The 72,089-nt window shown below is 46.8% G+C and overlaps 1 protein-coding gene across 1 annotated transcript; it reads left to right on the top strand.

The window, feature by feature from the left end:
• Positions 1–27,507: 27,507 nt before the first annotated feature.
• On the top strand, positions 27,508–38,917 carry LOC147662891 (uncharacterized). Its single transcript, XM_086950819.1, has 4 exons — positions 27,508–27,599; positions 34,012–34,083; positions 34,739–34,792; positions 35,332–38,917. The coding sequence occupies exon 4, from the start codon at positions 36,389–36,391 to the stop codon at positions 37,535–37,537; it is 1,149 nt and encodes a 382-aa protein (XP_086806945.1). The 5' UTR covers positions 27,508–27,599; positions 34,012–34,083; positions 34,739–34,792; positions 35,332–36,388; the 3' UTR covers positions 37,538–38,917.
• Positions 38,918–72,089: the final 33,172 nt, after the last annotated feature.

Genomic DNA, 72,089 nt, shown 5'->3' with positions numbered 1-72,089 from the left:
CAATTCTTGGGGAGAGGTCAGATCTGAGTCAATAAGGTGTTGATGCAATAGCTGTTTCTGACAGTTATTAAGGATCTGTTCTCTCATTATAAGATTGTACAATCCTGTATAGTCTGAGACTTTACTTCCCTGCAACCAACCCTCCAGAGCCTTAGTGGCACAATCAACAAATTCAGTCCAGTCCTGAGTCTGAGCTTTTTGGGTATCTCTGAACAACAACCTGTATTGCTCAGTGGTTAGGCCAAACCCATCAATAAGAGCACTCTTCAGAACAGAGTAGTTTTTAGCATCCTCAGGTCTAACAGTGAGGAGCTTGTCTCTCCCTTTCTCCGAAAAGGAGTACCATAAGATTGCTGCCCACTGTTCTTGAGAAACCTGCTGTACCATGCAGGCTCTCTCCAGAGCAGTCATCCATTTGTGGATGTCATCCCCTTCCTTGTAGGGGGGCACAATCTTTGTCAGGTTTCTATTATCATAGGACCTGTCTTTCTCTTTAGGAATAATGCTGCCACCAGTGGGTATCTCCCCACACAGTTTTTGTTCCCTTGCTAAAGCAAGTTTAGCTTGGGCCAGGGCTACCTCCTCCCTCTCTATCTGGAGTTTGACAGCTCTCATCCTGGCCTTATGCTCTTTTCTCTGGGGGGAAGTCATTCCCCTTTGAGATTCATTTGAGGCACTAGAAAGGTGAGATTTCCTGGAAGGAGATCTCTCTCTTCTATTGCCTGGGAGTATTCTGTTATGGACTCTGGGGAGGTGCTGGCCCTCCCCATTTCCATGTAGGTCCAAGTTGGTTTGGTTAAGCCTCCCCACTTGTACCTAGATATCCCCTTGATCATGATCTGACTCATCACCTTCTGATTCTGGGTCCACCTCCTCATCTTCTACCTCTGGGGTGGTGTTCTCAGTATCTGGGGGGTTCACTCCTTCACCTGAATTTCCTGAGGGAACTGTACAAGCTTTCTCAAGATCATCCTTCTCTAGGATGGCTATCAGGATAGGAATGGTAGGGTTGTGACCCTTTTTCAGCCTCCTTGCGGTGCAGAAGGCACTCAAGTCCCTGTGGCTGAGTTTGTCATAGCTGGAAGGTGCCTGAGCAAGGTCACCTATCACAGGCAGAGCAATGGGTTGCTCACCTGTGCCAGACATGACTCTAGTGAGGTGTACGTGATGCACTTACCTACACCAAGTGTTTTCCTACTGTACCTTGCTAGTGAGTTGTAGGCAGGGTGTGCTAAGCCCTTTTAACTATAACTACTAAGTTCAGTAGAACTTAAATATGTAAGCTTTGTTTATATGCACCTATGGTACTTAATGTGATCTTTCAATTTGATGAAAAGATTACAATGGTAAAACAACAGCAATCTCAAATCCCACCCGCTGCACACCAATGTGAGAAGTTGGCCTGATGTATGATGTCCCAATTCTGGGGGCACCTTGTATCAGTCCAAACAATCCCTTATGGTGGTGGTTGTAAGTCAACCTTAAAAGACAAGCTATCCTAATGGTAGCATGGACTAAGCAGCCTTCAGGCTATACTCAAGATGGCATGTGAAGCCAGCTGTTTTACCATATGCAATCCTGTAATATCAAATGAAAGGACACCACACAAGTTATATATTATAAAAATATATGTATTTATTACCTGTACTCTTTATGAGTATAGAAGCACAAGCGTTTAAACAAAAGCACAGTTAAACATATGAAAGTTGCACAATTATGGATGAGGCCGGTGGCCACTCAAACCATATATCAAAAAAGTGGTATAAGTATCACTTTACGAACAGTGGTAAGGCCTGGGGCCTTGGGAATCGCTGGGACTACACTGGACTAACAGCAGTTAGGACAGGAGTATCCCGCGGGATTCGGGTGCAGCGCTAAAAGCACACGTATGTAAATGTAAAATGTAAAAAATCTAAATTGATACTTGTATAGCGCACTACTCACCCGCAAGGGTCTCAAGGCGCTTGTACGAATACCGCTGTGGAACCCGTCCTGGCTTTCCCTGTGAGGCGTCCACTCCTGGGCACCCCCAGGGTGAAGGCCAGGCATCCTTAGCATTGTGGGGGCCGTTGTGCAGATTAAGCAAGCTATTGCCCAGAGTTGCAGAGTGGGACTCAATGATTAGAATAGGCACCGAGGCGAGAATGATCAGGTCCGTGGAATTTTGAGCCCAAGACCCGCTGAGGCGGGGAATTGAACCAATGCAAAGTCATTGGTGCGTAAAAGTTATCGAATTACAGTTTTAGGAATCTTCCAACTGGAATAGAATTACCACACTTTAAACTTGGACACTAGAGGTGTAAACCACTACAGGAGCACCGGTGTTAGATCGTTACCTCACCCACAGGAAACGGGTGCATAGGTGCCAAAGTATGTCGGGTTTCGTCGTGCAGTTCTATGGAGCCTGGAGATGAAGATGCTGCAGGCGGCCAGGAGAGAAGAGTCCGGTTGGATCCAAGGGTGGATCGAAGATGTAGAGTACCTGAAAGCAGAGGGGACAGAATCTGGGTCACTAGCCAGTGACCAGGAAGGAACAAGGAAGGAACCAGGCAATGTTGGGCGCAATCAGGTGGTTGTCGAGAAGCTTGTCTCCGCTGCCATGTGGACTCTGGGGCACCGAGAAGGTCCAGGAGTGAATCACGAGCTGTCCCACGAAGGCTCTCGCTGTCGGCGGTTTCGGCTTCCGAATCAAAGTTAAAAGGCCTTGGCAAATGCAACCCACGCAGGATTTGAAGATCGCTTCTTACTCGGAACAGCAAGGTCAGAGCGGGTGCTCCTTTTCAGGGGAGCGAGGGCCAGTCTGAAGCAACCAGACTAGCAGTGTAAATTCTTTGGTTCGTCGGTACTGGGGCCACTAGCAAACGGGCAAGTGACCGGACCAATGCGTCAAGCAGGAAAATGCAAAAGGGCCCCACGCAGCACTTGATGAGTGTGGAGGGGAGAGCTTCGGTGCAAAAGCTGCTCGCCACTGGGGCTTCTCAAACCCCAATGCACAGCTTCGAGGGGGCCTCGGGAACTGCACGGTCAGCGCTTCATAATTTTTCCAAGATGGCCGGCTCCACGCTTCACGTCGCCTCCACGGGTCTCAGAATCGCTGGGACTGTGGATCGGGCTGTTAGAAGTCAGGGAAGCTGGGTCTCGTCGATCTCTGTCGCTCGAGTTCCGACGGGAACTGCAACAATGCAAACGGTGAGTTGCTGGATGGTACCTATTTGCACAGGGTGGTCACTCCATGACCACAAGGGAGTTTCTTCAGTCTTCCACGTCGAGTGGGATGTCAAAGGGTCCAGAGTTCTGTATCGACGTTTCAGTCAGGATAATCTGATGTGCATCAGCACAGCTCCTACCTTTATTCCAAATCAAGGGGCTGGATTACCTGCTAGGTCCCTCCTATGGGTGGGACCCAGGAAGGGGGTGGTTACACTCCTTTCCCTTTGTCCAGTTTCGCGCCAGAGCTGGGGCTGGAGTGCCCCAGAACCAGTTTGATTGGAATTTGCCTGGGACACCTTGTGTGCCCCAGGCAGTGTCTAGTTTCATTCAACCCTCCTGCTCCAATCCACTATCTCCTGTCTGGGGTGGTGTAGCACCTCCCTGTGACAGGAAACCTTTTGTCCAGGCTTCCCCTGCCAAGTTTCGGTCAGCAGCAGGAGGTCAGACTTCTGTCTGTGGCAGCAGCATCCATTTTGTGATGCTGAGACTCTGGTTAGGATTAACCGCGTTTTAAGTAAAGTAACATGTCTTCTCCCTCTTGAAGGGTGGAATGCTACCCCCGTCGCCAGAACTGGCAACGGGGTAGTATTTCACAGTGTATGACACCTTACACGACATGTTTTGATAAAGCCAAACCAAAGTTAGCAATAACCGCGAGGATTATAATGCAATTAAGAGTATATGGTATGGCAATATCCTGGAACAGCTATAAGGAAATGGTTCCGAAAGCTGCAGACAGGCTCAGCTCATGCTAGAGCACCATCTCACATAAAACCAAGCACTCTGCCTCCAGGATTGTTAAGGCCTGCCATAGGAGTGACGTATAGGTATATATGTGTCCAGATAGGTTTAGATATAGGTATACTATATCTAAGCAAGGGGTGATTACACCACCTTGCCCCAGCTGAGTGATCAGCCAGTTGTGTTGATTTAAATGGCCAGCCAGGGGTGGCAAAAGATATGCTGCAGCCCCTGGTAGGCCTTGGATGCACCTATGCCCTGAGCACCTATAGTGCATTGTACAGGGGCTGATAAGGTGTCCAGTACCAAATTGGTGATGTACCTAAAGTACATGGATATGAATTTAGAGAGAGAACAGCAGGCTGTGGGTCTGATTAGCATGCTCACAGCCACATTAAGTCGAAAACCAGTGAAGCAAAAAAGCAAAAATTGGGGTGACCATAGGAAAGCAGACCCTACTCTCCTACAGCTTCTCTATAAGGAACTGCACCCTGCTTTACTGGTCTGCTGCACTCTTGTCTGGGGAAGAATATCTAGGCCTGCAACTCTATCTTGAACCCTGGATCCCGAGAGACTCAGAGGGCTAGTCTGTTGGCCTCCTGATCTGAGCCTCCGGCACAAAACAAGCTCCCAAGCAGCTCCTGGATTAGTCTTCAGTGCGTTCCTTGCTCTCAAATGGTGCTTACCAGGCCCTAGTCCCTTGATGTGGTTCAGTGGGCTCCTAAATCAAGCTTTTGAACTCTTCATGACTGCAAATAAGCCCATTTGCACTGGAGTCCCACTTGTGGGACACCCCCGCGCCGCACGGCCACCAGCTGCTGCGTGTGCCCCTTTGCCTGCCCTCTGCCTCGCTGCCGGCTGCCGGCTGACTCCGCTGTCGGTTGTTTTGGCCTTTTTTTGACCGTAATTTGTGCCGGTTTTTATCTTCTCTTTTTCTGTGCCCGTGTTAGCGTCTCATTTTGTATTGTATTTTTATTGCTATTCTTCTGCCGTGTCAGCGCTTTCCTTCCTGTTTGCCCGCCTACCTCGCCGCCCTCCGTCTTCCCTCCCCGCTCCCCGCTTCCCGCCACCACCGCAGACCCCGCCCCTTTTTTCCTTCTGTTCCCTCCCCGCTCCCACCTCCCAGCTGCTCCGCCCACCCGCGCCCTTGGCCTTATATGGCGACCGTGCGACGCAGGTAAGTGTGACCCACTTATGGGACACCCCCGCGCCGCACGGCCACCAGCTGCTGCGTGTGCCCCTTTGCCTGCCCTCTGCCTCGCTGCCGGCTGCCGGCTGACTCCGCTGTCAGTTGTTTTGGCCTTTTTTTGACCGTAATTTGTGCCTGTTTTTATTTTCTCTTTTTCTGTGCCCGTGTTAGCGTCTCATTTTGTATTGTATTTTTATTGCTATTCTTTTGCCGTGTCAGCGCTTTCCTTCCTGTTTGCCCGCCTACCTCGCCGCCCTCCGTCTTCCCTCCCCGCTCCCCGCTTCCCGCCACCACGCAAGACCCCGCCCCTTTTTTCCTTCTGTTACCTCCCCGCTCCCGCCTCCCAGCTGCTCCGCCCACCCACGCACTTCGCCTTATATGGCGACCGTGTGAACGCGCAGCGGTCACGCGCAGCGGGCGCGCCGATTGTGCGCCGAAGGCGCGCCAAAGGTAAGCCCATCTGCGCCCGTCCGCGACCGGACCGCGCCCAGCGCCAGGGCCCCTGGCCCCCGAAGACCCCGACCGACCCGCCTGACGTACTCCGCCGCCACCCTCATCGCACTCAACACCGGCCGACTCCCAGAATGCCACCAAGCCACACCACGACGCACCCACGGACCCTTCAGCTGCCACGCCTGCAAGTTCACCTGCATCCGGACCTGCCTCGCACCAGCACCCGCCAAATCGAACACCAGCAGCACCCACCTCAAGTGCATCCTGCTCAACACCCGCTCCGTCCACAGACACGCCATCGAACTCTGGAACCTCCTAGACGCCACAGCCCCTGACGTTGCCTTCCTCACGGAGACCTGGATGAACGCCTCTTCAGCTCCCGACATCGCCATCGCTATCCCAGAGGGCTACAAGATCGTCCGGAGGGACCGCAACGCCAACCAGATGGGAGGAGGCATCGCCATCATCCACAGGAACACCATCCGTCTCACGACCAGCACCGACAACACCCTGACCAGCGCCGAACACCTGCATTTCCAGATCCACACCAACCCGAACACCACCCTCAGAGGCACCCTGATCTACCGACCCCCTGGACCACGCACACAATTCAGCGAGGACATCGCCGACTTCGTCAGCCCGCATGCCCTCCCCTCCGCTGACTACATCCTCCTGAGAGACCTCAACTTCCATCTGGAGAACAACAACGACTGCAACACCAGCACCCTGCTCGACAACCTCGCCAATCTTGGACTCAAGCAGCTGGTGTCCACCTCCACCCACCTCGCCGGACACACACTCGACGCAGTCTTCTCTTCCAGCACAGACATCGACTTCAGCCACGCCACAGAGCTTCAATGGACGGACCACAGCTGCGTCCACTTCACCTTCAAGAGAACGACGACCCACCACCACCAGCAACAGGCCGCCCGCAGAAGCTGGAACAAGATCAAAGCAGACCAGCTCGCCACCTCCCTGAGCCAGCACCCTCCTGCCAGCTCAGCGAACCCCAGCCAGGCCGCCGACAACCTCACGAAGTGGATCAGCATCTGCGCGGACGAGCTCGCCCCGCTGAGGACCCCGCCCAGCAGACCCGGCAGCAAGAGAGCCCCGTGGTTCACCGACGAACTCAAGAGCTCCAAGAAGAACTGCCAAGCCCTCGAGAAAGCCTGGAGAAGGGAACCTACACCGGACAACAGGACCTCCTTCAAGCTCGCCACCCGGAAGCACCACCAGCTGATCCGCGCCGCCAAGAAAACAGCATTCAAGGACCGGTTGGACAACAACGCACACAACTGCAAGGAACTCTTCAACATCGTTAAAGAGCTTTCCAACCCCAGCGCAGGAAACAACGACATCACCCCATCGCAAGACCTCTGCAACTCCCTCGCTTCATACTTCCACAACAAGATCGCGGACATACACAACAGCTTCAACAACCAACCAATGCACACCATGACCAAACAACCACCTCCCACCACCACCCTCCACGCCTGGACCCCGATCAGCACCGATGACACCATCCGCACGATGAACTCCATCCACTCCGGATCACCGACCGACCCCTGCCCTCACCACGTCTTCAACAAGGCCGACGCTGTCATCGCACCCCACCTGCGAGACATCATCAACACATCTTTCGACACCGCCACCTTCCCTGAGAGCTGGAAACACGCCGGACTCAGCGCTCTACTCAAGAAACCAACAGCGGACCCCACCGAACTCAAGAACTACCGCCCCATCTCGCTCCTCCCGTTTCCAGCCAAAGTCATCGAGAAGACCGTCAACAAGCAGATGGCCGCCTTCCTCGAGACGAACGGATCCCTCGACCCCTCACAGTCCGGCTTCCGAGCCAATCACAGCACCGAGACCGCCCTCATCGCCGCCACCGATGACATCCGAGCCCTGATGGACAATGGAGAAACAGCGGCCCTCATCCTCCTAGACCTCTCCGCGGCATTCGACACGGTCTGCCACCGCACCCTAGTACAGCGCCTCAGCAACATCGGAATCCAGGACAAGGCGCTGGAATGGATCATCTCCTTCCTCGACGGAAGAACACAGAGAGTCCGCCTACCACCGTACAAATCAGAGGCCTCCGTCTTCTGCGGCGTCCCTCAAGGATCATCTCTGAGCCCCACCCTCTTCAACGTCTACATGAGCCCCCTCGCGGCCATCGTACGCAAACACAACCTCAGCATAATCTCCTACGCCGACGACACCCAGCTGATCCTCTCCCTGACCAACGACCCCGCCTCCGCCAGAGCCAACCTGCACGAAGAGATGAAAGAGGTAGCCGAGTGGATGACAACCAGCCGCCTGAAACTGAACTCGGACAAGACGGAGGTCCTCATCCTGGGCTCCTCACCCTCCGCCTGGGACGACTCCTGGTGGCCTCCTGCCCTGGGCACCGCACCCAAACCGACAGACCATGCACGCAACCTGGGCTTCATCCTGGACTCCTCCCTCTCCATGACCAGGCAAGTCAACAACGTCTCCTCGGCGTGCTTCAACATCCTACGCATGCTACGGAAGATCTTCTGGTGGATCCCCACCGAGACCAGGAAGACCCTCACCCAGGCCCTCGTCAACAGCCGACTGGACTACGGCAACGCCCTCTATGCCGGTACCACCGCCAAGCTCCAGAAGAGACTCCAGCGGATCCAGAACGCCTCAGCCAGACTCATCCTCGACATCCCATGAACCAGCCACATCACCAGACATCTGAGAGACCTTCACTGGCTCCCCGTCAACAAAAGAATCACCTTCCGCCTCCTCACTCACGCACACAAAGCCCTACACGACCAAGGCCCGAGCTACCTCAACAGCCGGATCAACTTCTACGCTCCCAAACGCCACCTCCGATCAGCCAACCACGCCCTCGCCGCCGTCCCCCGCATCCGAAGAGCGACTACAGGAGGAAGGTCCTTCTCCTACCTGGCCGCCAAGATCTGGAACTCCCTCCCGACCGACCTGCGCCTGACCCAAGACCACCTCTCCTTCAGGAAGAAGCTGAAGACCTGGCTGTTCGAGCAGTAGCGGCACCCCCCCCCCCCCCCCCCCCCCAGCGCCTTGAGACCCTACGGGTATGTAGCGCGCTCTATAAGTGTCACTGATTGATTGATTGATTGATTGAATCCCACTGTTCGCACGGAACTTCAGGGTGGGCCCCTGCCGCCTATCTCCTTGCAGGGAAAGCATCAATCGATCTGGAAGACCATCAACGCGAAGCTCCAGCCTGACACTCTGCGACACTCGGCCTGCTCTTCGTGCCATGTCCACCACCGCCATCAACATTCTTCTTACTCCCTGCAACCCTCTCCAATGCGAACAGGGCTTTTGGCTCAAAACTTGAGAGGGTAAACCTTCAGCTGAACTAATCTGGGGCTCTATCTAATTCACGCTCCATCGTGATCAGCTTGAACTTTTGACTTTAACCTGGTTCAGCATGACCAGATTGCCTCGGTTGGCGCTTTATGTTTTTAGGTGCTATATAGAAGTTTAATCTTTAAATATTCATATCTCCGGTTCTACTTATTGGATTTTTGTCGTTTGGGTTTCGATTTGCTGATGAAACTGAGCTCTATTTTTCTAACCTGGTGTTGATTTTGTGTGCTGTTTACGCTGTTTTACTGTTTGAAGTGTTGCACAAATATTCACACATTGCCTGTAAATTAAGCCTGACTGCTCTGTGCCAAGCTACCAGGGGGTTGACCACAGTTTAATTTGGGGTTTGCTTGTGCCTTATCCTGACTAGGATTGCCAAATTCTGAAAAGGAACATACAGTTATAACTAGATTCTTTCATCAATTATACTCGAGCATGTAATTAAACCTCATCTCCTTTGCAAACTATACAAAATATTATAAGATCCACCAAATCAGAAAATACAGCGCAGGGCCTTGAAATTTCTTAGCCAACTCGTTTTGCCCAACATGGACTTCATCAGGGTTGGAATAGTCTTTTATAGAAGCTCACCAAGGTGCTATTTCTGTAATCAGATGTAGTATAGATATATAGGCAATCACCCCTCACCTCCCTCTCCTGTTGGTATTGTTAACCTACTGCTTATCAACTCGCCGCGCTCGTGCTGTTTAACTTCATTAGCATTGTGTTTCTGCATTCAGCCTTGTGTAGCGCTCGTGCTGTTTAACATCATTAGCATTGTGTTTCTGCATTCAGCCTTGTGTAGCGCTTGTGCTGTTTAACATCATTAGCATTGTGTTTCTGCATTCAGCCTTGTGTAGCGCTCGTGCTGCTTAACATCATTAGCATTGTGTCTCTGCATTCAGCCTTGTGTAGCGCTCGTGCTGCTTAACTTCATTAGCATTGTGTTTCTGCATTCAGCCTAGTGTAGCGCTCGTGCTGCTGAAGAACTCACTTTAGAAATCAGTAACTCTGGGTGCAGCGCTCGATAACGCTACTTGGCATACAGTTATCACCACTAGCGCTTTCACTGCGGTGCACACCGAGGTTTGTAGCGCTCGAGATAATTTCCCTCCGTACATTTGTTTACCCTGCAGCCATTTTGCTCTGACCCCTTGGCCCGTCCCAGACCCTCCCTGCACCTAGACCCCGCCTCCCAGCTGACCCTCCCACGCTCCGCCCCCTCCTCTCTCCATTTATGTCTGATGTCCCCACGCGCAGCGTCCACGCGCCCCATTCGCGCCGAAGGTGCGCCAAAGGTAAGCCCGTCTACGCCCGTCCGCGCATGGACCGCGCCCAGTGCCAGACCCCCTGGCCCCCGTCCCTCCCAGCCCCCCCGCATTACCTACGATGCCGCCACCCTCCTAGCCCTTAACCCCGGTCGCGCCCACAACTGCGTCCAAGCTGCTCCTGGACACACCCATGGACCTTTCTCCTGCTACTCCTGCAAATTCATCGGCACCGACAACATATCCACTACGACCACAACACAGATTCCTGACCCCAACCACCTACAGTGCATCCTTCTCAACACTCGATCGGTCCACAGACACGCCATTGACCTATGGAATCTACTAGACACCATCTCTCCTGACGTCGCCTTCCTAACAGAAACTTGGATGAACGCTTCCTCCGCCCCAGACATCACCATTGCCATCCCTGAAGACTATAAGATCACACGCAAGGACCGCACCGACCACACAGGAGGAGGAATCGCTATCGTCCATAAGAAATCAATCCGCATCTCAACCAGCTCTGACGCCAACCTCGCTAACTCCGAACACCTTCACTTCCAGATCCACATCGACCCCAAGACCACACTCAGAGGCACCCTCCTCTACAGACCACCAGGACCCCGTGCAAAATTCAGTGAAGACATCACGGACTTCATCACTCCCCACGCGCTCCCCTCCAAAGACTACATCCTTCTGGGAGACCTCAACTTTCACCTTGAAAAGATCAACGACCGCAACACCACCACCCTCTTGGACAATCTCGCCAACCTCGGACTTAAACAACTGGTCACTTCCCCCACCCACATCGCAGGTCACACACTCGACCCCATCTTCACCTCCAGCAATCATGTCTCCTTCAGCCACACTACGGATCTCCTCTGGACTGACCACAGCTGCGTTCACTTCACCTACAACAAACCAAAACCCACCAACCACCTCCAACCAACTCTGCAAAGAAACTGGAACAAAATCACCATCGACCAGATCTCCGCATCGCTCCTTCTAAACACCCCAGCCCACTCTTCTAACGCAAACGAAGCCGCCGCCAACCTCACCCTATGGTTATCCAACACCGCCAACACCTTAGCACCACTGAAGAAACGTCAAAGCAAACCTGGCAGCAAAAAGGCCTCATGGTTCAACGATGATCTTAAGAAGTCCAAGAAACTCTGCCGCTCCCTTGAAAAGGCATGGAAAAAAGACCCAACCACTAGCACCAAGGACGCCTTCAAAAACGCCACCCGCACTCACCACCAACTAATCCGAAAGGCCAAGAAAACAGCATTCAAGGATCGACTTGACAACAACGCCCACAACAGCAAGGAACTTTTCAACATCGTCAAGGAATTTTCCAATCCCTCGGCCAACTCCAACGACATCACCCCCTCTCAAGCCCTCTGCGACTCCCTAGCCTCATTCTTCCACAACAAGATTGCAGACATCCACAACAGCTTCGACAAGCAACCCGGAAACCAACCCACCCTACCATTTGCTGAACATTCTCCCCCCGTGAACACCCTTAACGACTGGAACCCAATCTCCACTGAGGACACAATCCGCCTGATGAATTCCATCCACTCAGGATCCCCCACAGACCCATGCCCTCACCACATCTTCAACAAAGCAGACTCCGTCATAGCACCGCACCTCCGAGACGTCATCAACTGCTCCTTCAACTCCGCCACCTTCCCGGAAGACTGGAAACACGCTGAACTCACCGCCCTTCTGAAAAAACCCACAGCGGACCCCACCGAACTCAAAAATTACCGCCCCATCTCGCTCCTTCCATTCCCGGCCAAAGTCATCGAGAAAGCTGTCAACAACCAGCTCGCCGCCTTCCTCGAAGCCAACAAATCCCTCGACTCCTCACAATCTGGCTTCCGAGCAAAACACAGCACTGAGACCGCCCTCATCGCAGCAACAGACGACATTCGAACTCTACTGGACAATGGAGACACAGTCGCCCTCATCCTCCTCGACCTCTCTGCAGCATTCGACACAGTCTACCACAGCACTCTTTTACAACGCCTCAATAACATCGGAATCCAAGGAAAAGCACTTGAATGGATCACCTCGTTCCTCACCGGAAGAACCCAGAGAGTCCGAGGCCACTGAAGTCATCTGCGGCATACCACAAGGATCCTCACTCAGCCCCACCCTCTTCAACGTATACATGAGCCCCCTCGCGGCCATCGCCCGCCAACACAACCTCAACATCATCTCTTACGCGGATGACACTCAACTAATCCTTTCTCTCACCAATGACCCCAACACCGCCAAAACTAACCTACACGAAGGAATGAAAGAAGTTGCCGAATGGATGAAACAAAGCCGTCTGAAACTGAACTCAGACAAAACTGAAGTCCTCATCTTAGGTACATCCCCCTCTGCATGGGACGACTCCTGGTGGCCGGAAGCCCTCGGAAAAGCACCCATCCCGACAGACCACGCACGGAACCTAGGCGTCATCCTGGATTCTTCACTCTCAATGAACAGACAAGTCAGCGCCGTATCCTCTTCCTGCTTCAACATTCTTCGCATGCTCAGAAAAACATCCCCACCGAAACAAGGAAAACAGTCACCCATGCCCTGGTCACGAGCCGACTGGACTACGGAAACACCCTCTACGCAGGCACTACCGCTAAACTCCAGAAGAAACTCCAACGAATCCAAAACGCCTCAGCCAGGATCATATTAGACATCCCACGCAACGAACACATCTCTGGTCACCTTAAAGACCTCCACTGGCTACCCGTCAATAAGAGAATCACTTTCCGACTGCTAACCCACGCACACAAATCACTCTACGACATCGGACCAGAATGCCTCAACTCACGACTGTCCTTCTACACCCCCTGCCGCCAACTACGTTCTTCCAGCCAAGCCCTCGCCACTGTACCTCACATCAACAAGACCACCATGGGAGGCAGATCCTTCTCATACCTGGCTGCTAAAACATGGAACTCACTCCCCGCTTACCTTCGCTTTACCCAGAACCACCTAGCATTCAGAAAGCAACTTAAAACGTGGATATTTGACAAGTAATCCTCCCCCCCTTTCTAAGCGCCTTGAGACCCTCTGGGTATGTAGTGCGCTATATAAATTCTCTGACTTGACTTGACTTGACTACATTCATGATTGATTTAATGCCTTCAATCCATATTATTGAAGAACAACAAATCGCCTATTCTTATTAAGAGATGCAATATCAATACGCTGGGTCTATTCCCAACAAACTGATGTAGACCTACCAGCCGCCCACACCTCCTCAAAACTTGTTCTGGCTCCCACTCTCTGGGAATTTCCCCCTTTGAGTCTTGATTCTTCTTTAGACCTCTTGTCTGGGCTGAAGTCGGGCTCACCTCTTGATCCATGTCCAGCCTCATGTCTCAACAAAATAGCTCCGGCCCTAAATGGTCTCATCAATCCTATTCTCAACTCCTCGCTGTCTTCTGGTGTAGTCCCTCGGGCTTGGAAGTGTGCTCTCATTCTTCCACTTCTAAAAAAACCAGCCCTAGATCCTACCGTCCATGCCAACTACAGGCCAATCTCTCTCCTCCCCGCTCTGGCGAAAGTGGCAGAAAGACACGTGCACAGATCAATCTCTAATTTTATCGAGGAGAACCATCTGTTGCACAGCACTCAATCTGGTTTTCGTGCTAATTACAGCACGGAGACCGCGTTACTGGAAGTCACAGACGCCATCAGAGAGGTGCTGGATGTTGGAGGAAAGGCCAAGTTGGTCATGTTGGACCTGTCGGCGGCGTTCGACACCGTTCCCCATGACACCCTTCTATTACGACTCTGGGAGTGTGGTCTTCGGGGGACGGTGTGGAATTGGCTCAAATCCTTTCTAGCCAACCGCCGACAAACGATCTGGGCGCCCCCGCACTCCGCCGACATGGCACCTCTGGAGGTAGGGGTCCCTCAGGGGTCTATTCTTAGCCCCCTGCTTTTTAACATCTTTTTGGCCCCCCTGGCAGAGGTGGCAGAGTCCTTCGGCGCTCAGATCGTGTCCTACGCCGACGACACCCAACTCTTGTTTACATGTGGCAAGAATGAGGTGTTTGACGGGACTCTTATCAGAAGCTGCCTAGAGGCAGTTTTTGGTTGGTTTAGAGGGCACGGACTAAAATGCAACTCCGATAAGTCGGAGCTGCTTTTCTTTGGCTGCGCCACTGAACCGAATTGGAAATGCTGGTGGCCGCAAGACCTGTTTCCGCCTGTAAATGCGTCCATCAAAGCTAAAAATTTGGGAATCATTGTTGATAATGACCTAGCTTTTGGACCCCAAATATCTTGCCTTTCCGGGAAATGCTTCGGCATCCTTCGGATGCTCAGAAAATTTCTCCCCTTGATATCAATCCATCATAGAAGGGTCATTGTTCAATCACTCATTGGGTCCAGATTAGACTATGCAAATGCTCTTTATTTAGGACTCCCAAAATACCTCTTAATGCGTCTTCTAGTAGTTCAAAACTCAGCTGCCCGTGCCATCTACGGGCTCCCTAGACGTACTGGTGCCTCTGATCTGTTAAGAGAATTGCACTGGCTTCCCATAGCTAAGAGAGTCCTTTTCAAAAGTCTGACGCTGACCTTTAAAGCCCTACATGACATTGGCCCCAGCTACATCAGAAATCGCCTTGCTTTTTATAAACCTAATAGAGCTCTAAGGTCTGCCTCCTTGTCCAAAATGGTAGTCCCGACCATCAAACGCGCTAGACTGGGTGGCCGCTCTTTTCGCCACCTGGCTCCTCGCGCTTGGAACGAGCTTCCCCTCTCTCTGAGACAGATCCCTAACCTTATGACCTTCAGAAAGGCCTTAAAAACTTGGCTATTCACCAACTAGGGCCCCCGTTTTTCCTTATTTTCTGTTATGTTGCTGCCCCCTGCTGACCTCTTCGCCAAAGCGCCGGGACACTCCTTTGGAGTAGCCGTTGCGCTATAGAAGAAAATTTTTAACATAACGTAATCACCATCACATCCAGTCAGATAAAATCTTGAAAGGATTATTGCCTTTGATAAGTTCTAGCGTGTAGTCTCTTTGGGTATGCAAGGCCGTCTATCCGATCTGAGAGAGAAACGGCCTTGCATGCAACGGTGATTCCTACATCTGATTATGGTAATAGCACCTTGGTGAGCGTCCCTGCACCTTCTTCACTAATGATTGCTGTTCTTTTGTGGGCATAGGGTAGGCTTCAGTGAGCTCTTACCCCTTCGTCAGCCCTGGTGCCACTGTGCCTGCTGCACTCACAATAGATGTGACCATGTGCTCTGTCCTAGGAGCATTTTGCACTTTGACCCCTAACCTTCGGTGCCCTGCGAGTTTGTTGCACTGGGCTGTTTACATTTATGTGCCCTGATGTGACTCCATCTGCTGGACGGCACCCCTCATATGAACCGTACATTAGATAAGACCCTTTCAACTCTGCGAGCCGGAAGGGCCTCTTTGAAACCTGCTATGCAGAGAATAGATAGAAGAAACCAAAGCAAGAGAGACAATGGGGATATAAAAAAGAGTGAATGTTGTGGAAAAACAGCAAGGGCTGACAACAAAGGTTATGAAATGTGTGTGTGATTAGGGTGACCAGGTGCCCCAGATTTACCAGGACAACCCCAGTGTTTCAAATTTCAAGACATTTGGCTCATGTCACTGTTTTCATAGAGGGCTAACTGAAAGAGGCACATTTTTATGTATTCCAATGGAGGACTGGCTAGTTTCAGTTATCAGAAAGCAATTTAATTAGCAGGTATGAAACTGAAATGAAATGAAAATGAAATGAAAAAGGGTTTTATTAAGCGCGACTGCTGCCCTGAGGCGTCCAGGCGCTAACAGACTAAGTCAATACCCTCCAGAAAAGAGTAAGCATGGAATTAAACTGATTTATTAAAAAGGAAGGTTTTAAGCTGTTTGCGGAAGGTCGTCAAATTAGGATTGGATCTTAGGTGAAGGGGAAGTGAGTTCCACATTTTGGCTGCATTGTAAGAAAATGACCGGCCTCCAGCTCTAGATCTCCGAATCCGAGGGACTACCGCCAAAAAGGCGTGGAGACAACGGAGCTGTTTTGTGGGTCGATGGGGGGTGATCAGCGTGTGATTAATTACTGGGCCAGATCTCCAATATGCTAGATGGGAGATGCACATAGATTTGAACTCAATTCTCTCCCTCACCGGGAGCCAATGTAGGGTTCTCAGCCCACGCTTCACCGATGTACTACGCGGCAGGCCAAGCAGTGCGCGTGCTGCGCAGTTCTGGGTCCGCTGGAGTTTTTGCAGACAGTAGTCAGGCGCCCCTAGATAAAGGGCGTTACTGAAATCCAGACGAGACTGGATGAGACCCTGCATAACTACCTGCTTGGCCTCAAAAGGAAGGAGTGGAAGGATTTTTTTCACCCTCCTGATGAGACCAAAGCAAGTCGCAGACAATTTAGTTGCTTGGATGTTAAAAGTCAGGGTTTTGTCCAACCACACCCCAAGAGTTTTTATATTGTCTCTGGGTGTGGGGGCGCGTGCCCAAACTAACGGGCCATAACAGCTCCAAAGTGGAGGGAGCTGATGGACCCATAGGCATCAGCTCGGTCTTGTCACCGTTAAGTTTGAGACACGACTGCGTCATCCAGTTCTTGATCTGTTCTAGACAAGTTGTCAAGCTGTCCTGTGGCTGCTGGCAGTTCTTTTGCGCAAGAGAGACCACTAGCTGAGTATCGTCAAACTGTGTTTGAAATGGCAATTTATTTATTTCCTTGGCGTTTCGATGTTGATATGCACTGTTATCCCATACCCCTCAGTTGATGTAAAATAGTCGTCCTTTTAGTTTTTGAAAAGTACAGTTTTTTTGTTGTTTTCAAAATCTGGTAGTCTTATGTGTGACCAAAATAGCAAAAGAGATAGAAAGATAGACTAAGAGAATGTGAAAACTAAGTGAGAAATAGCATGAGAGAATGAAATAGGGTAAGAACCAGAGCAAAAGAGAAACAAATTAACATGAAAGTGACTGCAAAATCAAGGGAATTATAGAATAGAGTGAAAATGTCAAAGGTTAGCATTTAGAATTTGTGAGATGATGGATATCAGCCAGAGATTGTCAGATATGATGTCCCCCTTATTCAGAGTGCGTAAAGATGCACACTCTGCAAGTAGGGTGGAGAGTGAGAAAGATGAGAATGGAGAGCAAGAGGAAACCCAAAGGTATCAAAGAACAGAGTAAAAAAGAGGAAAGAAAGAGGGTGATGCAGACAGTGGTTGAGAAGAAGAGCAAATAAGGCAAAAATAAAGAGTGAGATAAAAGGAGATAAAGATGAGGATGAGAGAAGAACACAGACACTCTCTCACAGACACTCTCTCACAGACTCTCTCACAGACACTCTCACAGACTCACAGACACGCTCACAGTAAAATAAAATAAAACATATGTTCTTATATAGCGCCTTTCACCGTAAGGTCTCAAGGCGCTTGCTTTGCTTTGGGCCGTAGTGGAGATTAAGCAAGCTATTGCCCAGAGTTGCAGAGTGTGAACCCACGATTCGAGTAGGCACCGAGGTGAGAATTATCAAGTCTGTGGACATTTTGAGCTCAAGGCCCTGCCGCGTCGGGGATTGAACCCTGGTCCCGGGTCTGACCTCTGCATCAGGGACTGCCTCCTCTAACCAGTGAGCCACACTTCTCCACAGTCCCTCACAGACTCTCACAAACACTCTCACACAGACACTCTCTCACAGACTCTCACACATACTCTCACAGACACTCTCAGACTCACAGATACTCTCTGACTCTCACAGACACTCTCTCACAGACTCTCAGACACTCGCTCACAGACACTCCATCACAGACACTCTCAGACTCACAGATACTCTCTGTCTCTCACAGACACTCTCTCACAGACTCTCACAGACACTCTCTCACAAACACTCTCAGACTCACAGATACTCTCTGACTCTCACAGACACTCTCTCACAGACTCTCACAGACACTCGCTCACAGACACTCGCTCACAGACACTCGCTCACAGACACTCGCTCACAGACACTCTCTCACAGACTCTCACAGACACTCTCACACACACTCTCACAGACACTCTCTCACAAACTCTCTCTCACAGACTCTCACAGACACTCTCTCCCAGACTCTCACAGCCACACTCTCACAGACACTCTCTCACTCCCTCTCACATACTCCCTCTCACAGACTCACCCTCTCAGACTCACTCTCCCACTCTCTCTCACTGAGTGACTCACTCTCACTGACTGACTCTCTCTCACTGACTCTCGCAGACTCTCTCACAAACGCTCTCACTGGCTCGCTCACTGACTCACTCTCACTGACTCACTCTCTCTCACTGACTGACTCTCACTGACTAACTCTCTCTCACTGACTCTCTCTCACTGACTCACTCTCTCTCACTGACTGACTCTCTTTCTCACTGACACTCTCTCTCACTGACTGACTGACCCTCGCTAAAAGACTGACTCACTAAAAGACTGACTCTCGCAAAAAGATTGACTCTTGCTTAAAGACGGACTCACTCTCACTGACTGACTATCTTACTGACTCACTATCTTTCACTCACTGACTGACTCACTCTCATTCACTCTCACCTACTGACTCACTCTTACTGACTGTCTCTCTCACTTTCTCACTGACTGACTAACTCTCTCACTCTCACTCCCACTGACTGACTGACTGACTCACTCACTCTCACTGACTGAATGACTGACTGACCTTCACCCTCCTGTTATTAATGCCCCCATAACAAATAAAAACACAGCAAGTAACCATTGGGACAGGCAGATACAAGTTACCAGCATTGAAAGGATGAAAAAAAACTCAAGACGTTATTTTTAATACTTTTATAATATGGTAGTTTAGTTGTACATAATGCTTTTTTGGTCATATCTAAGGTAACAAAAATGCTTCTGGCGCTTCTTTATTATAACTTTTCAGCATGCTGCAAACTTCTGTTCAGCACAGCTTAAAGACATAGGTAAAGTCAATATCTCTGACTAAACACTTATAAGTTCCCAAAGGCGAGACCTATTGCATTGCAAATGCTTGTTAGTAGTGCTCCACAGATAAAATTGCAGCGCAGTTTCGCCATTCATTGTAGATTTGCATACTTTGCTTCAATAGTAGGCGTGGTTTGGGGCGGGATGCTACACTGCAGGTGGTGCTTACAACTCCGAGCCGGTGCATAGAGTCTGCCAAGCGCATTCACTTGCTGTAAGCTACACAAGAGGGTCTCGGATATTAGGTTGTACCAAAAGAAAAGCGCTTTGTTTAAATTAACTCCCAATCTCTGCGAGGCTGATCGAATATCTCATGGGAGAATAGGGTGTAACAAGACATTCAGTGTACTCATCTGACGTTCTCGCTCTCTTAAAACTGGAAAATGTATTTTAAATAAAGGAAAGGGTTGGGATGCTGCAGAGGATATCCAAATTCTCTGCTGAGGAGCGCTGTGATTCTGTGCGTTAGCTTGTTCAAACTCTCTATTCTTCTTTCAGTGTCCTCCAACCCTGCCACACTCCGACTTCCACTATAGCAATGCGTTGTTAACGTCACATTGGATCATTCTCCAGTAAGACGACATTACCCAACATTTCTACCTCTTTGAAAATATAATATACCCTTATGTTTGTCCCGAGTTGATAGTCTTTTCTCTTTTTTTAATGAATGTTTTTATTTTGGTAAGTACAAAGTACAACAAGAAAGTAAGAATACAAGGAACAGAAGAGCGGCAAAGCAAAACATGAATCAGGGCTAAGAGGACAAAAAGATGGCAAGCAATGCAGCAAGACTGCCAGCAATTACAAATGATAATACAGCGGGTACACAGTTCAATAGGACATAGTTGCAAGGGGACACTAGGTTCAGAGGATTATGTGCCTCTGTGGCCAGCAGGGGGTATGTCAGCTCTAGGGGGCGTCCTGGCTAGGAGGCTGGAGACCAGCTGTCTAAAGGTGGTCTCATACTCAGGCGAGACCCCTCACGTGAATGAGGGCCAGGCGTATTTTGAATACCAGTTGAGTCCACGTGAGAGGTAAGATAAGAGATGAAGGGGCAAGATATCCACCGGGCAGGATCCCTGGCAGGGGCGGCGCTAGGCGTGGGTAGTGTGGGCAGCTGCCCATGGCACCGCGGCCTTCTAACTACGACTGGCCCCCAGGAGGCCATCATCCTTTTGAAAATGTGCCATTGTACCACTTACAGGTGGGAAACGCTCTCCCTCGGGGTGTGCAACCGTGGTGCAGCTCAAGTCAGAGTCGGGGCCATGGGCTGAAGGGGAAATATGACCCCCGTATCCCTTTCAGTTGCGGCAGACTGGGCAGCGCAGGGTTTGTGGCCGTGATCAGCTTTCCTTTGCTGGCAACTCTTTCCCTTATCCTATTCACCGCATCTGCACGATAATTGCAGATGCTTGAACTGGTGTGAGGTGTGAAGTGAGCCCTGCCCCTGCATGGATGAAACACGGAGCATCCAGCAGGGCTCACAACAAACAAGCATTTGCAATGCAATGGGTCTCGCATTTACGCGAGGTTGAGCAATTGGCATTGTAAATGACAATTGCTTTAATTTATGTTTTTGTTTTTAAAACGTAAATGAAAGGCCTTGTCATTTACCGTGCCAATAGCTCTAAATCTCGCAATCGCGAGACCTATTGCATTGCAAATAAAGGCTTGTTATTGTCCAGAAGAGGTCTGGGGTCATTCATCTTTTAAAGTTCACAGAACACAGCCCTTTGCTTTGAAACATTAATGATAATGGTGTCAGTCAGGCCCCTGTAATGTAACAAAGGCTGTTTTTAAAGTTACAACTTTGGCATCAAATTAGTGCACAGAGACAGACACTACAGGGCTGGCTGCTTATCTAGAAAGACACTTTTGGGTAGTTTGGGTGACAAGGATTTGGATGTTGATGAATGTTTGTGGCAGCGGTGTTAGACGCTGTCCATGATGCTGTTTGTGCTGACCCAGGAGTGGTGCCAGTTAACAAGGACTTCACAGATGGTCTCCCCTGGGACTGGTGCTTAAGTGCTGAGGTGTTTGTGTATGCTCAAGGGGCGGCAGCGCTAGCTGTGGCTCTGGGTATGGTTGTGAGACCCGATTCTTTTGTTCTGCTTGGTAAGCTGAGACCTTACTTGTTGAATATTCAACCAATACGAGTGCTGATATCCGAATTGCTGGTCTGCCTGAAGTTATGATGCTGCCGACTGTAGCGTGTCTGCTAAAAGCGGTGGCGTGGCTGGTGGAACTATAAAGCCAAATAAGAGAAAGTTATCTTCCGACACCACAGTCTTCGTGACTGAGACCAGTAACACTGAAGACTCTGAGACTCACAGCAGTAATTTCTCCTTTCAGAGCGTTATTGCTGCAGATGGAGTGAAGCCCAGAAGTAAGCACATTACTAAGGTACCAACAAAGATTAATGTTTTTCATTTGTATTAACTGTTCCCCTTTTGCAGCATTTGGAAATGCATTTTCTAGTTGTGATGCTTTTTATTTAGTTTTTTCTTGTAGGCTGTTACCTTTGGTTTAAAGGGAATGATGTTGTGGTGTGTGACCTTAATGCTGCAGTTTGCATTTCATTACCATCATTTGCTTACCCTGGAGAATCTCCAGGGTGGAGGAGGTTTGCTGTTCAAGAGTTCTTTCTTCAGCTTCTTGGCAGTTGTCGCTCTGTGGCGATCTGTGGTCCTGTTTATCTGCTCTTCTCATAGTAGCTCCTATCGGAGCTTCATCCTCCCGCCAACGATAATAAGATGCCAGGCATCACCCAGCACCAACACAGCCTATGAAGGGCTACGTCTATCTGCTCGGCACAGTTAGAGCGAGGATAAAGTTCTCTGGACCCATCAGGCTGTGAATGTAACCTAAGGGCTTAAGATGAAATGAAGAGCTTACCTCCTTCCTGAGTGGCTCCAGACTGCTGTGTGCAGACCCGATAGCTGGCAGCACCCTGGAGTATGTATGTATGAATCAGATTATGTTGGAAGTAACCTTCAATATATTGGCAGTACTGCCAACAAATAGGATTTCTCATAGTATTTTTATTTCCTGACACATTTATGGAGATAGACTTTTAACTGGCAGAAGAACAACACTGACCATACATTTCCTGGCACTGTCTTTAAAATGACGTTCACATTAGTAATGGCATTTGTTTCTGCTGGAATAATAACGCAAGTTATCTTGTACTCTGCTATGATGTTGCATAGATTGTTGGCTGCAATGCATTCCATGTTTCATTCAATCGTGCTTTCTACAGGGCACATACATGATTTGCTGCTGTAGAGAAATAATGCTCCTGTGTACTGTGGCAGACTCAGAAATATTGAAAAACTTCATGATTTCTCTTTCAGAACTCCATGTAAAGCCTTTCATTTTTTGACTCATACATTTGGCAGAAGCATAACTTTGTACCATTAAAACAGTTGTGATGGGGAACATTCATGTGGGGTTTGGACTGGCTCGACCAGGGTGCTTGCTGACTTGGAGGAGTATGGAGTTGACCACCTTGCCGGGTCCGGTGTGGAACCAAGCCAGCGATGCTTTGCTGCAGGCTCATTTGCCCTGATACCTGGTCAACAGTTTGAGGAGGAGGAGGAGGTGAAGAGCTGGCTAAGTGTGCAATGAGGCTGGGACAACATCTGATTCAGCACATCCATACAATATTGAATTTATAACCTTTGATTTTTATGGTCATGAGTCACCAGAATACTAAAAACGTGTCTTTTATTTTCAAGGTCAATTAAGTAATAGTCACCAGTTTGGAAGCTATGTGAATTATTCAGTATTTTCATTGATTTCCACATGTGGCTGGTTTGGGTCTGCCCCTGCATCGTTCCCGATAACTCACACAGGTAAGGACCTTATAGCAGCAACATGATAACCCCATACTCGTCTGTAAGACGTGCGCTTCGAGGCAGGTATCCGTTCATTTTTGTGAAACTCCAAAAGTAAGTTTTTTATTATCAGGGATGGGTTTGGTAATTTGCTCAGAGAGTATTTCCTCCTGCTCTTCTCCAAATTCACTCTTGGTTGAGCTGGACGGGGATTCTGAGGGAGATATTCCCGGCTCCTCCTTGGTTTTGATGGTGTCTTCCCGGAGGCTTATAGCAGAGGAGAGAAAAGAGAGCCGTCAATCACTCTGTTTAGGCAGGTATTATGGTTCTACCAGTCACCACACCTTGGAGTGCTTAGAGGTCTGGTTCAAGGGTTTCCTCAGATTCAGTCTTACTAAGGAAAAGTGCTTTAAACAACAGGGAATATCGTGCAGTAACGGTCCTTAGTTGGAAACGTGCCGAGAAAGGGACAAGAAGGTGAAAACAATGCTCATTGCCCACACCTATAAAGTGTTGATTCTGCAGGGAATGTAAGTGATGTGCCACACACGAGTACTTCTGAGGCTGTGTCCTCAATTTCACTACCCATGCCCTCTATCATGTACGCCTCCCTCCACCCGCTCCCCCTCACCTTTGTTCCCCGAGACGCTAGCACACACCGGCTCTGCCGCAACTCTCCTGAGTTGCGGCCGCTCTCCAGCCTCCTCTGGTGGGCACCACCACTCCTCGCTCCACCGTTCGTCAGGATCCTCCTCTCCTCCACTGGTGCCTCGTCCTCCATGTCGTCCTCGCAGGGTCCTCCGCAGTCTCCGCCTTCACTCTCGCTTCCTCTCCACAATTGGTCGAATATGCCTCCTTCTTATCTCACCCTCCTTTCATTGGAGCGGGGAAACAACTTCCGGGTTCGACACAGCCCACTTCCGGCCTCGTTTCCTAGTCCCTCTGTGAAGAGACAGTATACGGGGATGGTTGTTGGCTGTTCAAGTTCGCCTTCAGGTTCCGAAATGCACTTCACTGATTTTGGATGTCAGAATGTTCTTTCCATGGTGACCCGAAGGTGACCCCTGCGTTCTCTTGCTCACACCCCAGCAGTAGTCTACCTTGGTCTACCTTGGGTGTGCTGTATAGTCCTGTTAGCCTGGGCGAGGGTCTTTGCACAACACCAGCAGCTCCCCAGTGGCCTTTAGTGAATCTCCGCTCTCACTCGCTGCTGACCGGCATTTTGTCTCTACCTCGCCCAGCGGACAGTTTTATCGCCCTGCTGAGTTCTGGGTAGCGCTTACCCAGGCAGAGTGGGCCATTCAATCCAGCCAGCGATTGACTCCAATAGGTCGGGGGTCACTCCCTGTCTTCAAATCATTCCGATATTCCCAGCACCAACCAGCACTCCGTTCGAGTTCACTTCGCCGGCTCGCTGCTTTCAAGAGCAGCGGCGCAGGATTGCCAAAAATCTGTGTCCAGATCCTCCATGTCAGAGCTGCCAGTGCCTCAGGTGTGCCGCTGCACCATGTGTTGATTTGTGACTCCAATGGTTCCGTTCTTACAGGATTCTTGGCAAAGTGTCGGGGCTCGGCACGGAGCTCTTTCAGCTCACGTCCTCCATGCCTGGCAGTTGGCCACGCCCCGTGCTACTCCACCATAATCTTCGACTGTTGCAAACCCCTCAGGCCCTTTGACGTATGCACACAGAATTGGAATAAAACAACTGAAGACAACACATATGGTGCCAATATCTGAGCCAGTACTTGGAGGAGAACGCTGGGTCCATCTCCTATGCACAGGTGCTGTGAGAGGGCAGGAAGGCCTTCAAGAGGTAATTCAATGAACGATTTGGCTGCCTATAAGTGCCGCTGTGAGGCATAACAGTGTTGGTTGACTGACTTCCTGTTTCACCTGGCTCAGACGTATAACGCATTGCAGATCCCTGCTCTTCTCAAGGAGCTGCTTGGGGCCAAGTATGATCTGAACTCCCATTACACAGTGGAGGACCAGAGGGATACACTCTGTGGACGATATAGTAGAGGACGGTGAGTTGGCCCCCTTTGCTACTCTCATGCGTGATTATGGGCTGCCACAATCGCATCACTGACAGTATCGACAGCTCCTGCATAGCCTGTGAAACATGCTGGGTGCTCCCCCTTATGATCTTGAGACTGTCCCAATGTTGCATTATATCCTGATGTGGAAAGGATACAAGGACACTATGGTGGGATTGTATGTTACCACTATGGACAGCCTGTGTTCGAGCACCACTGCCCACACTTTATGCTGTTTCTGGGAGCAGAGGCTGTGCCTCTCACTCTCTGAGCAGGACGGACACGACCTTTGGAAAGACCACGGCAGTTTCCTCCAGGAGGTCAGGTTGAAATTCAGTTTTTTCAAGTTCCTACACCACTGGCACTGAACGTTGGAGTGTGTCTATAAAGCACATACGGCAGATGATTCCACTTGCTGGAGGTGCTGACTGTGTGGCACAGTCACCTGTGACATTTTGCATTTCCTGCGGACTGTACAGTACTTTGTGCTGCTGGGGCTCCATTTGGGATACCCTGATGAACAACCTAGGGGTGGCACCGCAATTAATGGCCCGTCTGACCTTGCTTCACAATATGTCAATATTCCAGGATTTAACACACCATGGTAAGAGTTTTCTGGCTACGGCCTTCTTAGTGGGAGTTGGCTTTTTGGGGGGTGACCATGGTGCCTGGCACCCTGACTTTTCTCTCCTGTTCCCACATCCCTTCCCCTCGTGTTCCCCTTTGTCCTCCTTCCCTGATAATCTGCAGGATCTTCTGGGCTACATCACCTCTATCTGGACGAGTTATCTTATTTATTGTTTTTCCTGTTATCAATGTCGTCTCACAACTTCTAGTTTACACAGTAACTTGGACTCTGCTGATTCGATAAACTTCCATCCCTGTTGTATGCTCATTGTATATGAAAAATCAATAGAGAAATGAGGTATTAAAAAAAGACACAGGGAGTGGAGTCACTTAACATGTGACTTTGGCAATACCAAAGGAAGAGACATTACTGAATTTATAGATACGATCAGAACAAATGTAAAGTGATCAAATTAACAACCAAGTCTCACTAAAACAGACATTCAATTTAACATTCTACTGAACTGTGTGCAGTACTCATGTTGAAATATGAGAAAAGTTTTGCACCAAAATGTGGGACAGAGGGTCAGCTCTGTGCAGAATAGTCATGTGTGCAGTTCTAGTTAATCCCCATAGTTTTGAAATATGGGCCAGGTTTGTGTGAGACCTCAGCACGACCTCCAAATGTGCTAGTGTCACTCGTGATGAGTGAGGTTTGAGGGCTCTGATGTATGCACGTCCAAACTAATGTTACTGTTGAGGCACTCAAGGCTGCTTGTATGACAATGCTACAAAGAGTTGACGCACTCACTAATCAATGGTGTATTGATGACGAGCGTTCTATGATATAGGGGACTATGTGAAGGAGTAGAATATTTTAGAGCAATGAAATGCCTCTCCCCTGTTCTTCAGACCAGTAACACCCACTCATTTTTATGAAACAATGCGAACTGTGTGAGAAATTTCTGGTTCATACTTGATATCACTATCTTAGGAATTAATTGTAACGAAGATCAATTGCTTTATTTTTTGTCAGTGAATTTTTGTTGAGAGAGGGAGGGGGTTACTGTTAACAAAACAAAAAAGCCTGGAAGAGGCCACTATCTTAATATTTTAGGATACAGTTGTGCTCTTAAATAAGAAACTCAAAACCTAATTAGGGTCTAAATTTCAGTCTTCTTCGAGGATATAAAACTGTATCAAATATAAGGAATAAGCCACAGACGCAGGAAAATTAGAAATAAGCGGTTCCTTTAATTGTCGCTTTGCCACATGATCTATGACACATTCTATTTGATCCGGTGTTTAAAACTCCATGGTATTTTCTTCTGTTTACTTTCCTGTGTGCCATACTGTGGATTTGAAAAACCTGCAAATAAATGATTATAAAAAATAAATAAGCTGCCCAGTTTAATTGCATAACTGACCGAAATACTCATATATTCATTGAAATCCAGATATATTCATTGAAATACAGACTGTCACTTCCAGTTATCACCTTTCTGTAAATACTTTTTAGTCCAGCCAAGTGTGAGGCCCTGTACTTGAACTATCTGACCCTTAAAACATTTATGTCTGTAACATCTGAAATCCCAGGTCTTTACAGGTATAAACGCTTGTTTGTGTGAAATGTATTCACTGCTGGAGCCTGGAGTCGTCGGTTCTGTCAGCGGCCACCAGAGGGTGCTCCTCGCCTGCTGATGAAACCCACTGAGCTGCTCAACTGATGAAAGTAAGAAGGGTTTCCTCTCCGGGTCAGCGGTGGCAGAGACAGCACCAGCAGCGGTGCTGACATCACTTCCTCAATCTGTCTGGTGTGCAGTTACCTTCATCTTCAGATCCACACAGACCTCAGATCTGCGACCCACAGGAGGAGGAGAGAGCCTGGACAGGTTTCTGCTCAGGTAGGAGAGCTGCTAACTCACTTGCCTGCAATTTATGAATCCATGGATCAGATTCCCCACCCCCCTTGCCCCAAACCCCCCCCCCCCGCCCCCCCCCCATTCATGGTGAGGTCAGGAGAGCTCAGCTCTTCCTGCTGATGAGCCTGAGTGAGGAGAGGAGGAGGTGAGGCCTGTCCAGGGGTGCAAAGGAGGTGAGGCCTGTACAGGGGTACAGAGGAGGTGAGGCCTGTCCAGGGGTGCAGAGGAGGGGAGGCCTGTCCAGGGGTGCAGAGGAGGGGAGGCCTGTCCAAGGGTGCAGAGGAGGTGAGGCCTGTCCAGGGGTGCAGAGGAGGTGAGGCCCGTCCAGGGGCAGAGGAGGTGAGGCCTGTCCAGGGGTGCAGAGGAGGTGAGGTCTGTCCAGGGGTGCAGAGGAGGAGAGGCTTGCCCAGGGGTGCAGAGGAGGAGAGCCCTGTCCAGGGGACACAGAGGAGGTGAGGCCTGTCCAGAGGTGCAGAGGAGGTGAGGCCTGTCCAGAGGGGTGCTGAAGAGGCAAGGCCTGTTCAAGGGTGTACAGAGGAGGTGAGGCCTGTCCAGGGGTGCAGAGGAGGTGTGGCCTGTCCAGGGGTGCAGAGGAGGTGAGGTCTGTCCCGGAGTGCAGAGGAGGAGAGGCCTGTCCAGAGGTGCAGAGTAGTTGAAGCCTGTCCAGGGGTGCAGAGGAGGAGAGGTCTGTCCAGGGAGCAGAGGAGGTGAGGCCCGTCCAGCTGTGCAGAGGAGGAGAGGCCTGTCCAGGGGCAGAGGAGGAGAGGCCTGTCCAGGGAGCAGAGGAGGTGAGGAATTTCCAGGGGGCAGAGGAGAAGAGGCCTGTTCAGGGGACAGAGGAGGTGAGGCATGTCCAGGGGGCAGAGGAGGTGAGGCCTTTTCAGGGGGCAGAGGAGCAGAGGCCTGTCCTGGGGGGCAGAGGAGAGGAGGCCTGTCCAGGGACAGAGGCAGTGAGGCTTGTCCAGGGGGTGCAGAGAAGGTGAGGCCTGTCTAGGGGTGCAGAGGAGGGGAGGCCTGTCCAGGGGTGCAGAGGAGGTGAGGCCTGTCCAGGGGGCAGAGGAGGTGAAGCATGTCCAGGGATGCAGAGGAGGTGAGTGTGAGAAGTTAGCCTGGCATATGCTGTCCACTAGTTATAGTGGGAACCATGCACTAGTCCAAACAACCCTTATTGATGATAGATTAAAGAAAACCTTTATTGAAAACTGTCCTAGTGGTAGCTATGGAAAGCAGCCTTCAGGCTAAGTCTTGAAGGAATTTAATGTTAAAAGGAACAAGGGAACCCAAAAGTAGCAATCGGTCTGGGACCTTTGGGAGTGTATAATGTTTCTAAAGACAATGGTCCCAAACATTAGCAAAAATAGGAGAAACCAAATGAATATAGACCAAGATTGAAATCTATATTTGCTGTCCAGCCGGACAGATTTTAATAGCATAAATAGTTATATGTATCCAAGTTGTTAAGCAATTACCAAGCGAGACACAACCTGTGTCCAACTATCACATATGTGAAAACATATGACATACATATAAGTGAAAGGCAAGGGAGGGCAGTCTGTGAGTACTTCAAAATTACAACAGGCAATTAGTATGAAAATACCCTTTTGTGATTTTTGCAATACAGTATATAAATCATCAAGTGTATACTGTCGACGATGTTTCGATCCCTATTTAATATGGGATCATCATCAGGACTTATAAATACATGCCTCGATGTTAAGCAAGAAGACAAGGTTGTCTAAGAGTACATGGCACAGAAGCTTTTTCATATAAAGACCACTAAAGCGTTACGAAGATAAGGAACACATCAAGAGCAGTCCCGCATTCCGGTCTGTGGCCGGTCGGGGTAACTGATGTTTAAGGAAAGTTTACCGTCTGCCCTCACGGAATGAGTATTGACTCGCCCGTCGTTGCAGACTCCCATTGCGGTGGACTTCTGTTGTACTGCCTGTACCATCAGTAGAAGCTAACGGCGCTTGCGGCTGTGTTCCCACACTGCACGCGTCCCCTGTGTCACTACCTTGGATGGTTCCGAAGGGGCCCAGTGATTCTACAGGCTCTAGGCCTTGCGTCTAGTCAAGTTGTGGTTCTTATATCACTTTTTTAGAATATGGTTTGGTCCCTCCCTGGGGCCTATTGTGCTATTTACTGTAGTATTTGACGTGTAACTTGTGTACTTCGACTTCTAGCCTCATAAAGAGACTAGGGGGTGTGTTTTAGAATAAATACATATATTTTATATATATATACCTGGTGTGGTTCTCCTTTGATTTGGTCATTCATGAGATTATAGACTGGTAAAAAGAAGCTGCTTTACATTCCTTCAAGACTTAGCCTGAAGGCTGCTTTCCACAGCTACCACTAGGATAGCTTTCAATAAAGGTTTTCTTTAATCTATCATTAATAAGGGTTGTTTGGACTGGTACAAGGTGCCCATTATAACTAGTGGACAGCATATACCAGGCCAACTTCTCAATTTGCCCATGTGGGGGCAAACGAGATGAGGCATGTCCTGCAAGGGTTGGGGGTGCAGAGGAGATGAGGTCTGTCCTGAGGGGGTGCAGAGGAGGGGAGGCCTGTCCAGGGGTGCAGAGGAGGTGAGGCCTGTTCAGGTGTGCAGAGGAGGTGAAGCCTGTTCAGGGGGCAGAGGAGGAGAGGCCTGTCCAGGGGTGCAGAGGAGGTGAGGCCTGTCCATGGGTGCAGAGGAGGTGATGCTTTTCTGGTGGGGGGTTGCAGAAGAGGCCTGTTCTGTGGTGTGGTACCGTGCCGAGGAGGTGAGGCCTGTCAGGGAAGGGGGTTGCTGCAGGCAAGGCCTGTCCAAGGTAGTGCAGAGGAGGTGAGGCCTGTCCTGAGCTGGGGGGTGCAGAGGAAGTGAGGCCTGTCTAGTGGGGTGCAGAGGAGGTTAGGAATGTCCAAGGGGTGCAAAGGAGGTGAGGTCTGTCCCAGGGTGCAGTGGAGGGGAGGCCTGTCCAGGGGGGTGCAGTGGAGGGGATGTCTGTCCAGGGGTGCAGAGGAGGTGAGGCCTGTCCAGGGGTGCAGAGGAGGGGAGGACTGTCCATGGGATGTAGAGGAGGGTGAGGCCTGTTTGGAGGTAGGTGCAGAGGAGGCGAGACTTGTCGGGGGGGATGTAGAGGAAGCAAGGCCTGTCCAGGGTGGTCAGAGGTGGTGAATGAGGCCTGTCCAGGGGGGTCTAGAGGAGGTGAGGCCTGTCCTGTGTTTGGGTGGTTCAAAGGAGGTGGGGCCTCTCCAGGAGGGATGCATTGGAGATGAGGCCTGTTCGTCCAGACAGGGTGGTTAAGAGCTGAGTTTAAGTTTGTTAATTGTTGTCCCAAGAGATTTGTGGAATGAGTGTAAGTTGCTTGTAAACTGGCCAATTGAAGAGCCACGTAGTGAAGCGCCTCAAAATATTTTATTTTATAGTACAAGAGATTAATGCAGAGTAACAGACAATATTGCAAAGGCAAAGACCGGGTAAAAGAGGGCGCATATTTTAGCGTTGTATCCAGAGGTTAGTTCACATATCCAGCAAAATGTGAGGGGCTGCAGACTACCATTCCGGAAGAGATTTTGTTTTACGCAAAGTTCTGTAGTGAGAATTTTGTTACTAAGCAGACAAATATCAAAGAAAAAATAATGAGCGCTCAGACAAAAATGTTCCAAACGGATGACAAAAGTGGTTCTCATGGATTGTATTCTCGTTTTGATTCTGGGTTTGTTGCTGGTGTGAATTTGCATATGCACGGCGTTGGTGTGCAGAGTAATGATGTTCAGTATGTGCAAGGAGGAAATGTTGTTTCTCTGGGTCAGGGCCAGACCGGGAACCCAAACCAGGCCTGACAATTTTGACGGACCAGCCCCCTGCCTCTTTTGTTGCTGGGGGTGATATAGCAGCACCAGAGCAAAACCAGCCCCCAGTAACAAATACGTTTCCCAGCACTGAAGAATCAGCCCCCACTCTTCCAGCCCCCCGGGGAAACACCTGAAGCCCATTACGGCCAGTCCGGCCCTGCTCACGGTGTAGGTTTTACTGACAGTGGCAATTTAAATACCTCAAACACTAATAGTGTGCAGAATAAGACAGGCTCCTTGCGATGTTTGCAGGAACCTGGGAAATTGGAACATGAATCAGATGGCCAGAATGGGAAGTCACAGTCAATGGTCCCAGCCCAACTAGCCTCTGTGCCGAGCATGCAGATTCAAAGGCAAATATATTGGAACATGCCTTCAGTCCCGATGGTCCCACAGCCCAGTGCAAAATAGAACGCCAAATTCTCAACAAATTCAGTATTTCAACAAAATCCTTCAGTGATTAATAAGGATTTTTCACAACTTCCTCTTGCACTAGGAGTTTATACTGGACTGAATCATACACAATGACTGTGCCTGAGATGGGAGAAGGGTTGCATGCTAGGTGCAGTCCTATAGGTCACCCAGAGCGGCCCTTTTGTAGAAGAAGTAAATGGGAATCCAGCATCTCTTTTAATCAATACATGTGCCTCCCGTTCCACAGTCAGACTGACGGGAGCGCCCAACCCACCCCTCTTGGGAAAGGAGTCCAAGTTGTAGGCATTTCTAAAAAACAACGAGTGAGCTGTCAGCAAATGTTCCTGTACAAATTGGGCCATAAATGAATGGCCAGAAACTCACACTGGGATTAAGATCCAGTTATTATGTTAGGGACATACCTTGGAAAATGACTTGTGGCTGTTAGGTGAAGAGTCACAATTAATTACTAATTTTGTAAGTGTGGTTTATTAAATTACATTTTGTTGTGCCTGTTTTCATGAACATTTATTGATTGCTGCCATTTTTATCTCATCATGAACCATGTCAATAAGGTGGTCTCTCTGTCTGAAAACTTATAAAATGTACTGTTTTGGGATATTTGCTGGAATTGTTTTATTTTACACATTTCCTAAAGGCAGACTGCATGTGAGTCATCTTGCTGATTTTGTACATAAGAACTTTTCCTTGATTTTTAATTAAGCAGATTCTATGTCAGTTTGCTATTTGATAATATAGAGAAAAAAACGTATTTCTTGGCACACATTTTTTGTGGTGGATTTATTTCTGATTCTGGCTTTTGATATACTTTAGAGGTTACCTTTATGTGAGCCTCCTGCAAATATTATAATATTTTTTTCTCTGACTTAGTAACCATATTTATGTCTTCAGTAATTATTTGAAACCTTTAATATAGCTTTGATGCTTCTTGTAGCTCCAAAGGCAAGGGCCTTTACCAAGGGAGCGGTCTTTTAATGGGCAGTATTTACTGCTATGGCTGACTATAAGGTCATTACACTGTTTGCCCCGTGAGGCCAGCATAAGTTAATTGATAAAACAACAGTGTCCCAGAGACCGAGGGAGGTTGAAACACCTCCGGTACTCCGAAATCTTTGTTTCACAGATTTTGCTGTGAATGTTCAACAGTTAACAGTAGCATGCAGGACCATGGTGGTTAATTGTTGAACATTCTCAGCAATAGCGGTTAAAGGAGGCTGAAGTCAGCCCTTGGCTCTCCCTGGGCTTGGCTAAACTGCTTTTCATCATTCAGGTGAGCCGAGGAGATGCAGGAGATAAGCAGAACCCCCCTCCTTCCGAGACGCCTGTGACACTGCGAGCTATGGGAGGAGGAAGGGGGGGCGGCGCCTGTGTGCCATGCTGCAGGCTCTATCCTTTGCTTTCTCCTGCACAAATCCATATATTTTTGAGAGGCAGAGGCTGTGTATTAGGACATTGTAATGTTGAGAGCAGCGGGCCTATATCAGGTTGTATAGGCTGCTGCCGTTGTCTTCAATGGATCTCAACATTTCAATGTTCTAATCTTTGTCTCGTGAAGGATTTATTCCAAATTCTAGCCCTTGGGTCACCATCCTATATGGCTCATAAGACACGGACCCTCCACATCATCCCTTTAGATAATTTATCGATAAAAAGCACCAACACATTGATGCTTTGTTGCTTCCATTGCTCAGCATTCAAATTCTGCATCAACTTGAGCTTGAATTGCTGTTGTTCAGAGAGCATGGTTTGTATTAATCTAAGAGTCTGGTTGACTGATTTATGAAGTTTGGGCAGAATTATGTACAAGGACATTAACATACCTTTGCAAACCAGATTGTTTTAATTTGCAAGTTTCATGGTCTGTAAATGGAAAGATGGGGGTTATGAATAAGTGGACTGGGTTGTTAGGGTTATATTCACAGAGATCTTTTCCAGCAAGGGATAATGGTTCTTGGTGAACCAAAAAAGTATTTATCCATACCCATATTTGCTTCACAATGGCCTCTAGAGAAAAAGAGATTCTTTTGTTTTGTTATTTCATGTCTTTTTTTATAAAATGTGATGAAGTGTGATAGTCGTCTGATGCAAAACCATTTCTTTACTTCCTTTCAAGATATTCTGGGATGACCAGGCAGTGCAGCGTGGCTGCCACCATTGGAGGAACAAAATATAATATAACTGTCAGGTAAGGATTCCTATAACTCTTAAGTTTCCTTTTCCCCTGTTTCTTCTTTCTCTATTCCCTTTCTTGATCTCTGTTTTGTTTTTGTCTCTTTAGCTCCAACATTTGACTCCCTCTGTGCACTATTCGTGTTGTTATCAAACTTCTGATAATAATATGATGGAGCCTCATTCCTCCTGGAAATGTTGGGGGTGTAGTGCAGGTCCAGTTCCTTTTTAGGTCAGTTTTGCCCAGCAGTTCCTTAACTGTTATCATATGTGTCTCCTCCTCTACACCACATGATACTATCCTCCCTCTGTCCGTTCTTTCGGCATCTTTTCTCTTGGATCTGACTTCCATCTCTTTATGTCCTCCTAAACTATCCTTTTCTGTCTTATCTACTACAAGCAAAAGACACAGTATATGTGTGTGGACATACACGCACACAAGGCTTGCTTTAGGGTGGTGCAACTGGTGGAGCCGCACCTGGTGCTGACCTTGGGGGCACTGTGTTTAGAAGTAACTTATGGGTTCACACACATCTGCCTCAGAGTTTCCTGTGCTGGAACATGTGGTGAGAGTGGAAGATAGCCTTTTTTCTCTTTCTTCTGTTTTGTGTTTTTCTTTTCTAGACCCTTTTTTTTCCTTTACTGTTGTGCTGTTTTTGTATCTTTTTCAGGTGTTGCAGTGCCTGGGTCCTGTCGGAGGAGTGTGATGAGTTCTGGGCCACCAAGTAAGTCCTTATCATCCGCACAATTTAAAATAGTGAATTTCACTGAGCTAACTGGGCACAGCGTCAGTCTACAGTGGAATTTAAAGCACTGAGTGCAACAAGGCAAATTCCTTCGTTCAATAAAATGTCCTTTCCTAGATCACTGGAAACAGGAATAGATGAACAGTCTAGGTGGGCAGGGGAGTAAATAACATCTGATAATTCATTAAAAGTATTACAAATATATCATTGTGATGCCAGCCTTTGCCACAGAAATTGGAAATTGATAGTGTTGGCTGCTTCTGAGAATCTGTGTCGCAATATATGTGCAACTTGTGTTTCTTTCTTAAATATTAATTAAGTTTTCTCTCACATCCATGAGCTCCAGTAATCCGAAGCTCCCGATCTACAGTGTCCCGAGCTGTTTCACCACTATCAGAAAAAATGATACCCAACTGATTTCCTAGCTTGTTTTTGTCCATACTTTCTTTGTGCAAAGTATAAGGTCACAAATATATTTTCTTTGTGTTCATTTCAAATTTTTGACTCCATTTCTACAGGTGACTGAAGCATGAACAGAAAAAAGAAGATTTAAATTTAGTGAAACAGAACGAAAAGGATTATTTCAAGGAAAGTTAAAACATTCTCGAGCTCTAGAGAAGAAACACATTCTATGTGCCAGGAATGGTGAGGATGTTGGTGCGGAAGAAACTGGTGAATGTGAAAGTTGTCAAATCCCTAAAGAAAAATGGCCATAAATGTTTACCAAGTGTTAGTAACTGAAATTGAGGAGAACATTGGCCACAATTGATGCCCACGCAGTGCACTTGAGAAAACTCAGTGCTGTAAATTCTGTTTGATGGTTTATGAAAAATGCTTTGGAGACCCAAACCCTCCCCAACAAATCAGTATACGTGTTGTGATGTGACAGAACTGTCAAGAAGACTAATACCCTTGGTGTACAAGTGCAAGCTTTTGTCTCCTGGAGATGAGAGGAGAGAAAAGGTTGTTTAAAAGAAACTCATTGTAAATACTCTGTCTCAGAAGTCGTTACAGCAAAGATGCTGGATTAACATTTCCAATGTAGGAAGATTTTCCCCCACCAGCTCTGTCTCTTGGGTGTATTCGAGTGGTTTCAAAGTGTCCTGTAACCTCCAAAGTGTATCATGTACTTGTCTTAGCCACTGAGCAAAAAAGCATAGACTGCTACAGAAAGTATAAAAGGGGCCAGTGTTACGCTATTGATAATTCATAAACCACCCTGGCATGCCCTAATCATCTGTCATTACTTGTATGAACAAACATACCTAACAGGCAAACACTAAATGTGATAAACTAGAATCACTAAATGAGACTAATTAAACTTTAGAGAATTCACCCGGGCATAACTTGTAGAAAAGGAATCCATGAGAGGCCTCTTAATAAATACAAGGGGCTCCTCGGTGAAAGTTAATAAGACAAGTTAGATAGGTGCCTTGAAAGGTAGGGACATCATTTTCAGGTAAAAACTATCATTAGTTAAATATATATTTTAAGAAGAGCATCTGAAATGTATTTTAGAAGTTAATGTTGAGTGTAACATAAACAAGTACACAATCAGAAATCAAATTTAGTCCTATGATGACAGGTATCCAGGAACAAACCCAACTTGGAGAAACAAACAACTCAAATAAGCGCAATGAATGTGAGAACAGATTTAGTCATGAATCCTACCTCACTAAACATGAGAAAACTAGCGCTGGACGAAAACCGTATCAGTGTCCTGAATGCCAGAAAGGCTTCAATCACAAATCCAATCTCACTGTACATGAAAGAACCCACACTGGGCAAAAACCTTATCAGTGCTCTGAATGCTGTAAAAGCTTCAGTCATAAATCCAACCTTACTGTGCATGAAAGAAACCACACTGGGCATAAACCGTATCAGTGTTCTGAATGCCAAAAAGGTTTCAATCACAAATTCGGTTTAACTCAACATGAGAGAATCCATACTGGGCTCAAACCCTATCAGTGCTCTGAATGCCAGAAAAGCTTCAGACTGAAAAACACTCTCACTTGCCATGAGAGAACTCACACGGGGCAAAAACCTTATCAGTGCTCTGAATGCTGTAAAAGCTTCAGTCATAAATCCAGCCTTACTGCACATGAAAGGACCCACACTGGACAAAAACCTTATCAGTGCTCAGAATGCTGTAAAAGCTTCAGCCAGAAATACAACCTTACTGTGCATGAAAGAACCCACACTGGGCATGACTGGTATCAGTGTTCTGAATGCCAAAAAGTTTTCTATCACAAATCCGGTTTAACTCTACATGAGAGAATCCATACTGGGCTCAAACAGTATCAGTGTTCTGAATGCCAAAAAAGCTTCAGTCAGAAAAGAAATCTCATTACACATGAGAGAACTCACACTGGGCAAAAACCTTACCAGTGCTCTGAGTGCCGGAAAGGATTCAGTCACGGATCCAGTTTAATTGAACACGAGAGAACTCACACTGGACAAAAACCTTATCAGTGCTCTGAATGCTGTAAAAGCTTCAGTCAGAAATCCAGCCTCACTGTACATGAAAGAACCCACACTGGGCATAAACCGTATCAGTGCTCTGAATGCCAGAAAAGCTTTGGATGTAAACAAACTCTCACCAGTCATGAAAGAACTCACACTGGGCTCAACCCGTATCAGTGCTCTGAATGCCACAAAAGCTTCAGATTGAAAAAGACTCTCATTCAACATGAGAGAACTCACACTGGGGAACAACCTTCTTAGCTCTCTGAATGCTGGAAAAGTTTCAGTCGGAAATCTGGTCTCACTCAACCTGCGAGAACTTACCCGGAAGAAACCTCGTCATTGTTCTAAATGCCACGGAAGTGCCTGCTGGTGATTCAGTTTCATTCAACAAGAGAGAACCCACAACGTGAAAGAAAATGACCCGTGCTCTCAATGTCCTGAAAACTTCAGTTGTAAATGTTACCTTTCTACATAAGCAAGACAATGTGGGAGAATAAAAGGTGCTCACTGTCAACCCTGAGGAGGAGCTTTCAGCATCACAAAACATTTATATGAAGCAGCCACAAAGACACCACTGTATTGACTGTCCAACAAACTGTCTATGGAGAAAAGCAAACAGTGTGGGATGGAAATGCTTGAATTAACCTCATTCTTTTGTAACTATTTGTGGCCTCATTCCATTCAGTGTGTTGTGTTCGCTGAGTGTTTATAAGCTGTGGCTATGACCCACAAAGTCCATTTGATCCTGAACTTTGAGGCCACACCCCCAAGGATCTGGAATGCGTGTAACCTCGAACTGTTTCCAGCCTTAATGAGCCTCCCCAGGGGCTGCAGCAGGAGTCCCTTTGTCATAGCTCTCTATGGAACCAACATGTGTTCATGTCTGTACCACGTAGGGCTGATCATTGAGAAAAACTAAAGGTGATGGATGGACTGGTAGTTAATCTCAGCACCATCCCGCCACATCATTCTCTAGTCTTTGTGTAAATACAGACGTGGCCAGCCATATGCAAACCATTCTTGACCCCATCCTAAATAGTCCTAATGACTTCTGTTCCAAAAGGACACAGCCTCGTATTACAAAGATCCACACGAGTGGCCTCTTTCCATCTTTTTGTTTCAAATGGAACCTGCTATCCCCTTAACCATGCCTCAGGCCTGCCACGTTCCATGCTTTGGCTCTTATCATCAACCTTGAACCATCTCCATAACTTGGAAGCTCCGAAGACTTCGCAGCTGTTGTAACTGCTTGAAGTTTCACACATTTTGATGGCCGTGGATTCAGGTTCCACTTGATGACCTAACTCTACTCTGTGGGAATTTTGCACTTCAAGCCACTTCTGTGCAGCTCGTCACCTTCTGAGACTGATTCAGCCAAAAACCTTGAATCAAATTCCAATTTAATCATCACCAGAGTCTAAACTTATCTTTGTCCTCTCGAGCATAGCTACCAAAGTCAGCTACAGTTTTGTAGGTGACTTCCTGATTGATTCAGTGGAACTGCTTGTTTTTTATTCATTTACCTTTTTGTTTGGCTTTGACAGTTGTTTTTGCTAATTAATAATCCTTAAATCACAGCCCACCTTTAGATTTTGCTTCTGAATAATTATTAAATATTTTTTTTGGATCTAAACTTGGTTTGAATCTTAAAGTTCCTTGTCTATTTTGAATAAACTGTATTGAAATGTGTGACTTCCACTGTTTTGCTTTACCTTCGAGCGCGCCTTAGGCCATACTGCTCAAGCCACGTTACCAAAAGTGAGCTAAGAATACTTTAGTAGAAGACACATTTACCTTTGCTGACCAAAGTTTTGGAAAAGAGAAGCAGGCTGACTCCAGAAAGCACACTCCCTAGCTGGAAAGGTTACTCTCTTAGGTGGCATCTGCACCACCTTTAGATGCAAAAATCAAAGATTGAGGGAAGCTGTTGGTATCTGTGCCCCCAGAATTTTCGACTGCCACCCTCTCTCAAACAGTTGATAGAGCTAAAGATGCACCCATCAGAGATTCATGTCTCAGCAACTAAGACTGCTTGCTCCTGTCATACACTACTCACACTGTTACCTGAATCACACTCCCTGTGCAATGTACGTACTTTTTTATAAACAAATTGTGTTGTGCATAATGAACAGGCTTTCACTCCCCTTTATATGTAAATGAGATTCTGTGATCAGACACCCCAGGCCCCCATTTCTTCTAGTGCGGGTGATAATGTGAGAACTGTAACAAGATCACAAACAAGGGCTGTATTGAGAAATAATCGTCTTCTGAGTCACACAGTAGTTTGTAATTCTTTATTAGTCTTTTAAATGTACATCCCCCATCCCGTTCCAAGGTATAGTATGGACCACTCCCCAGATTAAGTCCATAAGAACAGAAACAGAGTCCAATTTTCTGAAGAAGCGCAGAGGCAGGTAAACGAGAGGGGTTGAGAAGCAGTATAAATGTATTAACAGCATTTTTGCAACTTCCACTCTACCCATGGGTTGATAGTTGCAGAGAGCCCCAAAGCAACAGGGAACTGCAAACCTTGGACATCACCTAAGTTGCCCTCTATACGTTCTTTGTCGGTGTGGTAAGTTCATCGCTTAATACCTAAAGATATCAGGGTGCCACCCCGGTGCTAATTGGGGCAGCACTTCCTGTTCTAAGTAGTGAGTTGGCGCATGGGATAGAAGCTGGATTTTGTCCAATTTAGCCTTAGTCTAGAAGCCCTACCAAAATCGTCTAGAACATCCATCACCTGTGGTAGATATGAATGCACGCTCCTGAGGTACACAAATGCATCATCAGCATACAATGATATGGCCTCTCAATTTGGCTCACTCGGTATACTGATTGCTGGGTCCTGTGAACGAAACAGGGCAGCGAACAGATCCATGGCTAGGGCAACAGTAATCGACAGCGGGCATCTTTGCTGCATTCTTCAAAAGAAACTGAAATCTCTGCCTGTCCGGATGCGGGCCAGGGGGGTTAGTGTAGAGAAGATTTATCCAGTGCAGTATTTCTGCACCTAGTTTCATGCACATCAGCACTTTCGTTAAGTAAAACTACACCAGGGTGGTGAAGGCCTTCTCTATATCTAGTGAGAGGGCTGTTTATGGAGGCAATTCTTGAAGATTCTTTTCTATCAGCTGTAGAGGCGTCATAGGTTTAGACACGTTTTTCTCCCAGGTACGAAACCATTCTGGTCTTGGTGCCAATGTAGAGAGACAGAGGAGCAACCTGTTTGCAAGGACCTTCCTGCGAATCTTGTGGTCGGTGTACAGTGGCCAGTAGGAGCGTAGCTCCAGGGGGTCCCTGTTGGGCTTAGGCAGGACCAATATCATAGCTACTGTTAGAAGGCGGTTCTGACACTTTGGGCCACCCGGATTTTTCGCTTTTTTAGCACCTATTTGTAGAGCTTTTACTGTGGGAGAGCCTCATAAGTTGGGACTCACCCACAGTGAACTCATGATGAAAGAAACTGCATGTGGGTTTTACTGGTGTCTCCCTAGCTTGGCCAGGCCGCTGTGCAGCAGCGGGAGTAAGGAGCACCAGGCTGATTACATGCAGACACAAGTGTACTTGCTTGTGCACACGTTTACGGCCTGCGCAGGGGAGACTCCTGGCGTGCGCAGCCCAGGAGCAGCTACAATGTGAATGGTGTGGCAGGACTTATGCAGAATTGAGTGGTGACATGGACTAGGCTTTATACTCTGGGAAGAAACATGCCAGGGAAAGTCAGTGTGTTTTACTGTTTTCACTTCATTACTCTGCTATGGGAATGTGGAGCCCATGGGCTAGTGACACTTTCCTAAGGCCTACAAATTCCAGACACGCACTAAAGTCCACTGTAACTTGTGTGAGAAGTATAGTATTCTGCAGAGTCCAAGTCATATTTGTACTGCTTCTGGGTCATCCAGAAATGTTATATTTCTCTGAGTCAGCTCATAACCAGGGCCTGGCTAGGGGCTAACTCTGCCAGACTGATTTAATGGCCTTCCTCTTCAAGCCGTGGCCTCAGAGGCCCAGTCCAGCAAAAGCATTCCAAGGGCGAAGGCCTCCACCACAAGAAAAGAAGATGGGTGGAGCTACAGGTTCCTCCATCAATAGTTGACACCTGGTGCCAGGCACCAGGCCCCTCCGGAGGGAAGGCAGCCTGGGGGGAAGGGGCGCTCAGAGACCAAGTGGCAGGAGACAGTGGACAACGCCATTTTGAACAAACTCCGAGACCTGGGCAGGAAGGAGGGAGCAGGGGCAGAGAAGTGATGTGTTGCTGTGTGATAAGGCAAACAGAGACTTCCTGCCAGCCCCCTCCACAATTCTTTAAAAGTGTTTGCACAGGAAGAGAAGCTCTCCCTGGGGTGTGGTCTGCTGAGGCAGAGGGTGCTGTAGCCAGGCACAATGAGCAGTTGGAAGAAGGAACCCACTGACTGTCCCAGGATCCTGAACAGTGCCAGGAGAAGAGACCAGGACAAATGTGCAGAAGCAGATGCCTCTGGGCAGGGAGAAGAGAGGCCTAGGAGGAGAGTCAGGCAAAAGGCTGGCGCAGGGGGCCAGAGAAGACAGCTCCCTGTTGAATCCATCCTCTTGGAGACCAGCATGGTGAAGGAAAGTGCTCCCAGTGGCTGGGGTGAGCCACCAGGCGCAAGAAGAGGCCAAGATTACCAAGATCTCGCGAACAACGACACCAACTCCACCACCCTGATCGCCAACCTCTTCAACCTCTGACTCACACAGCTCGTCACAACGCCCACCCACTCCGCCGGCCACACGCTCAACCCCATCTTCACCACAAGCTCCCAAGTCACCTTCAGCCACACCACCGAACTCCACTGGACCGACCATCGCTGCATCCACTTCACCTTCAGGAAACCCACCATGCACCACCGCACTCAGCAGATCCCCTGTCGCCGAAGATCAGCTAAACACCACCCTCGTCCGAAACCCACCCGCCGACCCCACCGACAAGGCCGCCCGCAACCTCAGGAGATGGATCGACTACTGCGCCAACACTCTCACCCGATCAAGAAACCCTCCAGCAGACGCACCAACAAGAAAGCCAGCTGGTTCTCCGCGGACCTCCAGGTCTCCAAGACAACCCTGCCAAAAACTAGAGAAGAAATGGCACAGCAAACAGACACCGGACAGCTACATGGCCCACAAGAACGCCATCCGCAGACACCATCACCTCATCAGATCCGCCAAAGGGCCTCCTTCAAGGACCGCCCGACAACAATGTGCACAACAGAAAAGAGCTCTTCAACATCATGAATGAACTCTCCAACCCCAGCTCCAATACCAATGACATCCCACCATCGCAAGACCTGTGCAACTCCCTTTCCACCTTCTTCCATCGCAAGATCACAGACATCCACGACAGCTTCAACAACCTGACTGCCCCGACAGCCGCCGACACCTCAGACCCCATGGCCACCACCCACATCGATTCCCTGCTCACTTGGACCAACATAAACAACGACAACACCATCAAAATCATGAACACCATCCACTCCAGCTCTCTGTCAGACCCATGCCCATACCACATCTTCAACAAAGCTAGCGCCACCATCGTACCCCATCTCCGCAAGGCCATTAACATCTCCTTCAAGACTGCGACTTTCCTGGAGAGCCTGGAAGCACGCCGAGATCAACGCCTTACTTAAGAAACCCAAGGCGGATCCGAGGGGGTCTCAAGAACTTCTGGCCCATCTCCCTGCTCCCGTTTCCAGCGAAGGTCATCGAGTAGACTGTCAACAGACAACTGACCCACTACCTCAAGGAGAACAACATCTTGGACCCATCCCAGTCCGGGTTCCGCAGCAACCACAGTACCGAAACGGCCCTCATCGCCGCCACCAATGACATCAGGGTCTTGCTGGGCAACCCTGAAACTGTGGCCCTCATCCTCCTGGACCTATCAGCCACCTTTGACACTGTCTGTCACCGCACTCTATGCACAAGCCTCCACAACGCAGGGATCCGAGACAAGGCTCTAGAATGGACCACCTCCTTCCTCTCCGGCAGAATCCAGAGCGTCTGCCTTCCCCCTTTCCGTTCCGGTGCCTCTAACATCCTCTGTGGCGTACCCCAAGGATCATCCCTCAGCCCAACATTGTTCAACATCTACTTGTCACCGCTCGCCCACGTCGCCCAACTGCACGACCTCAACATCATCTCTTATGCCGACGACATCCAGCTGATCGTCTCCCTCACCAAGGACCCACTCACCGCCAAAACCAACCTCCCTGAAGGAATGAAGGCCGTCGCTGAGTGGATGAAGAACAGCCGTATGAACCTGAACTCGGACAAGACGGAGGTCCTCATCCTCGGATCCACCCCCTCCGCCTGGGACGACTCATGGTGGCCGACTGCACAGGGAGCAGCACCGTCACCCACGCACGCAACCTGGGGTTTATCCTCGACTCAACACTCTCCATGACCAAGCACGTCAACGGCGTCTCGGCCTCCTGCTTCAACACCCTCTGCATGCTCTACTAGATCTACAGGTGGATTCCCACCAAAACAAGAAGAAGGGTCACCCAGGCCCTCATCAGCAGCAGGCTGGACTATGGAAACGCCCTCTACACTGGAGCCTTGGCCAAACTCCTGAAACGACTACAACGCATATAAAACACCTCTGCACGCCTGATCCTCAACATCCCTCGCCACAGCCACATCACACCCCACCTGAGAGACCTGCACTGGCTTCCCGTCAACAAGAGGATCACCTTCAGGCTCCTCACCCATGCACTCAAGGCACTCCACAACACCAGACTGGCATACTTAAACAGACGACTCACCTTCTACACCCCGAACCGCCAGCTCCGCTCTGCCGACCTCACCCTCGCCACCATCTCCCGCATCTGAAGAGCGACCACCCGCGGTAGATCATTCTCTCACCTCGCCGCCAAGACCTGGAACACCCTCCCCATCCTCCTACAGCAGACCCAGGACCTACTAACCTTCAGGAGGCTACTCAAGACCTGGCTATTCGAGAAGTAGCAGCACCCCTCCCCCCCACCGCCTTTCGACCCTCACGGGTGAGTAGTGCACTCTACAAATGTTCTGATTGATTTATTGATTGACGATCGGACCCCTGGTTGCTGAGATATGCCCCCCAGAAGGTAGGCGACCTTTGACCTCTGCCATGAGTGATGACGAAGCGTGTGGGGCTACGCCGCCTGTCCAGAAGATGCCCCAGGGAGGGTCAGTTCCCGTGGGCTGCCCCCCAAAGAAGTGAAGTCAGGGTGAGCCGTCGCACACCCCGTGAAGGTACCCCCACAGGGTGCCAGGTGCCCATCATGGCCCCCGCCAAATGTGAAGCCGGGAAGCGCTATTGCGCTCCCCCTGAAGATGTGTGAGGGGGAGGGGCACGGGATCCCAACTACGGATCCCATGTGTGGAGGATTAGGCGGGGGAGCACCGTCTCACAAAAATCAAAGTCGGGGAACGCCGTCGTACTTCCTATGAAAATGTGCCCAGGGGCCCGGGACCCCATCCCCGGACCCCGGAGAGAAGGAAGTGGTGCTCGCGGGGTGCCAGGAGCCCCCTGGCCCCCACAGAAGAGGCAAGTTGGGGAGCGCCGGCGCACTCCCCATAAAGCTGGTTTGGGGCCCTGAAGCAAAGCAGGGGGTGCCATTGCGCCCCCGTGAAGATGGCCCAGGGGCCCGGGACCCTATCCCCGAGCCCAGGAGAGAAGGAGGAGGCCGGGGAGGGGAGCCGCACTCCCCAAGGACTGACCAGGCCAGCGCGAGTCTTCGGGTCTGCCCGCCGGAGCGGGCATACCAGAAATGTGGTGCCGGCTCCCACGGCAGCACGTGAGGGTGCTGGCCATGCGGGGGGCGGTGGGGGCAGCCGGGGGTGGGCTCCCCGGGCTGCCCTCAAACATGAAAGCATGCAGGAGTCCTAGATGGAACCGGGACTCCGAACGGAGTAAGAGGTGTGCAAGCAGCCCGGGTGGGACCGGGCCCCCCAAAATGCGCAGAACGCCCGGGAGTGGCTACCCGAGCAGTAACACTCACCTGGGGGTCTGGGTGGGACCGGACCCTCCAAACTAGCACGGAAGCGGCCAGAGGCCCATATCACGGCTCTCCCCGGAGCAGCTGGAGAGCCGCTACTATGATATTCAAGAGTGCCCATAATGCCTTGCAGGCCAGGACAAGCCTGCAAGGGCAAACCGCGTTTCCTCTACTTGTGGTGGCCCCAGAAAGACGGGGTCATTACCTGTGCGCAAAGGTGCAGGGGGAGCTGTTGGAGAAGCGCAGTTTCCCTCCAGGACGAAGAGACGTCCCACCCTAAGTCTCATGGGGATTAAGAAGAATAACCCCTCAAGGGCTCAGCAAGGAGTCATGTGAATCCCCATGGCTGGAACTTTTGTTCTTCAGCTGAGGGAGCTTTAGGGACTGCCTCAAGGAGTGAAATGCTGAGTGGGGGGATATTGGAGAAGGGCATCCTCTGGAGGTGAAGAGGTGTAATTGCACCTGTAGTACATTTACTAACGTTAGTTATTTCTTTCAGAGGGACCGCAGGTCACATGTATAATGTCAAGTACCTGTGTAAGGTGATGTCATAAGCAAAGTGGGGTTATGTTGCCAGGCATTCCTGTTAGGGTGTCTGGCTGTATATGCTTAAACCTGTGATTTCATCTGTGATGTCTTTAGGGGCTGTAATTGCAACACATTCTAACGTCCAACAAATGTGATGAGTACTGTCATTCTAAAGTGATGCTTAAACATGTGTTCTTGCTGCTATGCTTAGGTGAAGAACCCAGACTTTTAGCCCTTAAGATGTAGAGGTGCATACTTCATGGTCAGTTGGAAATGCTTGTCAGGGTTGAGTGTTTCACCAGGGCAGGTGTACCTATTTTAAATGCTTTTTGAGCTAACAGGGTGGGTCTCCGCTGGGATGATACCAGTGCGCAGGGCCCTCGCTCCAGGTTAAGTGCAACTAACTGCATTTGGGGGCAAGTTGATGTGTATACATGGGAGTGGTGGTACTATACCCCACCCCCTTGCGAGAGTAGACCCCACCCCCTTGCGAGAGGGGTGGAGATGTTACGCTATGTCACAAAGACATTTCAACAGCTTATGTATATTTGTAAATTGGTGCATAGTATTGAGTAGTGTGTGTGTTTAGTAAATGTTCTCTTAATTTTCTTAAAGCAAAGTACAGACTGGACAATCTATTATTGACTGTTATTTCTGCGCACTTGCCAATGGTGATTACTAGCCCACACCACCTCCCTTGAGTAAGCCTCAGACTGCTCTGCAACGCGACCCTCTGAGAGTCAGGCGCTACAATTGGGTGTTTGGTTCCCAGTGAAGGACAAATGTAGTCATGTTATTTGTGCAGGCCTCACAGATACTGCCTTGTTTTTCAACAGCCTTTCATAGGGATCCCAGCAATGTGCCCTCCTGTCGGGAGTGTTGGTACATTTGGAGTAGTTTTGGAGTGAGGGTTGCTCTGTAGGTGAAGTAAAAGTCTACCGGGAACCCGTCCATCCAAGGAGTTTTGTTGCGTGCGATCCAGTCAATCATGAAGCCAATTTCCTCAGTGGTCAGGATTTCATCGGGTGTATGTCCCTCAAGGGGGTTAAGTCTGGGAATTAACAGTCTATTCAAATACTCATCTAATTGGGGAGCTCCCACTCCCTCCTCGGCCCGGTAGACAGATGTGCGGTACTACAGGAAAGCCTGGTTTATATCTGCTTGTACATTCAATATCTCTCCCACCGGGGATCTACTGTCATTTCTGGGGTCTTTGGGGTCAACGACCTTAGTAGCTATGCTACTATCTGATAGTGTAGTGTTCCTAGTCTGACCGCCGCCTCTCTTTACTCCTTTCGGAGAGGGGTGATTGTGTTCTTGTTTCATGCAGCTACCCCAGATATATTTCTGCTGTTCGTATCTTTTGTTCAAGGGAGAGATTCTGGGTTTGCAAGGCATGTTTTTCGCTGTGCTACATCTTGATGCACAGGCCTTATGTGACTTTCTTGGAAAACGTTTTGCACCGGGCATAGTGCCAAATATACAATTTGTAGTGCTTACACCATGAATCTAATTTTTTGTTTACATAACACAAACTTCATGTTTTTTATTAAGAAACTATATATCTTTTTATTTCATTATTACTTTTCAATTTTATATTATTTTATATGATGATTATTGCACATTTATTATCAAAGTTCTTTTACATTATAAAAACAACAAACAAACATATTCATTACAATTATTTCCGTGTCTCTATCTTTCCCTGTCTCTTTTAGAAAACCACAGTTCTTAGATGGTATGTAGTAGCCTAAGGAACTAGAAAACTTCTTTTATGGATGAAGATAGTGTAAAAAATTTGTGTTAGATTTAGGATCAACAAGGCCTTTCATGCTGTTATTTTGTATACATTTTAACAGACCAAATTGTTGGTTACTTTATCACCGAATATAAATCCAGTTAAGTCAAAATACTGATTTTTGAAGATGTTGAATTGCACCAACGCGTTTCGGCGACAGCCTTCCTCAGGGTATTCACACCAAAGTTTGGCTAAAAATAAAGGAAAAAGTTAACATTAGTACAATATATTTAATCAGACTAATGGTGTAAGACTAACTTATACACTATTGGCTCTAAATGGTCACAAAAAGACTCCTACTATATGATATAATTGTTTTTTTTAAGTTGGGGCAATTTATTTCAAAGCACTGTTGCTTATATATTCAGAATCAATAAAAACATTGTGTGGGCACAACCAGCAACAACTGTACATGGCAAATGAGGAAGATGTCTAAACTATAGTTTCTCAGTAATACCTGGCTTATTAATAACTTTCTGTATTTGACTATATTTATAATTCGATTCTCATATAGGAAACAATTGATGATTGTTATCAGACGGTGCTTAACAGCAAGAACCATTCTATGAGAATTAGCGATAAAGAAAAACTGAAGTTATACTAATGTTTAGATTCTATGGAGTACCTAGAGTATATTTACTTATTGCTTACCTCAGCTATTCTATGGCTCTATGTAGGTATATAAACTCTTCTTAGGTTGACGATAAATCGTTCACATATATTTCTCAGGTCTGAATAAGCTGAAAAAATTATGAACACATGCACCTTATTATATCTTTATATGCAAAAGAGTGATGACAAACCTAACCTATCATTTCTCCTCGAGCGGGGTTTGTTAGATGCATTAGTGTCTCGCTTACCAAGCTTGTCTTAGGAAAGTTCATAAGTCAATGCAATAATCAGCTGAGGTCCTATGGGTTTCTTAGAGGGTATAAAAATGTCGATCTGTAATCACTTCTTAAGGTTCTGGTAGTTTTAGAGATAATTCTGTAAAAATAGATGTAATTACATTAGTTATAAAGATCAAAATTACAGTCCATTGATATCAGTTAACTATGTGTCATAAGGTGCTACATTTATTCTTATTTGAAGATGCCTCTAAATAGCATATCTTTACCCTATGTATTTGTTCTTATTTTAGGATACAGGTTGAATACTGACCTTTTGATATTCTCGAAGTATCTTGCTTATTTTTACTTGCCCTTTTAGTCTTTGCAGTTATTTGGGCCTTTGGTGAGGGCAAATGAAGATGACATCCTGGGGCCCAAAATAAATGAGAGCAGATGGAGGGAGGAAAAAAGAATGTTAATATAAGGATCAATGGTGCTTGTTTCTGATAGATTATATAAACAGGCTCTATTTTTCCCAAACTTAGTGTCTTTTAATACTCTTCAGTTTGCATGTGGAATATATTCATGAAGATATTTTGATTAAAAGATAGGAAACCAATCAAACTATATATATATATATATATTTGTGACCCATCCATATTTATTAATAATATCTTGTCTGCCTAAAGAACTACTTGATGTCAAGGATTGTATGGCCTAGATCTAAACGGAGCAAGGGAACTTATAGTTTTATCTTTCCCACAAGAGTGGCCATTTCTTTAATTGGTCACATCTAGTCCAAACATGTAAATTATATTTATGTTTTACATGTTCCTGGATATATACATTAAGATTATCCTGTTATTATCTTGCCTATTAACAATAATACAGGCTGTCTAAAGATCTATCCATTGTAGCACATAAACTGGCCACAAGAGTCATAACCATTTCTTTAGTTGGTTACTTTTAGTCGAATCATGTGAGTTGTATTACTATTGTACAAGTTCCTATGTACATATATTTGTAGGTTAACCGGTTAATATCTTGCCCATTTACAATGCTGTTTGTCTTAAGATCTACCCATTATGGCACAAAAACTAACTTTTTTTGTTCTGAAGCACTTACCTTTTAAATGGACAAAAGACTTGCGGCGCTCTGTGGACCCTATACGAAACGCGGAACGTATTTTGCTCGGCTTTTAAAGCATGTTACTAATGATTACGCACGCCGCGTGAATGCAGATTACATAACCAAGTTCCTTCTTCCGCCAGAAACTCATGTTTCTGATGTTTAAGAGGCGGCCATCTTAAAACATGCAATCCACTTTAATTGTTAAGCATTAAGTTGAAAGATGGAACACATGTATTAAACCTTCTATATGTTATGTTTACGTTTACAATTGTCCAACTTGTTAGGATTACGGACAACTCATGCTTTTTAATATGGACGGCTCTACCCGTACATTTTTTATGTTTATACGGCGGTCATCTTAGATTCAGTTATTTTTTAATTTTTTTATTTTATTTTTTTAATTTTTTTTTGTCCTCATTTGCCTTACCCCCTGCTTAGGAAATGCCAACCACTTTACGTGTCCCCGACCAAGAGAGGGAACCAAGAATGTGATACCCATCTCTGGAACTGGACTCCCAGATATTTTACTGGTGGCAGAGAAGTCCCAAGAAGAAGGGGATTTTAAGTTCTTACGCTGACTCCATCTAGGTATGTCTCAACCTGCAGGACCAAAAAACCGTATCGAGGCCAGACCCGGTCCAAGGAGTGTTGGTGGCATAATCATAGGACCCGGGGGAAAAAAACCAAAAAAAAAAAAACCCCGGAACACTATCTCCACTGTATCAACAGATCCCAAAAGGCCAAATTACGGTTATTGCAAGCTCTAGCCATATCCACCTTTGATGTTTCATATAAAGACGTGAGCCAGTCCGAATATATTAGAGCAGTTTTTTCCACCCACCGTATGCAAATCTGCCTTCTAGCCAACAGAATGGCATAAAACAGAGCCCCTTCGGCTAGGCTGCTGATTAATGAGATTTTGACAGAACCCTTTAAGATTACTAGAGGTACGAGGCAGGGTTGTCCGCTCTCTCCCCTCCTTTTTAATTTATACATTGAGCCGTTTGCCCAGGCTTTGCGAGCAGACGATAATATACCATCATTCAAGTTTAAGGAGTAGGAGAGGCGGACGGCATTATATGCCGATGATATCTTAATCTTTACCTCGGATCCGGTGTTGTCCTTCCCTGCCGTGATTCAGAAGGCCGTAGAGTTCGGCAAGATCTCGGGCTACAATATCAATTCAAGTAAGGCCGAGGTCATGGTGTGGAATATTCCGGACCCACGGTTAGGCATAAACATCACCACCTCTATGCGCTATCTCGGGATCCGAATCACCCAAGACATCGGAACCATTGCCCAAACTAACTTACATCTTAGATTCAGTTATACATGTGTAGACACTACTCACTTGAATATTGGTAAAGATAAGGTGCTTTACATGATTTTCAGCAACTACAATTGCTATATGATTCAAAGTTGTGTCGACTTCTATGTTTAAATAAGAGATGAATAAGGGTGACCCAAACTTGTAGTGAGGGTATATGCCGGTTATCGTGGTCAAAATGACATGCATATGAACACTAACTTGTGGACATATTCAAAGACATAAAAAAGATATCAATGTGTTATAGATTAACATACATTCTTTCGGAATTTTATTGATATTTATTTTTGCTTTCTGGGCTACTTATTATAGGCCAGCATGATGTAGCCCTAAATTACAATTATGTTTCAACTATTGGGGTATTCATGCATTTATGGTAAGTAATATGTATGCGGTATCTTAGAGTCTGAATCTTGGTATTTTACATCAAAGCGCCCTACTTCCCCCTGAATATAAAGAAACCCATTTACTAGGTATATTGATGGCTTGTATGATGGTACTCTTACTGCAATAATAATGACAATTAATTAGTCAAATCAATCTTTGATGTCTGTTGTGTCTAGTGTACTTAAATTAGGTTAAGTTGTTGTTAACACTCTAAAATCAAAAACATGCGTCTAGGTACATTGATGGCTTATGAGAATGCACTCTCACTGAAATACTATAATGCTACTATATTAATTTATTCTCTCCTTGAAATATGTCAGGCCTAATGTACTTTGGTTTAGTTTAATTACTATGTATACTTTAAACTCAAACAGCCCTAAATTCTAGGTAATCAATTATATAAATATTAGTGATTTGGAAGTAAATCTTGTGGTCAATCAATTTGGCGATTTGTACAGAATTACTTTTATTGGTGGAAAGAGCCATATTGACCAATCTGTATACTATTGATGATAAGAGTATATGTCAAACCTTTCTATTGGATCGCTTGATCCCATGGTATTTCTTGATTGAGACCATTCTGTACTGTATTAAGGATAAAAATCCGATAGACCTCTCTTACTTTTCGGATAGCCTCCATAGATATTCCTTCCTTGTGTAAAATTCGCTCTAGTATGAACCAGTGCATTTCTTCAGGTTTGTGATTTTTTTCTAGGTAATGGTTCACAATGGGTGCTGACGTTTTTTTTGTCCTTATGGCGGACCTATGTTCAGTTAGTCTTACATTGAGGGCCCTTCCTGTTTCCCTCACATAGCCTAAACCACATGGGCAAATTATTAAATAAACAACATTTGTTGTCTTGCAGTTGTTTAAGTCACTGGCTATTATTGTTTGGCCATTGAATTGTAAAGTAGACGACCTAATTGCTGCCTCACAGGAATTGCAGTTCGTGCATTTAAAATTGCCTGTCACTGGTTGCATGCCTGTGATACTCATTTGTTTAAACGTGCTTCCCAAGTTCATGCGCGAGTGTACTACATGGTCTTTGATGTTTTTATTGCGTTTATACGCAAACGTGGGCTTGACTAGTGTGTCTTTAGAAGGTGCATCTGCATTTAGAATCTGCCAGGTGGAATATACTGATTGTTTAATTCGTTCATTTAACATTGAATGACGCATATTGAAAATCAAAGCAGGGTCTTTTTTGATGTAATTTTGATGTAGAAGATGTTGTCGATCGTAAAATCAGGCCTTATGTGACACCCTTAAAGGTATCCCACTCTGTACAAGAAAGAACCCACACTGGATATAAACTGTATTAGTGTTCTGAATGCCAAAAAAGTTTCTATCACAAATCCGGTTTAACTCTACATCAGGGAATCTATACTGGACAAAAATCTCATCAGTGCTCTGAATTTCGGAAAAGCTTCAGTCATAAATCCAGGTTTACTGTACATGAACGGACCCACACGGGGGTCAAACCGTATCAGTGTTCTAAATGCCAGAAAAGCTTCAGTCAGAAACTAACTCTCACTAGACATGAGAGAATTCACACTAGGCAAAAACCTTATTAGCTCTATGAATTCTGGAAAAGTTTCAGCTTGAAATAATTTCATTCCTCGGTAACTATTTGTGGCCTCATTCCATTCAGTGTGTTTTCTTTCCCCTGAGTGTTTATAAGCAGTGGCTCCAACCCACAAAGTCCATTTGATCCTGAACTTGAGCCACGCCCCTAGGATCTAGATTCCAGGTAACTTCAAACTGTTTCCATCCTTAATGAGCCTCCCCAGGGGGCTGCAGCAGGAGTCCTTTTGTCATAGGTCTCTATGAGACCAACGTCTGTTCATGTCTGTGCCACGTAGAGTCGATCATTGAGAAAAACTAAAGGTGATGGATGGACTGGTAGTTGATCTCAGTAACATCCCACCACATCTTTCTCTAGTCTTTGAACCACTACAAACAAGGCCAACCGTATGGAAACCATTTTTGGCTCCACCCTAGATATTCCTAATGACTTCTGTTACGAGGGGACACAGCCTCGTATTACAAATATCCACACGATTGACCTCTTTCCATGTACTTTTTGCTACAAATGGAACCTGCTTCTCATCTGCTGAGGACAGTTTCACCAGCTTTACAATCTCATCAGATACACCCAAGAGAGTCGCACAGACAAACTTGTGTTCTAAATTCGCTGACGCCTTCATACGGCCCTTAATACAAGGCACCAGTACATATCTGCAGGACATGAAAGCAGTCCTCTTTCTTCTCCAAGACTTACTTTTTGACCCCACAACCGATATCCTAATAGGCTTAGACGTGGAAAGCCTTTATAATAGTCTACCGCATATAGAACCATTTGAGATTCTTGAGGAAATACTATTCCAAGAACCATGGAAGTACTACACACCAAAACATGTAGTTCTCGAATGCTGCCGCTGGCTCTAACTGAGAATTACTTTAAGTTTGAAAATACACTGTTCCGCCAAAAACACTGTACCAGCATGGGCAGCACATTTGTGCCGAGTGCAGCAGGACTCTATGTCCTTCACCTAGAGAAACAAAAAATATTACACAACTCCAATCCACACATCAAACATCTCCAAGTATGGTAACACTACATCGATGATGTGCTATTGATCTGGAAAGGGAATGAGTCAGAAGCCTTGCTTTGCTGATCGTGCTTCACCCGTTTGGGATTGCCCTGCCATTTGATTGACTTCTTGCGGAACCCGCTCCGCGGGTCCCGCTGCGTGTGGAGTCCTTGCCTGCAGCAGTTTGAAGGGAAAGGTGAGGGAGTGTTTTTCACGGGGCTGCGAGCGAGTGCGTGTGCTCACCAGGGACTGCATTTCCCAGGAGCACCCCCCAGCCCTGAGCAGCAACACCTGGGCCGCTCTCCCCGACCCCTCCTACCCTTCCACGAGCCTTCATCACCAGCACTCCCTGAGGCAGCGAGTGGGACGCCTTGCTTTGCTGATCGTGCTTCACCCGTTTGGGATTGCCATGCCATTTGATTGACTTCTTGCGGAACCCGCTTCGCGGGTCCCGCTGCGTGTGGAGTCCTTGCCTGCAGCAGTTTGAAGGGAAAGGTGAGGGAGTGTTTTTCACGGGGCTGCGAGCGAGTGCGTGTGCTCACCAGGGACTGCATTTCCCAGGAGCACCCGCCAGCCCTGAGCAGCAACACCTGGGCCGCTCTCCCCGACCCCTCCTACCCTTCCACCGAGCCTTCATCACCAGCACTCCCTGAGGCAGCGAGTGGGACGCCTTGCTTTGCTGATCGTGCTTCACCCGTTTGGGATTGCCCTGCCATTTGATTGACTTCTTGCGGAACCCGCTCCGCGGGTCCCGCTGCGTGTGGAGTCCTTGCCTGCAGCAGTTTGAAGGGAAAGGTGAGGGAGTGTTTTTCACGGGGCTGCGAGCAAGTGCGTGTGCTCACCAGGGACTGCATTTCCCAGGAGCACCCGCCAGCCCTGAGCAGCAACACCTGGGCCGCTCTCCCCGACCCCTCCTACCCTTCCACCGAGCCTTCATCACCAGCACTCCCTGAGGCAGCGAGTGGGACGCCTTGCTTTGCTGATCGTGCTTCACCCGTTTGGGATTGCCCTGCCATTTGATTGACTTCTTGCGGAACCCGCTCCGCGGGTCCCGCTGCGTGTGGAGTCCTTGCCTGCAGCAGTTTGAAGGGAAAGGTGAGGGAGTGTTTTTCACGGGGCTGCGAACGAGTGCGTGTGCTCACCAGGGACTGCATTTCCCAGGAGCACCCGCCAGCCCTGAGCAGCAACACCTGGGCCGCTCTCCCCGACCCCTCCTACCCCTTCCACCTATTGGGTGCTTACTCTCTATATTAAGCCATTAGTACTCCCGCAGCGCGGGAGAGCGCGCGGGAGAAGCCAGGGACAAGGGCGGGACCGTTTGAGGCCGTTCGAGGCCTGAGTGGACTGGGCTGGGCCAGCCCTCTAAGCCGCTATATACGGGCCCGTCCTGTAATCACAAGGTAATATGTCATCCCAGGAGTATAAGGAGAGGGCTGCCAAAACTAAATTAAAAAACGGAACCTTAGATGATTTTATCACTAAAACCCATTCCGCTATAGACAATGAGATTGCCAAAATGCAGCGTCCAGTGTCATCTGAACTGGACGCTGCAAGGAGGCTGTCACATGAGATAGCTGCGGCCAAAAAAATCCTCCTTAGGTGCCTTTGCTTTTGCCAAAACTCCCGACCGCTCTATTGCCCAGCCACTAAAATTGCTTGAAACGACTGCAGACATTCATCAGCCAACTGTTCCTACTATACCGACACTAGGTGAGACCCCACCATCAACTACATTGGCCTCTAATCCTTCAATGACACCTATGTCTGGAGTAATAGAGGAATTGAATGATTTTAAAAAAGATGTGCCGGTATCGGTGTTAACAAAGCAGGCTGGGGGAACGCCAGAAAAGAGACAGTTAGTGCCATACACCAAAAGGAAGCGTGGAAATCAAACATCTTACGCTAGGAAAAAAGTAAAGGTTGCAAAATCCCAATTGTCCACCAAATTGCCATCCCCATCTCCAGCGACCATCACACAACCGCTTGACTCTATAACAGAGGTTGTGGTGGATTCGCTAGAGATAATCCAAGACAAGGATAAATTAACAATAGTAAAGGAGAATAATGCAACACCTTTTTGTGTCATAAATGGGGAAGACGTTGAATTTTTGACCGTAGTGTGGGAAACGCTAAAAAAGCTTTTAAACCCATTTGAGGACAAATTATCTCAGATAGGATCCCAACTTTCCAACATTGATAAGAGCATCTCGCAATCAGGGAAAAAACACCCCGGTAAGGAAGATAAAGACCTAATGGTCGGCATCGAGAAACTTATAAAAAGTTTATGGAACCCCCTAATGGAGAAAACTCAAATAATAAATTCAAAATTAGACCAATTGGAGTTCCTAACATCTAAGAACACCGCTCTATTGGAAAACCTGGTAGGAAGTAAAAAAACACCAGCTACCACTGTTGGCAAAACTAATAGTGATAACACCAGTTTAGGGAAAAAGGGCCCTAAGCCCAACCTGATATCCCAACCCCTATCTAGTGGCACCCTCTCTCTAGCACCGACTCCAATAATAAAAACTAAGCAGGGGAATGTGCTGGGCACTAAGCCAAGTAACACGCCGGTGGTAGCCACACCGGTTACTACATCTGCACCGGCCCAGATTAATAAGGAAGTAAAGGAAACTCCAAAGAGTAAACCTCAGGCTCCCAGCAAAACCCCATTGCAAGGTAGAGAGATCTATGTAAATATACCCCCGGAGTCTGCCCCTTATATGGCAATCCTGACAGGTGTACCATTAATCCCAGAGAACAAATATGAGAAAAATGAGGACCTCCTAAATAAAACAAAATTTTGGTTAAATACAAATAGGCCACTGACTGAGGATACAGTCACAAAAATCTTAAGTGTGCGGAGGGTCCCCTGGGTTGGTCCAAGCAAAAAAGACCTGGAGGGTGATTGTATTTTGATAAATTTTAGAGATAACTGGGTCAAGGATATTATTTGTAGCAAGGCCAGGTTTGGGCGGATGGGGGACATTCAGTGCATAGGTCTTGAATATTTTTATCCCAATCTCTATCAGTCCTTCCCTGATCACAATTCCTCCCGCCAAGGACATGGCATAAATGGTAGACACCAAACGGGTTGGGCACATAATCCAAATACGAATTATGGCCCGCATCACCTTTATACTCCTTGGCACGAGACAGTCAATTTCATGGGGCCACCAAGTATGGGAAATTTTATTCAAGTCCCTTATAACCCGCGAAGACCAAGGTTCCGGGGTTCAGAATACCCTGGCTGGTTCCCAAATAATAATAATAACTATAATAACAACATCCCACTGAGGAATCGCTTTGACCCTTTAATGAACCTAGATGAGGTAGATTGACTGCCATCCAGGATTAAGGCCATAGAAACATCAGTAAAAACTGGGGGAATAAAAGAAGACCAAGGGATATGCACTAACGATGGTAACTTAGTGCGGAAAATTCCGGAAGGTGAAAATGCGACTGTTGGACATTCACAGATAGGGTCTGTTGCTGTGCCAATGGTCAACACAGACACAGACAAGGGCCATGAACAGAATAGGTTATCATTGCTTAACCCAAATACCACTGTCGTAGGAGATGATTTGGGAAATAGTCACGAAACACAAGGGTCTTCATCTTCATCTTCATTAATATCCCTATTGTCCTGGAACATCTTCGGAATAACAAATAAGCTAGAGGATGAGATTTGGTTAGATTTTGTGAAATCTCATGAAATCCTGTGTTTACAAGAGACATGGTCTAGGACCACCTGTGACATCGAGGGCTTTCAATCACTTGCTGTCCCGGCTGTCCCATCTACATCAGGAAGGGCCAAAGGTGGAATATTGACTGCGTTGTCTACAAACCTACAGGATCTCAAAATTTCGACACTGGTAGAAACAAACTGGTATCAAGTGTTGTTATTGGAACACCTTTGTCCGGAAGCAGTGTTATTAATTAACTGGTACTATAACATCTTTAATGGACATGATACCTCAATAATCCAAGATTTGGAGTATGCTTTGGGTAAAGTACGTTGTAGGCACCCTTCTTCTCCGCTCATTTGGGTTGGTGATTTTAATTGTACACTTTGCATCCACGCAGGATCGAATGTATGTGGTTTAGAGGATTTGAATGCCCAGCCTCTAAACCATTTTAGGCACACACCGCAGGGGGACGCCCTGAATAATATCATCATAACTAATGATTTGTTTGTAGTAGACCCCTGGTCTTCCCCAGATACCCCGCATCTACCGACTTTTCAGGGCTTGAGGGGTGAAATGAGTACAATTGATTTTGTTTTGGTATCAAGTACATTTCTTAAACACGTGGATAAGTAGGAGGTGGTAGCAAATCCCGCTAGTGATCATAATCCTTTAATCCTATCGATTTGGGTTCCGATACATGAATCACCAAGGTCCTGTGAACAATCTCTTCAATATAACAAAAATCAGGGTGTTACTCTGAAATGGGGGAAGATAAATGTGTCCCAGTTGCAAGATGATATTACTGCTAACTGTAAAGCTGAAATAGATACATGTCTAGCAGGATCTGATTCACATAAGGTCATAGGAAGTTTTGAGAAGTTGTGTTGCCATATAGGACAGTGCCTAAAAAAGCCTAAAGGGAAAGGTGGCCAAAGGGCCTTTAGATGGTTTGATTCTGTGTGCTCTGCCACGCACAGATCACTAAAATTAGCTTTGTCTCAAAAGCCAAGAAATAAAGAGCTTGTAAAGATTAGTAGGAAAGCTTATAGAGACGCTATTATAAAAAGAAAGCAAGACCTGAAAGATATGGCCTGGGATGATCTTGAAAAGGCAGCAGAACTGAAAGATAGCAGGCTTTTTTGGGAGGTCATAAACCGCCCTCTTTTTAAGAGTAATAACAGTGAAGCTATAGCTATGCAGGTTACTGCTGAACAATGGGTTCAACACTATAGTAAGATTTTTAATCCTAAATCCTGTTTAATAATTCCAAGCGTTGAGGAGACAGGGGGCGTGGTGCTACCATCTCCCTCGGCTTTGACCCTCAGCTCATCAATTACATTGACTGAGATTGAGGAAGCCCTAGGGAAAGGAGCATCATTAAAAGCGCCAGGCCCTGATGCTGTCCCCCTGGATCTTTTTAAATCAAATACCAGTCTGTGGGCACCCATTCTATTAAATGTTTTTAAAGCTGTAGTGGTTGGTCGCATCCCTGGCACATGGAAAGAGGCAACTGTAGTGCCAATCTTTAAGAAGGGTAATAGATCTGATCCACGCTGTTACCGTCCGATTTCTTTAATAGACGCTGCCTGTAAAATCCTCGGCAGAGTAATCCTGGTGAGATTGGAAAGCTGGGCAGATTCTGTTGGATTGATAGTTGACTCCCAATATGGTTTCAGGCATGGAAAGGGGACAAATGAGCAGTGCCTCAATTTGGCACTGATCTTGGGCAAGTATATGAAGGCCAAAAAATCCGTTATTCACCTGGCCTTCATGGACTTGACAAGCGCTTTCGATACTGTCTGCAGGAGCAAGTTGTGGAAGATGATGAGTGATATGGGCTTTGAGGAACCTCTGGTGACCTTGCTCCGTAGGTTACATGAAGCTACAAATGTGTCCATCAGATTTGGCTCTGGAGGGGAATTGACGAAACCAATACCTTCTACGGAAGGAGTGCGTCAAGGATGCATCTGGGCGCCTTTCCTCTTCTTGGTTTACACAAATGGATTAGAACAGTACCTACTAAACCAGGGCTGTGATTTCCCAAAAATTAATGGTAAAAGCATTCCCATGCTTTCATATGCGGACGATACTGTCCTAATGACACTAACAGGCAATAGCATGCAAATGTGTTTAAATGCATTTGACAAATTTATGCTTGACTTAGATCTAAAGGTAAATTTCGAAAAATCCTTTGTAATGTCCTGTGGCCCAAAGGGGTCGTCTATTAGGAAGTTCGAGGTAAACAACCGCATAATTGGGAAAGTGGATAATTTTAATTATCTTGGTAATCTGTTTGATAGTAAACCAAGCTGGACACCGGTAATGAAGGTCCGAGCCCAGAACATGACAAGGGCAATAGAGGGTATCTTCCGCTTCTGTAGTAAATTGGGGCAAAAGCACATCATGCATCTCAGAACCCTTTACACCTCAAAGTGCCTATCTGTTGCCACCTATGGGGCAGGGGTGTGGGGGACTGAAATGCCTGCCGCAATACAGGTGGTGGAAAATAACTTCATAAAAAGGGTCTTGGCAGTTCCTAAAAGCACCTCAAACACCTTCTGTCATGACGAAATTGGTATGGTCAGCGTATCCGATATAATCCGTATGTCCCCTTTATTGTTATGGGGTAAAATCTGGCAATCTGAAGACCTGCAATTAACAAAAGAAATCATCACTGATTGCATGGCTTTAGAAAATTCTAAACAGATCCCCTCGTTATCTTATGTCTGCAATATGTTGAACAAAATCGAACTTGGTTTTTATTTCCACAGCCCCGAGAAAATCAAGGGGAACTATAAGATAGAGATAAAGACAAAGTACTTGAAGTCAGCGAATCAGCCTTCTATGGATATAATTGACACTGGAACTACTTATGCTTGTAAACCACAGCCGCAGTTTTATTTAACATTCACCCTTAATGTGCAATGGCGATTTCTTTTAACACGGTTTAGGCTGGAGACCCTTCACTTTTTACTTGCTTTCCCTAAACAAGGGGGCTGGGGTGAGAAACTGTCCCCTTGTCCTTGTAATAACAAGGACAGGCAGAGTACCGTGCATTTGGTTCTCTTTTGCTCCCTGTACAAAGATCCAAGACTCCGGTTTATTAAAACTATTTTGAAGGGTAGGCAACCTTGTACTTACAAGGAAGGTTATGAATATCTGCTATCCTTATCTTCTGTGGAAATCTGTTGTGCAATGTTAAATTTTATCAGAATCTCCCTAAAGATTAGAAAGAATTATGGGTAGCATCACAGGTATAGAACTTTTGTAAAAATCTTATACTGTAAAGCTTTTTTGAATTTCTGTCATTGTTATTATTATGTCCCTTTTAAAAAAAAAAATTCTGTTTAAATGTGTCTTCAAATTAGTTTTTAATACTATTAGTACAAATGTGTTCCTATTTTGAAATGCGACATGATTGTATGTTCAATACTTTTATGATTCATTTTATGTATCGAATAAAGATTTTGAATACGAATACGAGTCAGAAGCTACAGCCTTCATCAACTGGTTGAACCTCCAAGACCCATTCCTGAAATTTACCTTCACTATGAGTAGATCTCAACTGGTCTTCCTGGATTTGAATATCAAAGCCAACATTGGCACTCTAATAACCACCACCCATTTCAAACCTACAGCCAGAAACTGCCTCCTAATCTGCAACAGTTTTCACCCGAGATAACTGAAAGAGAATCTTCCCTTCGGACAATTCTTGCGATTGAGACGAAATTGCACTGAGAGGGAAGACTATAACACTCAAGCAAAAGACCTATCGGAAAAACTAATAGCAAGAAACTATCCGAAGCAACTAGTATCAAAAGTTCCAAAAAGATCCTCTAATAACCATAGAGAAGCGCAACTTGAACCCTGACAACCAACAGCACAAGAAAAAAGACTGATTTGCATAACTAATTTCAACATTTCATCAAACAAAGTGACCAAAATAGTCAAAAACATTAGTGCACACTCAACAGTGGAATTTAGACATACCTAAGCCCATGTTTAGCCACAGAAAAGGAAAAAAATGGAGACATTACTTTGTCCGCACATGCCCTAAAGATACAGATAAAATAGGTGGGCCGCAAGGGATACTACAACCATTACCTGGTGGACATTATCCTGGCAGTAATTGCAGCGTTTGCCATTTAACTACAGCCACCAAGAAAGTAGTATTGAATAACCGAATGACCTGGGAACTACGCAACTTCACCAATTGTAACACCACTGGTGTCGTGTACCTGATCACCTGCACTTGCAACCTTCACTATGTCGGGATGACTACAAGAAAAGTTGGCACCCGATTAGTTAAACACCGTGGTACCATAAGGTGTCAGAGGGCAACCACAAAAATTACATCACACTACATAGAAACTAAACATGCACCAAATTATATGAAGTGGGTGGCTTTGGCACACATCAAAAACTGTGAGATTCTACAAAATAGACTTCATGAAAAAGAGCAACGCTGGGTTTTTTAAATTACGGTCCGACAGCCAAGGTCTAAATGATAATATCCCGTGGGGCCAATTTACAAAATGATAACCAAGATGGCTCAGCCTCCTCTAGATCTCAATTAACTACTGAAACTACAACATAAGCAGCTTATATACTACTAATTGTTAGTTTTCATACATTTGTGCACTGCACATGGAAAACTATCACTACATAAATCTTCCTAATGATAAGAAACATCGACACTCAATACCTATTGGGTCATATAATCACAATATATCATGAGCACCTTAAACGCTCTTAGCCAATCCCAGATGAGGGCCACATGAAACCGCAATACATGATGAGCACCTTAAACGCTCTTAGCCAATACCAGATGAGGGCCACATGAAACCAGAATACATGATGAGCACCTTAAACACTCTTAGCCAATACCAGATGAGGGCCACATGAAACCGCAATACATGATGAGCACCTTAAACGCTCTTAGCCAATACCACATAAGGGCCACATGAAACCGCAATACATGATGAGCACCTTAAACGCTCTTAGCCAATACCAGATGAGGGCCACATGAAACCAGAATACATGATGAGCACCTTAAACGCTCTTAGCCAATACCACATAAGGGCCACATGAAACCGCAATACATGATGAGCACCTTAAACGCTCTTAGCCAATACCAGATGAGGGCCACATGAAACCGCAATACATGATGAGCACCTTAAACGCTCTTAGCCAATACCAGATGAGGGCCACATGAAATCGCAATACATGATGAGCACCTTAAACGCTCTTAGCCAATACCACATAAGGGCTTTGTAAATAGCTGTTGCGTCAGAACTGATGACCATTTTTTACATACACTTCATTATTCATCGCCTTATTATTATAAATACATTGCGTAATACAATCGCCCAAAACACAAGTTTCACTGTTTCCTGTGAATCCTGGTTCAGTCTCACTGTATGTGTCTTTTCGCATGAGTGTAATTCTTGTCATCTATCAAGCATGTTAGACTCAAATTACTATTGACTACACTAAGAAGGTGAGTCCATTAGCACATAACACGGCGGCCATTTTGTGAAGGTTAATGATGCAGTCCTCCTACCATGACTGAGCGGAAACACTTCCTTAAAATCCAGCTCCCGACGGAGACATACCAATGTGCGGTCTCGAGGGACAGAATAGAGGTTCACTGACCGAGAGGAAGATTACCAAGTAAGTCACTTACTGTTGCAGGAAACAAATGAAAATCGAGCGGACTGCGGGAGGTTTTCCCACAGCGCTACCGGTTACTCTTCTCACCCCACAAGGATCTCCTTTGAAAAACGGCAATTAACCACGTTTTTCTTCTGTCTTTTCAGAGTTCCAGTCGGAACCCTCTCACCCCTCTAAAGACCATGACGCACATTATTGTTTCACAGGAATGCTACATATCATTGTAGATATATGGCATTCCTGTGCTCTGAAATTGCTGCAGCGTGGCGTAGCCAAAGGGCTTACGGTGCCACGCTGCAGCACTTTCTGTAGATCTGCCCCTAGATGTTTTTGCATTTGACTCGTGAGGGACATCTAGTAACGACTAGTTGAACTGCAGCTCTTTGTAGAATTATTTTGATATTGGATACTATAATATTCACTGCCCACTGCTAATCTCATCCCATTATGCTTTGCAGGGCCTTTGGTTGGGATTGTATTTTTGCCAATAACTGTGCTTGGGGTGGTCCTAAGAGGATGGGACCACCACTAAATTGTTCACGAAGATATGCTTTTTGTTTTCAATGCATCTGCTTGGTTCTCTCCCTAGGTTGGGGAGGATCCCAAAAATCATCACCTCTCTCACTGCTTGCTCATTTATCATTTTCACTTTTGTGAAATGACTATATGCATTTTAGCATATAAAGACAGATATATATATATAACTTGCACTGTGCAAGATGCTGTTTGTAATTATTGCTCATAGCAGACAAGCACACAGTGCTAACAGTTACGTATACGTAGCTGAGCGTAGTTCAAAGTATACTTTGCGTAGCACCCTGTTGTGGTGGTGGCCGGGGACGACCTGCTCGACATGTATCCTAGGCCTGGATCCTGAGATCAAGCAGAGTGCCTCTTGCCTGTGCCCTTCTCTTAGTGGGAATCTCCTGCTGGTCGTGCCTGACCAGTGTTATCTAGAGCAGCAGCCCTCCAGGCATGTCTCTGCGCTACCTCCCCCTCTATCACTGCCGACCAGCCCCGGCCTCAGGTGCCCAGAGCAATCCATGGGAGACCACAGCTCCAGATGCATGCAGTCCACTGCTCTCTGTTGAGGTGAGTCATGGCACACAGGAGAGTCTCACAATAGTGGGGACACTCCGGTTGCACTTCCGCAGCATCAGTGTGGTCCCGGATGTGAGTCGGTGCCTTTTATGTGTGTAGGGAGCTGTCAGGATGATGTCAGATGGGCTCTCCTCAAGAAGCTTCTTCACTCCACGCCCTGCTCAGTCGCCATCTAAGCTAAATCAGAGCTCCGTCCTAAGGTCATGTAACGAAGAGGAGACTTGAAATATCCTTTTAATGCCCAGCAGAGAGTATTTTCTAACTTATGACTCATTGGCTGGACAGATCAATGTGCTTTAGTGTGGGTCGGAAAGCGTAGTCAAGTGATGCTTTCAAAGTTAAAACTCCAAGGATGAAAGTGTCACAGTCTTGCCCCCACCCTCCTGTGACTTGCAAGTGTTGAATTTCCAGCCCCCTGGTGCACGGACTCAATTCAGTGCACCAATACGAATTGGAAACCATATTGAACTGTCTTTATACACCACCCACTGAGCAGTGCTGTGCAGGAAGTGTTTTCTGGTTGTTATCATTCCCACTAGGTGATTCAGGGACAAAGTGAAACTCTGAAACCTCTTTCATAAGTGAATAACACACTCAAAATTGCATTAAAATTGCATTAAGAAGCAGGGGATATGCTTTAAAATATGAACTTATAAAGCCTAAATGTAGTCATAAAATATGAACGGTAACCACACAGAATGCCAAAATAAATGTAGTAGTGCATGACATGGTCAGGGAAAATAACATGAATATTTCTAATGTGGTAGGAAAGTTCTTTCATCCTACCACCCTTGATCTACTTCCAAGCTCTATGCTAAAACGTAGCATAAGCAGTACATAGAAACCCTGTGAATCGAGTTTCTTGAGATTGTTCGCACGACGTACCTTCTCTCCGTGTTTAGCTATTCTCTATCACAGCTTTGCCCAGGTATGATATTAATCAATCAATCAATCAATCAATCAATCAATCAGTAATCTTATAAAGCATGACTACTCACAAGTCAGGGTCTCAAGCGCTGAGTGTGGATGTGGGGGGTTGGTCTGCAATTCAGTCGAAGAGCCAAGTCTTGAGGACATTCCTGATTTGCGGCAGCGATGGTGATTGCCTGATGAGCAGAGGCAGAGAGCTCCAGGTCTTCGCAGCGAGGTAGGAGAAGGATTTTACTTCAGCCGTGGTCTTGCGGATCCGTGGAATGGTTGCCAGGGCCACTTGGGCAGAGCGTAGATATCTAGAGGGAGCGTAGAAGGAGAAGCAGTGGTTGAGGTATGCAGGTCTGGTGTTGTGGAGGGCTTTGTAGGCATGTGTGAGAAGCTTGAAGATGATTCTTTTATTGACAGGTAGCCAGTGAAGGACTCACAGGTGGCCGGTGATGTGGTTGCAGCATGGGATGTTCAGGATGAGTCTGGCGGCGGCGTTCTGGGAGGTTTGCAGTTTTTTGGGGAGTTTCTGGGTGGTGCCGGCGAAGAATGTGTTGCTGTAATCTAGTCTGCTGCTGATGAGCTCATGAGTGAACATTTTCCTGGACTCAGTGGGGATCCACTTAAAGATCATATGAAGGAGGAGGAGCGTGTGGAAGCAGGAGGATGAAACAGCGTTGATTTTGTGGTTCATTTAAAGCGAGGAGTCCAGGATGATGCTGGGGTTTTGTGCGTGGTCCGTGAGTGCGGGGGCATTCTGAGAGCTGCGGGCCACCAAGGTCCATCCCAGGTGAAGGGAGAGCGGCCCAGGATTAGGACTTCTGTCTTGTCTGAGTTACGTTTAAGTCAGCTGTCCTTCATCCAGGTGGCGACTGCATTCACCCCATTGTGGAAGTTGCTCTTGGCGGCTGTGGGTTCATCTGTGAGGGAGAGAATCGGCTGGATGTCGTCGGCGTTGGAGACGATAGTGTCTGTGGCTTCTGACGATGGCTGCAAGCAGAGCCATGTAGATATTGAAGAGGTGGATCCCTGAGGCACTTCACAGCTGATCCCTGTTGGTTCTTCTGAGTCAAACGGCGGAAGTCTGACTCTGCGTTCAGCCGGTAAGGAAGAAGGGGATCCATTCTAGGACTTTGGTGCGGATTCTGGTGTATTGGAGTCGTGCGCAGAGGTTGTGGTGGGAGATGATGTCAAAGGAGGCCAAGAGGTTTAGGAGGATGAGGGCAGCAGTCTTGCCTCAGTTGAAGAGTGTATGGATGCCGTCTGTAGTGGTGAGGAGAGTGGTCTGGGTGCTGTGGTTGCTTCTGAAGCCCGATTGGGTGAGTTCCAGGATGTTGTTCATTTTGATAAACTCTGAGAGTTGGGCATTGATTGCTTTCTCAATGACTTTGGCTGGGAAGGGGAGCAGAGAGTTGGTTATGTAGTTATTGAAGTCCGTTGGGTCAGCAGAGGTTTTCTTCAGCAGGGGGTTGAGCAGGAGGGTTGATCTCTGCATGTTTCCAGTCTTCAGGGAAGGTGGCAGACTCAAAGGAGCAGTTGATGGTGTGGCAGAGTTTGTGTGCGATGGAGGTGCAGTCTCTGTTGAAGATGTGGTGAGGGCAGGGATCTGAGGGGGCTCTGGAGTGGATGCTCTTCATGATCCTTAGGGTGTCCTCCAGGTGGTCAAACTCTCTTGGGGGCTGGAGCCATTGGGTGCACTGGTTGCGGGTGAGTCTTGGGCTTGGTAGGGTTTTGCATTGGAGGATTGCGCCTGTTGCTGCCTTGTTTATATGCCTGCATATATACACTGCTTTAGAGCTATACCTACTATTTACTATTTTGGTGCTTGTAATCACCTTCGCTCTGTGTTTGACTATTCTCTATCACCACTTTGCCTGGGTATGATCATCAGGGCAAGTCTGAAGGCCACTTCTCTGCACTACTTCCGGAGCCTGTCTCCGACTGATTGTCGCTCCAAACTGGGGTGGCTTCTGGCATGATAGCTCCATTGTGAAGCTCGTCCAGTATTGGGGGGGCACATGGTGTGTCCAGTCTGAGCCTCAACCCGTATAGGAGTAAGTAGCACAACAAGAGTATTGCCACCTTAAGAGGTAAACAAGTTGTGTCTACTCTCACCCTCACCTCATAGTAGTGTAAATGACACAACAGGGTATTGCCGCCGTATGAGGGAGTGCAAGTTGTATCTAGTCTGATCCTCACCCGATACGGGAGTAAAGGGAGCCATATATAATATAACACCTTATGTTACGTTCCTGGAATAGGCCCATGTAGCGAAGCTGCTCATTGCTTACATTGTCCACTTTTTTCACAATAACATTTCCATCAAGAACTTTTCCAAATATTTGCATACAAGACAAAGTTGGATTAGCGTCTATGAAACTATTTTTTTTACACATCTATCTTTGCACTACATTATCCTGATGCCTTGTACATCATGTACAAGGCCTCTTTACTTATTATGTACGAATGTCATTCTATCTTCATCCACGGGCCGACAGAGCTATCTACATATTCATAACATCGTTAATCTAAAACATACATAGCAAGGCTGATTTCTATTAAAAATACTTAGCATCCCGATAGATTAGCAGGGAACGCACTTCATCTGACATTGAGGGTCCCTGCATGTTGAGAATTCATCTGCTCAGCAGCCTGACATCTCGTAAGGGGTTTCCAGTTCATGAACACAAATGGGGTCCTTCACTCTCTCCCTCCAGGTAATGAGGTTGGATCCTTCCTTGGGAAGATTCTTGGCTCTACACCTACATAGACTCTAGGTACACTTAGAGTAGGGTTTTGCACACGAGGATTGCACCTCATTGCTGCCTTGTTTATATGCCTACTTATATACACTGTTTTAGCACCCTGGTAGAGCTGAACCTACTATTTACTATTTTTGTGCTTGTAATCACTTCCATCTGCTTCTGTCTACTGATTTCATAGCACATGTATTCCATACAAGAATAACGGTTGTTCAATAAATATATTGAAAACGTCCCACTGTGTATTCTGTATATTTCTCTGAGCACGAGTAAGCACGAGTAATTGAGTGAAAGGTTCTGATCTGTTTCCACAATCCCTGAGGGGTCAGGGTTGTCACGTTCAGGGGTTGCCAGAAACGATTCACTTCCAGGTAAGGTTTGGGGGCTAATGATGGCACTGTGAGCTAGCTGGTCTCTAGACCAACACATCCTGCAGGGATGCCTGGAATCAGTCTAGGCACCTCGCTCAAAATTCAAGTTGTCCAAACAGACGTGCAGGTATTACGGATTAGTGGGAACTACATGGCATGGTACCACCAATGTTGTTTCGGCTCTTATTTAACAGTCTATCTGTGTAGTTCAGTTGTGCTTTTCTCAGTGAATACTACTCACCTCCAAACTGGAGGCATACATGGTGATAAGGGAAATCTGCCTCAGCTGAGTAGGTATACCCTATTTATTGATTGTTGCTTATTCAAGCTTGTAGGATAAAATGTTCCCACATTGTGCAAACACTATCTCCGTAAATTCATCTCCATAAAATTCTACTCTCTTCACACAATGTCTGTAAATGGTGGAGAGGATGTTGTTACTTTAAATTTTACAGAAAATTGCAGACTTGCAATTATTCTGAAATTATTACATTAGGGCCTACCGGCATCGGGTGGTGACGTTACATTTGTGGTCGAGGCACATGAAGCATTCAGAACAGAGGTATTCTAGTCTTGAGTTAAATTGCCACCTGCGGATGCTCGCTCAAAATTGTTTCACACTTACATTGAAAATGAGATACCATAGGAACATTTTCCATATGTGGACATAGAAATTCTGTTAACTTACCAAAAACATATCAATTGGTTTAAAAACTTTAAAGACACCCTCTCCCATGCCATAGAAGATGTGAGACTGGGTACGCTCCGTAAATAAGAAGTGACTTGGCCGGTCCAAGCTGCTTATACACCACATCCTAATCTTGTCAATTTAGATGCAGCAGAAATAACAACACTATATGAAGATTTAGTAAAGATTTACAGAAATCTCACACAGTACAGCCTGAGAACACTGACAGTTAACTCTGCGTAGATGGCTCAAGCTGCACAACCTCAATTGGTTGCTACGGGTATCAGCCCTCAAACACTGAATGCCATTATGGATTGCACAGAAAACAAGCCAGCTTGAAGTGTTTTGTCCCCATACGGGACCACAGGATAAACACAGAATATTACCAATTTGCTTTTCAATGAGATTGGCCCCCTCTGGTGAAGATTGGGCCACTTGGTGTACAGTCTTCGGTGCAGTCTCCACCAGAAATCATGATACCCCTTCAATAGCAGTGCTACCTGATGTACCGAAACAGTTACAGAATGAGTACGGGGCAAGACCTGCCCTGAACTTAGGGATGACCATTATGTTAAGTAACATAAAAGGGGAAGCAGCAGCATCGGCTATACACCAGTTTGTGAGGGAATTCACTCCTGCGCAGCAGGAGTGGGAATTACCTAGACTTATCGCGGAAACCAATGCTATGCTAAACAGAGATAATTTGGGAGCCACATCTGGGAAAACACAAGTTAAGAATAATTCTGATAACTCTAAGCAAGCACCCAATTCTTCCAGGAAGAAATGATACAATAAACAAAAAAATACACAAAATAACACACAATCACTGGATGGGTCTCCTCAGCAGAAATCCACTGACAAAAAATACAATCTGATACACAATCCTCTCGTTCCTTTCAGGATTCATCCGATAGAGGTTCGGAGAGAGGTGGACAGTCAGAGCGCAGATCAGAAGAGCATGTGAAGCGAAAAAGGGGAACGCATCACACTTCAAATTGCATCCTGAAAGAGGACAAACAAAAGACTAAAAAATCTCAATTCAAAATGAAGAAGACTACTGATGACTCTGCTCCTGAACGGGGAGTGGGAAGTGACAATGCTGGACAGCGCAGCAGAAGTCTCAATAGGTCGCTGTAACCTGATGGATTTTCTGATGATAGTAACACTGAATGAGCATATCACGGTGGAAACGCGATACAAGGGTAAATGTCCCACATCGTTTATACAAAATATAGCTCCAAACGGAGGGGGACATACCGAGGAAGATCAAGGCTCTCTTTTGGGAGAACCCACTACATGGTTATGACTTTCTTTTGTCTGAAAAGGATTGGCCTCTTGAGTTTGTAATGGAATGCCCAGTGAGAGAAAAGGTTATTTTACCTGCCTTCTCCGACTTCGTTCTGAATCAGTTAAACAGTCATACGTGCAGGAGTGGGCATTAGCGCTAGCTCCTGCATTTTACCGCTTTTGTGTTTGGTGTGATGATGAGTCTCCTCATCACAAAATACCATTAAAATCTGGTCCTCAACTGCAGAGACAATACCCAATAAAACATGAAGCTAAAATCCAAGTTAGGGAAATCCTAGAACAACTTGAGTATCAGGGTGGATAGAAAATTGCACCTCCCTCATGAATAATCCCTTGTTTCCCATAATGAAACCAGACAATTCATATTGTCTAGTCTATAGACATTTGAACACTTCCACACACACATTTACAGTACAAAATGCACATAGTGCCATGCTAAGAATAACATTGTGCAGAATAAATACAAAACAACCCTATATATCTCAAATGTATTTTTCTGCCAGAATATAGCACTTGAAAGCAGATATTTGACCACATTTTTTGTGCTAGGTGCACAGCATTATTTTTTTCGTTTACCTCAATTGTATAGGAACAGCCCTGGGCTGTTTCAGCCAGGGTAATTGAGTTACTTCAAAATTTAGATGAGGAAGTATTGTCCTATGTACAGGATATTTATCTGACAGACAATGAGCTAATGGAACACTTGGCTAGAGTGAACCACATAACCCTTGGGTTCGCTCACCTTAGTTACAATTTAATTTAAAAAGATCTAAAATGGCCCACCTCAATCTCTTGTTTCTGAGAAGTGAGTTGTCAAGTGAAGCCAAAAGCCTGACAGCACATTTTTCTGAAAAATGTGCACTGCTTCAACCTCCAACAACTAAGAAAAATTACAATCCATTTTAGGATTTTTAAAATTTGGGCAGAGCATACATTTTGGATTACGCAGAACGAGTAAAACCATTCTATGACTTAATAAGACCTGATTTTTCAATCAACCATTGTACATAGGACCATACAAACATTTAACGTTCCGTACAAGCTGATATGATAGCTTCCAAACATTTGCACACAAACACAACTAACCTGGTGATCCGCATAGTCGCTGGACCCACTGGGTACACATATATAACTTGCAATGAAGGTTATACCATACAGATTGTATACAAATCACGTTTGTACACCAACGCTGAAATGCGTTTTGCACATACTGAGGATATCCTCACCCTGGTACAGACTGCTGCACTGGCTCAGGATAATCGAGTAATAATCGTTGACCCAGTACTGACCTTATAGGCCGTTACCAAAGCAAGCATTCTAGATGCCAAAGCATTAATCCTTGATGGATACAGTGGCCTAAATCTCTCACTGCAACAGATGTAGATTACAGATTTAATTCTACATTACAAAAACAACCATTCCTGCAGAATGAACAAGAATATCCTCTGCTGAATGAAAGAATGCATCTATATCGCTTTATATATATCAATTATAACAATGGCCCAGCCTCCCCTAAGAACACAATAGCAATATTCTGCGGCATGCGCAATCGTAAAGGGGCGCATGCATGACGGAAAGTTGCGTCCTGAAAAAACACACTCTCAGTCCCTAGGGGTCTGTACAGCGCAGCTTTCAGAACTCAAAGCTCTGATTATGGCACTACAAACTACGGATCGTGGACTGCCCACACTTATAGTGTGT

Source organism: Lissotriton vulgaris, unplaced genomic scaffold, assembly GCF_964263255.1.
Source record: "Lissotriton vulgaris unplaced genomic scaffold, aLisVul1.2 SCAFFOLD_1021, whole genome shotgun sequence".
NCBI lineage: Eukaryota > Metazoa > Chordata > Amphibia > Caudata > Salamandridae > Lissotriton > Lissotriton vulgaris.
This window is presented reverse-complemented; position numbering and strand designations above follow the sequence as displayed.

What these genes read in the sequence shown, in the direction of transcription:
- LOC147662891 (XM_086950819.1), top strand. Translation starts at nt 36,389, where the DNA reads ATGATGACAGGTATCCAGGAACAAACCCAACTTGGAGAAACAAACAAC.